Here is a 72,089-nt window from a genome sequence, read left to right as displayed (position 1 = left end):
TCCTTGGATAGGATTGAATTGCATTGGATTGGTTTGCATGCTGTCCATTGGATTGGATTGAATTGGAATGGATGGGAATGGATTGGATTGGATTTCATTGGATTGGATGGCGTTCCTTGGATTGGATTGGATTGGATTGGATTGGTTTGGATGCCGTTCCTTGTTTTGGATTGGATGCCGTTCTTTAGATTGGATTGGATTGGATTGGATGGGAATGGTTTGCATTGGATTGGGTTGGATTGGATGCCGTTCCTTGGATTGTATTGGATTGGATTGGATGCCGTTCCTTTGATTGGATTGGATTGGATTGGCTCGGATTGGATTGGATTGGATTTGATACGATTGGATTGGATTGGATTTGATTGGATGCCGTTCCTTGGATTGGATTGCATTGGATTGGATTGGATTGGATTGGATTGCATTGGATTGGATGGCATGCCGTTCATTGGATGGATTGTATTTGATTGGATTGGATTGGATTGGATTGAATGCCGTTCCATCGACTGGATTGTATTGTATTGTTTTGTATTGTATTGGATTGGATTGTATTGGATTGGATGGAATTGGAATGGATTTCATGCCGTTCCTTTGATTGGATTGGCTTGGATTGGATTGGATTGGATTGGATTGGATTGGAGTGGATTGGATGCCGTACCTTGGATTGGATTGGATAGGATTGGATTGGATTAGATTGGATGCCGTTCCTCAGATTGGATTGGATTGGCTTGGCTTGGCTTGGCTTGGCTTGGCTTGGCTTGGATTGGATTGGATTGGATTGGATGCCGTTCATTGGATTGGATTGGATTGGATTGGATTGAATGCCGTTCCTTCGATAGGATTGTACTGGATTGGATTGGATCGGATTGGATTGGATTGGATGGTATTGCATTGGATTGGATGCCGTTTCTTGGATTGGATTGGATTGTATTGAATTTGATTGGATTGGATTGGACTTGATGCCGTTCCTTGGATTGGATTGGATTGGATTGGATCGGTTTGGATTCCATTGGATTGGATTGGATGGCGTTCCTTGGATTGGATTGGATAGGATTGGATTGCATTGGATTGGTTTGCATGCTGTCCATTGGATTGGATTGGATTGGAATGGATGGGATTGGATTGGATTGGATTTGATGCCGTTCCTTGGATTGGATAGGATTGGATTGGATTGAAGGCCGTTCCTTAGATTGGATTGGATTGGACAGGATTGGATCGGATTGGAATGTATTGGATTGCATTGCATTGGATTAGATTGGTTTGGATGCCGTTTCTTGGATTGCATTGGATTGGATTCGATTGAATCGGATTGGATTGGATTGGATTGGATTGGATGCCGTTCCTTAGATTGGATTGGATTGGATTAGAATGGATTGCATTAGATTGGATTGGATTGGATGCCGTTCCTTGAATTGGGTTGTATTGTATTGGATTGGATTGTATTGAATTTGATTGGATTTGATGCCGTTCCTTGGATTGGATTGGATTTGATTGGATTGGATTGGATCGGTTTGGATTCCATTCGTTTGGATTGGATGGCGTTCCTTGGATTGGATTGGATAGGATTGGATTGCATTGGATTGCATTGCATGCAGTTCATTGGATTGGATTGGATTGGATTGGATTGGACTGGATTGGATTGGATTGGATTGGATTCGATTGGATTTGATGCCGTTCCTTGGATTGGCTTGGATTGGATTCAATGCCGTTCCTTAGATTGGATTGGATTGGATTGGATTGGATTGAATTTGATGCTGTTCCTTGGATTGGAGTGGATTGGATTCGATTGAATGCCGTTCCATAGATTGGATTGGATTGAATTGGATTGGATTGGATTGGATTGGATTGGATCGGATCGGATTGGATTGGATTGGATTGCATTGCGTTGGATTGGATTGGATTGGATGCCGTTTCTTGAATTGGATTGGATTGGATTGGATTGAATTGAATCGGATTGGATTGGATTGCATTGAATGCCGTTCCTTAGAATGGATTGGATTGGATTGGATTGGATCGGATTGGATTGGATTGGATTGCATCGCATTGGATTGGATTGAATTGGATGCCGTTTCTTGGATTGGATTGGATTGGATTGAATCGGATTGGATTGGATTGGATTGGAGGCCGTTCCTTAGATTAGATTGGATTGGATTGGATTGGAATGGATTGCATTTGATTCGATTGGAATGAATGCCGTTCCTTGAATTGGATTGTATTGGATTGGATTGGATTGGGGTTCCTTGGATTGGATTGGAAAGGATTGGATTGCATTGGATTGGATTGTATGCAGTCCATTGGATTGGATTGGATTGGAATGGATTGGAATTGGATCGGATTGGATTGGATTGCATTGCGTTGGATTGCATTGGATTGGATGCCGTTTCTTGGATTGGATTGGATTGGATTGAATCGGATTGGATTGGGTTGGATTGAATGCCGTTCCTTAGATTTGATTGGAATAGATTGGATCGGATTGGATTGGATTGGATTGCATTGCATTGGATTGGATTGAATTGGATGCCGTTTCTTGGATTGGATTGGATTGTATTGAATTTGATTGGATTGGATCGGATTTGATGCCGTTCCTTGGATTGGATTGGATTGGATTGGATCGGTTTGGATTCCATTGGATTGGATTGGGTGGCGTTCCTTGGATTGGATTGGATAGGATTGGATTGCATTGGATTGGATTGCATGCAGTCCATTGGATTGGATTGGATTGGAATGGATTGGATTGGATTGGATTGGATTAGATGCCGTTCCTTGGATTGGAGTGGATTGGATTGGATTGAATGCCGTTCCTTAGTTTGGATTGGATTGGACTGGATTGGATCGGATTGGATTGGATTGGATTGGATTGCATTGCATTGGATTGGATTGGATTGGATGCCGTTTCTTGGATTGGATTGGGTTGGATTGAATCGGATTGTATTGGATTGGATTGGATGGATGCCGTTCCTTAGATTGGATTGGATTGGATTGGAATGGATTGCATTAGATTGGATTGGATTGGATGCCGTTCCTTGAATTGGGTTGTATTGGATTGGATTGGATTGGATTGAATTTGATTGAATTGGATTGGATCGGTTTGGATTCCATTGGATTGGATTGGATGGCGTTCCTTGGATTGGATTGGATAGGATTGGATTGCATTAGATTGGATTGCATGCAGTTCATTGGATTGGATTGGATTGGATTGTATTGGATTGGATTGAATTGAATTTGATGCTGTTCCTTGGATTGGATTGGATTCGATTGAATGCCGTTCCTTAGATTGGATTGGATTGGATTGGATTGGATTGGATCGGATTGGATTGGATTGGATTGGATTGCATTGCGTTGGATTGGATTGGATTGGATGCCGTTTCTTGGATTGGATTGGATTGGATTGAATCGGATTGAATTGGATTGGATTGAATGCCGTTCCTTAGAATGGATTGGATTGGATTGGATCGGATCGGATTGGATTGGATTGGATTGGATTGGATTGCATTGCATTGGATTGGATTGAATTGGATGCCGTTTCTTGAATTGGATTGGATTGGATTGAATCGGATTGGATTGGATTGGATTGGATGCCGTTCCTTAGATTTGATTAGATTGGATTGGATTGGATTGGAATGGATTGCATTTGATTGGATTGGAATGAACGCCGTTCCTTGAATTGGGTTGTATTGGATTGAATTGGATTGTATTGAATTTGATTGGATTTGATGCCGTTCCTTGGATTGGATTGGATTGGATTTGATTGGATTCGATTGTATTGGATTCGATTGGATTCGATTGGATTTGATGCCGTTCCTTGGATTGGATTGGAGTGGATTCAATGCCGTTCCTTAGATTGGATTGGATTGGATTGGATCGGATTAGATTCGATAGCATTGCATTGCATTGGATTGGATTGCATTGGATGCCGTTTCTTGTATTGGATTGGATTGGATTGCATTGGATGCCGTTCCTTAGATTGGATTGGACTGGATTGGATTGGATTGGATTGGATCGGATGCCGTTTCCTGGATTGGATTGGATTGGGTTGGATTGAATCGGATTGGATTGGATTGGATTGGATGGATGCCGTTCCTTAGATTGGATTGGATTGGATTGGAATGGATTGCATTAGATTGGATTGGATTGGATGCCGTTCCTTGAATTGGGTTGTATTGGATTGGATTGGATTGGATTGGATTGAATTTGATTGAATTTGAAGCAGTTCCTTGGATTGGATCGGTTTGGATTCCATTGGATTGGATTGGATGGCGTTCCTTGGATTGGATAGGATTGGATTGCATTAGATTGGATTGCATGCAGTTCATTGGATTGGATTGGATTGGATTGTATTGGATTGGATTGAATTGAATTTGATGCTGTTCCTTGGATTGGATTGGATTCGATTGAATGCCGTTCCTTAGATTGGATTGGATTGGATTGAATTGGATTGGATCGGATTGGATTGGATTGGATTGGATTGCATTGCGTTGGATTGGATTGGATTAGATGCCGTTTCTTGGATTGGATTGGATTGGATTGAATCGGATTGAATTGGATTGGATTGAATGCCGTTCCTTAGAATGGATTGGATTGGATCGGATCGGATTGGATTGGATTGGATTGGATTGGATTGCATTGCATTGGATTTGATTGAATTGGATGCCGTTTCTTGAATTGGATTGGATTGGATTGAATCGGATTGGATTGGATTGGATTGGATGCCGTTCCTTAGATTAGATTAGATTGGATTGGATTGGATTGGAATGGATTGCATTTAATTGGATTGGAATGAACGCCGTTCCTTGAATTGGGTTGTATTGGATTGGATTGGATTGTATTGAATTTGATTGGATTTGATGCCGTTCCTTGGATTGGATTGCATTGGATTTGATTGGATTCGATTGGATTGGATTCGATTGGATTCGATTGGATTTGATGCCGTTCCTTGGATTGGATTGGAGTGGATTCAATGCCGTTCCTTAGATTGGATTGGATTGGATTGGATCGGATTAGATTCGATTGCATAGCATTGCATTGGATTGGATTGGATTGGATGCCGTTTCTTGGATTGGATTGGATTGGATCGGTTTGGATTCCATTGGATTGGATTGGGTGGCGTTCCTTGGATTGGATTGGATAGGATTGGATTGCATTGGATTGGATTGCATGCAGTCCATTGGATTGGATTGGATTGGAATGGATTGGATTGGATTGGATTGGATTAGATGCCGTTCCTTGGATTGGAGTGGATTGGATTGGATTGAATGCCGTTCCTTAGTTTGGATTGGATTGGACTGGATTGGATCGGATTGGATTGGATTGGATTGGATTGCATTGCAGTGGATTGGATTGGATTGGATGCCGTTTCTTGGATTGGATTGGGTTGGATTGAATCGGATTGTATTGGATTGGATTGGATGGATGCCGTTCCTTAGATTGGATTGGATTGGATTGGAATGGATTGCATTAGATTGGATTGGATTGGATGCCGTTCCTTGAATTGGGTTGTATTGGATTGGATTGGATTGGATTGAATTTGATTGAATTGGATTGGATCGGTTTGGATTCCATTGGATTGGATTGGATGGCGTTCCTTGGATTGGATTGGATAGGATTGGATTGCATTAGATTGGATTGCATGCAGTTCATTGGATTGGATTGGATTGGATTGTATTGGATTGGATTGAATTGAATTTGATGCTGTTCCTTGGATTGGATTGGATTCGATTGAATGCCGTTCCTTAGATTGGATTGGATTGGATTGGATTGGATTGGATCGGATTGGATTGGATTGGATTGGATTGCATTGCGTTGGATTGGATTGGATTGGATGCCGTTTCTTGGATTGGATTGGATTGGATTGAATCGGATTGAATTGGATTGGATTGAATGCCGTTCCTTAGAATGGATTGGATTGGATTGGATCGGATCGGATTGGATTGGATTGGATTGGATTGGATTGCATTGCATTGGATTGGATTGAATTGGATGCCGTTTCTTGAATTGGATTGGATTGGATTGAATCGGATTGGATTGGATTGGATTGGATGCCGTTCCTTAGATTTGATTAGATTGGATTGGATTGGATTGGAATGGATTGCATTTGATTGGATTGGAATGAACGCCGTTCCTTGAATTGGGTTGTATTGGATTGAATTGGATTGTATTGAATTTGATTGGATTTGATGCCGTTCCTTGGATTGGATTGGATTGGATTTGATTGGATTCGATTGTATTGGATTCGATTGGATTCGATTGGATTTGATGCCGTTCCTTGGATTGGATTGGAGTGGATTCAATGCCGTTCCTTAGATTGGATTGGATTGGATTGGATCGGATTAGATTCGATAGCATTGCATTGCATTGGATTGGATTGCATTGGATGCCGTTTCTTGTATTGGATTGGATTGGATTGCATTGGATGCCGTTCCTTAGATTGGATTGGACTGGATTGGATTGGATTGGATTGGATCGGATGCCGTTTCCTGGATTGGATTGGATTGGGTTGGATTGAATCGGATTGGATTGGATTGGATTGGATGGATGCCGTTCCTTAGATTGGATTGGATTGGATTGGAATGGATTGCATTAGATTGGATTGGATTGGATGCCGTTCCTTGAATTGGGTTGTATTGGATTGGATTGGATTGGATTGGATTGAATTTGATTGAATTTGAAGCAGTTCCTTGGATTGGATCGGTTTGGATTCCATTGGATTGGATTGGATGGCGTTCCTTGGATTGGATAGGATTGGATTGCATTAGATTGGATTGCATGCAGTTCATTGGATTGGATTGGATTGGATTGTATTGGATTGGATTGAATTGAATTTGATGCTGTTCCTTGGATTGGATTGGATTCGATTGAATGCCGTTCCTTAGATTGGATTGGATTGGATTGAATTGGATTGGATCGGATTGGATTGGATTGGATTGGATTGCATTGCGTTGGATTGGATTGGATTAGATGCCGTTTCTTGGATTGGATTGGATTGGATTGAATCGGATTGAATTGGATTGGATTGAATGCCGTTCCTTAGAATGGATTGGATTGGATCGGATCGGATTGGATTGGATTGGATTGGATTGGATTGCATTGCATTGGATTTGATTGAATTGGATGCCGTTTCTTGAATTGGATTGGATTGGATTGAATCGGATTGGATTGGATTGGATTGGATGCCGTTCCTTAGATTAGATTAGATTGGATTGGATTGGATTGGAATGGATTGCATTTAATTGGATTGGAATGAACGCCGTTCCTTGAATTGGGTTGTATTGGATTGGATTGGATTGTATTGAATTTGATTGGATTTGATGCCGTTCCTTGGATTGGATTGCATTGGATTTGATTGGATTCGATTGGATTGGATTCGATTGGATTCGATTGGATTTGATGCCGTTCCTTGGATTGGATTGGAGTGGATTCAATGCCGTTCCTTAGATTGGATTGGATTGGATTGGATCGGATTAGATTCGATTGCATAGCATTGCATTGGATTGGATTGGATTGGATGCCGTTTCTTGGATTGGATTGGATTGGATTGCATTGGATGCCGTTCCTTAGATTGGATTGGATTGGATTGGATTGGATTGGATTTGATGCCGTTCCTTGGATTGGAATTGATTGGATCGGTTTGGATTCCATTGGATTGGATTGGATTGGATTTGATACGATTGGATTGGATTGGATTTGATTGGATGCCGTTCCTTGGATTGGATTGCATTGGATTGGATTGGATTGGATTGGATTGCATTGGATTGGATGGCATGCCGTTCATTGGATGCATTGGATTTGATTGGATTGGATTGAATGCCGTTCCATCGACTGGATTGTATTGTATTGTTTTGTATTGAATTGGATTGGATTGGATTGGATTGGATTGCATTGGAATGGATTTCATGCCGTTCCTTGGATTGGATTGGCTTGGATTGGATTGGATTGGATTGGAGTGGATTGGATGCCGTTCCTTGGATTGGATTGGATAGGATTGGATTGGATTAGATTGGATGCCGTTCCTCAGATTGGATTGGATTGGCTTGGCTTGGCTTGGCTTGGCTTGGCTTGGCTTGGCTTGGCTTGGATTGGATTGGATTGGATTGGATTGGATTGGATGCCGTTCCTTGGATTGGATTGGATTGGATTGGATTGAATGCCGTTCCTTCGATAGGATTGTACTGGATTGGATTGGATCGGATTGGATTGGATTGGATGGTATTGCATTGTATTGGATGCCGTTTCTTGGATTGGATTGGATTGTATTGAATTTGATTGGATTGGATTTGACTTGATGCCGTTCCTTGGATTGGATTGGATTGGATCGGTTTGGATTCCATTGGATTGGTTTGGATGGCGTTCCTTGGATTGGGTTGGATAGGATTGAATTGCATTGGATTGGTTTGCATGCTGTCCATTGGATTGGATTGGATTGGAATGGATGGGAATGGATTGGATTGGATTTCATTGGATTGGATGGCGTTCCTTGGATTGGATTGGATTGGATTGGATTGGATTGGATTGGATTGGATGCCGTTCCTTGTTTTGGATTGGATGCCGTTCTTTAGATTGGATTGGATTGGATTGGATGGGAATGGTTTGCATTGGATTGGGTTGGATTGGATGCCGTTCCTTGGATTGTATTGGATTGGATTGGATGCCGTTCCTTTGATTGGATTGGATTGGATTGGCTCGGATTGGATTGGATTGGATTTGATACGATTGGATTGGATTGGATTTGATTGGATGCCGTTCCTTGGATTGGATTGCATTGGATTGGATTGGATTGGATTGGATTGCATTGGATTGGATGGCATGCCGTTCATTGGATGGATTGGATTTGATTGGATTGGATTGGATTGGATTGAATGCCGTTCCATCGACTGGATTGTATTGTATTGTTTTGTATTGTATTGGATTGGATTGTATTGGATTGGATTGCATTGGAATGGATTTCATGCCGTTCCTTTGATTGGATTGGCTTGGATTGGATTGGATTGGATAGGATTGGATTGGATTAGGTTGGATGCCGTTCCTCAGATTGGATTGGATTGGCTTGGCTTGGCTTGGCTTGGCTTGGCTTGGATTGGATTGGATTGGATTGGATGCCGTTCATTGGATTGGATTGGATTGGATTGGATTGAATGCCGTTCCTTCGATAGGATTGTACTGGATTGGATTGGATCGGATTGGATTGGATTGGAGTGGATTGGATGCCGTTCCTTGGATTGGATTGGATAGGATTGGATTGGATTAGATTGGATGCCGTTCCTCAGATTGGATTGGATTGGCTTGGCTTGGCTTGGCTTGGCTTGGCTTGGCTTGGCTTGGCTTGGATTGGATTGGATTGGATTGGATTGGATTGGATGCCGTTCCTTGGATTGGATTGGATTGGATTGGATTGAATGCCGTTCCTTCGATAGGATTGTACTGGATTGGATTGGATCGGATTGGATTGGATTGGATGGTATTGCATTGTATTGGATGCCGTTTCTTGGATTGGATTGGATTGTATTGAATTTGATTGGATTGGATTTGACTTGATGCCGTTCCTTGGATTGGATTGGATTGGATCGGTTTGGATTCCATTGGATTGGTTTGGATGGCGTTCCTTGGATTGGGTTGGATAGGATTGAATTGCATTGGATTGGTTTGCATGCTGTCCATTGGATTGGATTGGATTGGAATGGATGGGAATGGATTGGATTGGATTTCATTGGATTGGATGGCGTTCCTTGGATTGGATTGGATTGGATTGGATTGGATTGGATTGGATTGGATGCCGTTCCTTGTTTTGGATTGGATGCCGTTCTTTAGATTGGATTGGATTGGATTGGATGGGAATGGTTTGCATTGGATTGGGTTGGATTGGATGCCGTTCCTTGGATTGTATTGGATTGGATTGGATGCCGTTCCTTTGATTGGATTGGATTGGATTGGCTCGGATTGGATTGGATTGGATTTGATACGATTGGATTGGATTGGATTTGATTGGATGCCGTTCCTTGGATTGGATTGCATTGGATTGGATTGGATTGGATTGGATTGCATTGGATTGGATGGCATGCCGTTCATTGGATGGATTGGATTTGATTGGATTGGATTGGATTGGATTGAATGCCGTTCCATCGACTGGATTGTATTGTATTGTTTTGTATTGTATTGGATTGGATTGTATTGGATTGGATTGCATTGGAATGGATTTCATGCCGTTCCTTTGATTGGATTGGCTTGGATTGGATTGGATTGGATAGGATTGGATTGGATTAGGTTGGATGCCGTTCCTCAGATTGGATTGGATTGGCTTGGCTTGGCTTGGCTTGGCTTGGCTTGGATTGGATTGGATTGGATTGGATGCCGTTCATTGGATTGGATTGGATTGGATTGGATTGAATGCCGTTCCTTCGATAGGATTGTACTGGATTGGATTGGATCGGATTGGATTGGATTGGATGGTATTGCATTGGATTGGATGCCGTTTCTTGGATTGGATTGGATTGTATTGAATTTGATTGGATTGGATTGGACTTGATGCCGTTCCTTGGATTGGATTGGATTGGATTGGATCGGTTTGGATTCCATTGGATTGGATTGGATGGCGTTCCTTGGATTGGATTGGATAGGATTGGATTGCATTGGATTGGTTTGCATGCTGTCCATTGGATTGGATTGGATTGGAATGGATGGGATTGGATTGGATTGGATTTGATGCCGTTCCTTGGATTGGATAGGATTGGATTGGATTGAAGGCCGTTCCTTAGATTGGATTGGATTGGACAGGATTGGATCGGATTGGAATGTATTGGATTGCATTGCATTGGATTAGATTGGTTTGGATGCCGTTTCTTGGATTGGATTGGATTGGATTCGATTGAATCGGATTGGATTGGATTGGATTGGATTGAATGCCGTTCCATCGACTGGATTGTATTGTATTGTTTTGTATTGAATTGGATTGGATTGGATTGGATTGGATTGCATTGGAATGGATTTCATGCCGTTCCTTGGATTGGATTGGCTTGGATTGGATTGGATTGGATTGGATTGGAGTGGATTGGATGCCGTTCCTTGGATTGGATTGGATAGGATTGGATTGGATTAGATTGGATGCCGTTCCTCAGATTGGATTGGATTGGCTTGGCTTGGCTTGGCTTGGCTTGGCTTGGCTTGGATTGGATTGGATTGGATTGGATGCCGTTCCTTGGATTGGATTGGATTGGATTGGATTGAATGCCGTTCCTTCGATAGGATTGTACTGGATTGGATTGGATCGGATTGGATTGGATTGGATGGTATTGCATTGTATTGGATGCCGTTTCTTGGATTGGATTGGATTGTATTGAATTTGATTGGATTGGATTTGACTTGATGCCGTTCCTTGGATTGGATTGGATTGGATCGGTTTGGATTCCATTGGATTGGTTTGGATGGCGTTCCTTGGATTGGGTTGGATAGGATTGAATTGCATTGGATTGGTTTGCATGCTGTCCATTGGATTGGATTGAATTGGAATGGATGGGAATGGATTGGATTGGATTTCATTGGATTGGATGGCGTTCCTTGGATTGGATTGGATTGGATTGGATTGGATTGGATGCCGTTCCTTGTTTTGGATTGGATGCCGTTCTTTAGATTGGATTGGATTGGATTGGATGGGAATGGTTTGCATTGGATTGGGTTGGATTGGATGCCGTTCCTTGGATTGTATTGGATTGGATTGGATGCCGTTCCTTTGATTGGATTGGATTGGATTGGCTCGGATTGGATTGGATTGGATTTGATACGATTGGATTGGATTGGATTTGATTGGATGCCGTTCCTTGGATTGGATTGCATTGGATTGGTTGGATTGGATTGGATTGCATTGGATTGGATGGCATGCCGTTCATTGGATGGATTGTATTTGATTGGATTGGATTGGATTGGATTGAATGCCGTTCCATCGACTGGATTGTATTGTATTGTTTTGTATTGTATTGGATTGGATTGGATTGTATTGGATTGGATGGAATTGGAATGGATTTCATGCCGTTCCTTTGATTGGATTGGCTTGGATTGGATTGGATTGGATTGGATTGGATTGGAGTGGATTGGATGCCGTACCTTGGATTGGATTGGATAGGATTGGATTGGATTAGATTGGATGCCGTTCCTCAGATTGGATTGGATTGGCTTGGCTTGGCTTGGCTTGGCTTGGCTTGGCTTGGATTGGATTGGATTGGATTGGATGCCGTTCATTGGATTGGATTGGATTGGATTGGATTGAATGCCGTTCCTTCGATAGGATTGTACTGGATTGGATTGGATCGGATTGGATTGGATTGGATGGTATTGCATTGGATTGGATGCCGTTTCTTGGATTGGATTGGATTGTATTGAATTTGATTGGATTGGATTGGACTTGATGCCGTTCCTTGGATTGGATTGGATTGGATTGGATCGGTTTGGATTCCATTGGATTGGATTGGATGGCGTTCCTTGGATTGGATTGGATAGGATTGGATTGCATTGGATTGGTTTGCATGCTGTCCATTGGATTGGATTGGATTGGAATGGATGGGATTGGATTGGATTGGATTTGATGCCGTTCCTTGGATTGGATAGGATTGGATTGGATTGAAGGCCGTTCCTTAGATTGGATTGGATTGGACAGGATTGGATCGGATTGGAATGTATTGGATTGCATTGCATTGGATTAGATTGGTTTGGATGCCGTTTCTTGGATTGCATTGGATTGGATTCGATTGAATCGGATTGGATTGGATTGGATTGGATTGGATGCCGTTCCTTAGATTGGATTGGATTGGATTAGAATGGATTGCATTAGATTGGATTGGATTGGATGCCGTTCCTTGAATTGGGTTGTATTGTATTGGATTGGATTGTATTGAATTTGATTGGATTTGATGCCGTTCCTTGGATTGGATTGGATTTGATTGGATTGGATTGGATCGGTTTGGATTCCATTCGTTTGGATTGGATGGCGTTCCTTGGATTGGATTGGATAGGATTGGATTGCATTGGATTGCATTGCATGCAGTTCATTGGATTGGATTGGATTGGATTGGACTGGATTGGATTGGATTGGATTGGATTCGATTGGATTTGATGCCGTTCCTTGGATTGGCTTGGATTGGATTCAATGCCGTTTCTTAGATTGGATTGGATTGGATTGGATTGGATTGAATTTGATGCTGTTCCTTGGATTGGAGTGGATTGGATTCGATTGAATGCCGTTCCATAGATTGGATTGGATTGAATTGGATTGGATTGGATTGGATTGGATTGGATCGGATCGGATTGGATTGGATTGGATTGCATTGCGTTGGATTGGATTGGATTGGATGCCGTTTCTTGAATTGGATTGGATTGGATTGGATTGAATTGAATCGGATTGGATTGGATTGCATTGAATGCCGTTCCTTAGAATGGATTGGATTGGATTGGATTGGATCGGATTGGATTGGATTGGATTGCATCGCATTGGATTGGATTGAATTGGATGCCGTTTCTTGGATTGGATTGGATTGGATTGAATCGGATTGGATTGGATTGGATTGGAGGCCGTTCCTTAGATTAGATTGGATTGGATTGGATTGGAATGGATTGCATTTGATTCGATTGGAATGAATGCCGTTCCTTGAATTGGATTGTATTGGATTGGATTGGATTGGGGTTCCTTGGATTGGATTGGAAAGGATTGGATTGCATTGGATTGGATTGTATGCAGTCCATTGGATTGGATTGGATTGGAATGGATTGGAATTGGATCGGATTGGATTGGATTGCATTGCGTTGGATTGCATTGGATTGGATGCCGTTTCTTGGATTGGATTGGATTGGATTGAATCGGATTGGATTGGGTTGGATTGAATGCCGTTCCTTAGATTTGATTGGAATAGATTGGATCGGATTGGATTGGATTGGATTGCATTGCATTGGATTGGATTGAATTGGATGCCGTTTCTTGGATTGGATTGGATTGTATTGAATTTGATTGGATTGGATCGGATTTGATGCCGTTCCTTGGATTGGATTGGATTGGATTGGATCGGTTTGGATTCCATTGGATTGGATTGGGTGGCGTTCCTTGGATTGGATTGGATAGGATTGGATTGCATTGGATTGGATTGCATGCAGTCCATTGGATTGGATTGGATTGGAATGGATTGGATTGGATTGGATTGGATTAGATGCCGTTCCTTGGATTGGAGTGGATTGGATTGGATTGAATGCCGTTCCTTAGTTTGGATTGGATTGGACTGGATTGGATCGGATTGGATTGGATTGGATTGGATTGCATTGCATTGGATTGGATTGGATTGGATGCCGTTTCTTGGATTGGATTGGGTTGGATTGAATCGGATTGTATTGGATTGGATTGGATGGATGCCGTTCCTTAGATTGGATTGGATTGGATTGGAATGGATTGCATTAGATTGGATTGGATTGGATGCCGTTCCTTGAATTGGGTTGTATTGGATTGGATTGGATTGGATTGAATTTGATTGAATTGGATTGGATCGGTTTGGATTCCATTGGATTGGATTGGATGGCGTTCCTTGGATTGGATTGGATAGGATTGGATTGCATTAGATTGGATTGCATGCAGTTCATTGGATTGGATTGGATTGGATTGTATTGGATTGGATTGAATTGAATTTGATGCTGTTCCTTGGATTGGATTGGATTCGATTGAATGCCGTTCCTTAGATTGGATTGGATTGGATTGGATTGGATTGGATCGGATTGGATTGGATTGGATTGGATTGCATTGCGTTGGATTGGATTGGATTGGATGCCGTTTCTTGGATTGGATTGGATTGGATTGAATCGGATTGAATTGGATTGGATTGAATGCCGTTCCTTAGAATGGATTGGATTGGATTGGATCGGATCGGATTGGATTGGATTGGATTGGATTGGATTGCATTGCATTGGATTGGATTGAATTGGATGCCGTTTCTTGAATTGGATTGGATTGGATTGAATCGGATTGGATTGGATTGGATTGGATGCCGTTCCTTAGATTTGATTAGATTGGATTGGATTGGATTGGAATGGATTGCATTTGATTGGATTGGAATGAACGCCGTTCCTTGAATTGGGTTGTATTGGATTGAATTGGATTGTATTGAATTTGATTGGATTTGATGCCGTTCCTTGGATTGGATTGGATTGGATTTGATTGGATTCGATTGTATTGGATTCGATTGGATTCGATTGGATTTGATGCCGTTCCTTGGATTGGATTGGAGTGGATTCAATGCCGTTCCTTAGATTGGATTGGATTGGATTGGATCGGATTAGATTCGATAGCATTGCATTGCATTGGATTGGATTGCATTGGATGCCGTTTCTTGTATTGGATTGGATTGGATTGCATTGGATGCCGTTCCTTAGATTGGATTGGACTGGATTGGATTGGATTGGATTGGATCGGATGCCGTTTCCTGGATTGGATTGGATTGGGTTGGATTGAATCGGATTGGATTGGATTGGATTGGATGGATGCCGTTCCTTAGATTGGATTGGATTGGATTGGAATGGATTGCATTAGATTGGATTGGATTGGATGCCGTTCCTTGAATTGGGTTGTATTGGATTGGATTGGATTGGATTGGATTGAATTTGATTGAATTTGAAGCAGTTCCTTGGATTGGATCGGTTTGGATTCCATTGGATTGGATTGGATGGCGTTCCTTGGATTGGATAGGATTGGATTGCATTAGATTGGATTGCATGCAGTTCATTGGATTGGATTGGATTGGATTGTATTGGATTGGATTGAATTGAATTTGATGCTGTTCCTTGGATTGGATTGGATTCGATTGAATGCCGTTCCTTAGATTGGATTGGATTGGATTGAATTGGATTGGATCGGATTGGATTGGATTGGATTGGATTGCATTGCGTTGGATTGGATTGGATTAGATGCCGTTTCTTGGATTGGATTGGATTGGATTGAATCGGATTGAATTGGATTGGATTGAATGCCGTTCCTTAGAATGGATTGGATTGGATCGGATCGGATTGGATTGGATTGGATTGGATTGGATTGCATTGCATTGGATTTGATTGAATTGGATGCCGTTTCTTGAATTGGATTGGATTGGATTGAATCGGATTGGATTGGATTGGATTGGATGCCGTTCCTTAGATTAGATTAGATTGGATTGGAATGGATTGCATTTAATTGGATTGGAATGAACGCCGTTCCTTGAATTGGGTTGTATTGGATTGGATTGGATTGTATTGAATTTGATTGGATTTGATGCCGTTCCTTGGATTGGATTGCATTGGATTTGATTGGATTCGATTGGATTGGATTCGATTGGATTCGATTGGATTTGATGCCGTTCCTTGGATTGGATTGGAGTGGATTCAATGCCGTTCCTTAGATTGGATTGGATTGGATTGGATCGGATTAGATTCGATTGCATAGCATTGCATTGGATTGGATTGGATTGGATGCCGTTTCTTGGATTGGATTGGATTGGACTGCATTGGATGCCGTTCCTTAGATTGGATTGGATTGGATTGGATTGGATTGGATTTGATGCCGTTCCTTGGATTGGAATTGATTGGATCGGTTTGGATTCCATTGGATTGGATTGGATTGGATTTGATACGATTGGATTGGATTGGATTTGATTGGATGCCGTTCCTTGGATTGGATTGCATTGGATTGGATTGGATTGGATTGGATTGCATTGGATTGGATGGCATGCCGTTCATTGGATGCATTGGATTTGATTGGATTGGATTGAATGCCGTTCCATCGACTGGATTGTATTGTATTGTTTTGTATTGAATTGGATTGGATTGGATTGGATTGGATTGCATTGGAATGGATTTCATGCCGTTCCTTGGATTGGATTGGCTTGGATTGGATTGGATTGGATTGGAGTGGATTGGATGCCGTTCCTTGGATTGGATTGGATAGGATTGGATTGGATTAGATTGGATGCCGTTCCTCAGATTGGATTGGATTGGCTTGGCTTGGCTTGGCTTGGCTTGGCTTGGCTTGGCTTGGATTGGATTGGATTGGATTGGATGCCGTTCCTTGGATTGGATTGGATTGGATTGGATTGAATGCCGTTCCTTCGATAGGATTGTACTGGATTGGATTGGATCGGATTGGATTGGATTGGATGGTATTGCATTGTATTGGATGCCGTTTCTTGGATTGGATTGGATTGTATTGAATTTGATTGGATTGGATTTGACTTGATGCCGTTCCTTGGATTGGATTGGATTGGATCGGTTTGGATTCCATTGGATTGGTTTGGATGGCGTTCCTTGGATTGGGTTGGATAGGATTGAATTGCATTGGATTGGTTTGCATGCTGTCCATTGGATTGGATTGGATTGGAATGGATGGGAATGGATTGGATTGGATTTCATTGGATTGGATGGCGTTCCTTGGATTGGATTGGATTGGATTGGATTGGATTGGATTGGATGCCGTTCCTTGTTTTGGATTGGATGCCGTTCTTTAGATTGGATTGGATTGGATTGGATGGGAATGGTTTGCATTGGATTGGGTTGGATTGGATGCCGTTCCTTGGATTGTATTGGATTGGATTGGATGCCGTTCCTTTGATTGGATTGGATTGGATTGGCTCGGATTGGATTGGATTGGATTTGATACGATTGGATTGGATTGGATTTGATTGGATGCCGTTCCTTGGATTGGATTGCATTGGATTGGATTGGATTGGATTGGATTGCATTGGATTGGATGGCATGCCGTTCATTGGATGGATTGGATTTGATTGGATTGGATTGGATTGGATTGAATGCCGTTCCATCGACTGGATTGTATTGTATTGTTTTGTATTGTATTGGATTGGATTGTATTGGATTGGATTGCATTGGAATGGATTTCATGCCGTTCCTTTGATTGGATTGGCTTGGATTGGATTGGATTGGATTGGATTGGATTGGAGTGGATTGGATGCCGTACCTTGGATTGGATTGGATAGGATTGGATTGGATTACGTTGGATGCCGTTCCTCAGATTGGATTGGATTGGCTTGGCTTGGCTTGGCTTGGCTTGGCTTGGATTGGATTGGATTGGATTGGATGCCGTTCATTGGATTGGATTGGATTGGATTGGATTGAATGCCGTTCCTTCGATAGGATTGTACTGGATTGGATTGGATCGGATTGGATTGGATTGGATGGTATTGCATTGGATTGGATGCCGTTTCTTGGATTGGATTGGATTGTATTGAATTTGATTGGATTGGATTGGACTTGATGCCGTTCCTTGGATTGGATTGGATTGGATTGGATCGGTTTGGATTCCATTGGATTGGATTGGATGGCGTTCCTTGGATTGGATTGGATAGGATTGGATTGCATTGGATTGGTTTGCATGCTGTCCATTGGATTGGATTGGATTGGAATGGATGGGATTGGATTGGATTGGATTTGATGCCGTTCCTTGGATTGGATAGGATTGGATTGGATTGAAGGCCGTTCCTTAGATTGGATTGGATTGGACAGGATTGGATCGGATTGGAATGTATTGGATTGCATTGCATTGGATTAGATTGGTTTGGATGCCGTTTCTTGGATTGGATTGGATTGGATTCGATTGAATCGGATTGGATTGGATTGGATTGGATTGAATGCCGTTCCATCGACTGGATTGTATTGTATTGTTTTGTATTGAATTGGATTGGATTGGATTGGATTGGATTGCATTGGAATGGATTTCATGCCGTTCCTTGGATTGGATTGGCTTGGATTGGATTGGATTGGATTGGATTGGAGTGGATTGGATGCCGTTCCTTGGATTGGATTGGATAGGATTGGATTGGATTAGATTGGATGCCGTTCCTCAGATTGGATTGGATTGGCTTGGCTTGGCTTGGCTTGGCTTGGCTTGGATTGGATTGGATTGGATTGGATTGGATTGGATTGGATGCCGTTCCTTGGATTGGATTGGATTGGATTGGATTGGATGCCGTTCATTGGATTGGATTGTATTGGGTTGGATTGGATTGGATTGGTTTGGATGCCGATCCTTCGACTGGATTGTATTGTATTGTATTGTATTGGATTGGATTGCATTGGGATGGATTGAATGCCGTTCCTTGGATTGGATTGGATTGAATGCCGTTCCTTGGATTGGATTGGATTGCATTGGATTGGATTGGATTGGATCCCGTTCCTTGGATTGGACTGGACTGGATTGGATTGGACTGGTTTGGATTCGATGGGATTGGATGGAGTGGATTGGATTGGATTGGATTGGTTTGGATGCCGATCCTTGGATTGGATTGGATTGGATTGGATGCCGTGTCTTGGATTGGATTGGAATGGATTGGATCGGATTGGATTGGTTTGGATTGGACGGCGTTCCTTGAATTGGATTGGATAGGATTGGATTGCATTGGATTGGATTGCATGCCGTTCATTGGATTGGATTGGATTGGATTGGACTGGATTGGATTGGATTGGATTGGATTGAATGTCGTTCCTTAGATTGGATTGGATTAGATTGGATTGGATCGGATTGGATTGGACTGGATTGCATTGCATTGGAATGGATTGGATGCCGTTCCTTGGATTGGATTGGATCCGATAGGATTGGATTGGATTGGATTGGATTGGATGCCGTTCATTGGATTGGGTTGTTTTGGGTTGGATTGGATTGGATTGGTTTGGATGCCGATCCTTCGACTGGATTGTATTGTATTGTATTGTATTGGATTGGATTGGATTGGATTGCATTGGGATGGATTTCATGCCGTTCCTTGGATTGGATTGGATTGGCTTGGATTGGTTTGGATTGGATTGAATTGGATTGGAGTGGATTGGATGCCGTTCCTTGGATTGGATTGGATAGGATTGGATTAGATTGGATTCCGTTCCTCAGATTGGATTGGATTGGCTTGGTTTGGCTTGGATTGGATTGGATTGGATTGGATTGGATTGGATGCCGTTCCTTGGATTGGATTGGTTTGGATTGAATGCCGTTCCTTGGATTGGATTGGATTGGATTGGAATGGATGCCGTTCCTAGGATTGGAATTGATTGGATTGGATTGGACTGGTTTGGATTCGATGGGATTGGATGGAGTGGATTGGATTGGATTGGATTGGTTTGGATGCCGATCCTTGGATTGGATTGGATTGGATTGGATGCCGTTTCTTGGATTGGATTGGATTGGATTGGATTGGATCGGATTGGATTGGATTGGATTGGACGGCGTTCCTTGGATTGGATTGGATAGGATTGGATTGCATTGGATTTGATTGCATGCCGTTCATTGGATTGGATTGGATTGGATTGGACTGGATTGGATTGGATTGGATTGGATTGAATGTCGTTCCTTAGATTGGATTGAATTAGATTGGATTGGATCGGATTGGATTGGACTGGATTGCACTGCATTGGAATGGATTGGATGCCGTTCCTTGGATTGGATTGGCTCCGATTGGATTGGATTGGATTGGATTGGATTGGATGCCGTTCATTGGATTGTATTGTATTGGGTTGGATTGGATTGGAATCGTTTGGATGCCGATCCTTCGACTGGATTGTATTGGATTGGATTGGATTGGGATGGATTTCATGCCGTTCCTTGGATTGGATTGGATTGAATGCCGTTCCTTGGATTGGATTGGATTGGATTGCATTGGATTGGATTGGATTGGATCCCGTTCCTTGGATTGGACTGGACTGGATTGGATTGGAATGGTTTGGATTCGATGGGATTGGATGGAGTGGATTGGATTGGATTGGATTGGTTTGGATGCCGATCCTTGGATTGGATTGGATTGGATTGAATTGCATGCCGTTCCTTGGATTGGATTGGATTGGTTTGGATTGGGTTGGATTGGACTGAATTGGATTGGATTGGATTGGATTGGATTGCATTGCATTGGATTGTACTGGCTTGGATTGGATGCCGTTACTTCGATTGGATTGGATTGGAGGCCGTTCCTTACATTCGACTGGATTGGATTGGATTGCATGCCGTTCCTTGGATTGGATTGGATTGGTTTGGATTGGGTTGGATTGGATTTGATGCCGTTCCTTGGATAGGATTGGACTGGATTGGATTTGATTGGATTGGATTGGATTGGATTGGATTGGATTGGATGCCGTTACTGAGCTTGGAGTGGATTTGTTGGGTTGGATTGGATTGGATTGCATTGGATTGGATGGGATTGGATCCCCTTCCTTGGATTGGACTGGATTGGATTGGATTGGATTGGATTGGATTGGATTGGAGTGGATTGGATTGGATTGGATTGGATGCCGTTTGTTGGATAGGATTGAATTGGATTGGATTAGATTGGATTCCGTTCCTCAGATTGGATTGGATTGGCTTGGTTTGGCTTGGATTGGATTGGATTGGATTGGATTGGATAGGATGCCGTTCCTTGGATTGGATTGGTTTGGATTGAATGCCGTTCCTTGGATTGGATTGGATTGGATGCCGTTCCTAGGATTGGAATTGATTGGATTGGATTGGACTGGTTTGGATTCGATGGGATTGGATGGAGTGGATTGGATTGGATTGGATTGGTTTGGATGCCGATCCTTGGATTGGATTGGATTGGATTGGATGCCGTTTCTTGGATTGGATTGGATTGGATTGGATTGGATCGGATTGGATTGGATTGGATTGGACGGCGTTCCTTGGATTGGATTGGATAGGATTGGATTGCATTGGATTTGATTGCATGCCGTTCATTGGATTGGATTGGATTGGATTGGACTGGATTGGATTGGATTGGATTGGATTGAATGTCGTTCCTTAGATTGGATTGAATTAGATTGGATTGGATCGGATTGGATTGGACTGGATTGCACTGCATTGGAATGGATTGGATGCCGTTCCTTGGATTGGATTGGCTCCGATTGGATTGGATTGGATTGGATTGGATTGGATGCCGTTCATTGGATTGGATTGTATTGGGTTGGATTGGATTGGATTGGTTTGGATGCCGATCCTTCGACTGGATTGTATTGTATTGTATTGTATTGGATTGGATTGGATTGGGATGGATTTCATGCCGTTCCTTGGATTGGATTGGATTGAATGCCGTTCCTTGGATTGGATTGGATTGGATTGCATTGGATTGGATTGGATTGGATCCCGTTCCTTGGATTGGACTGGACTGGATTGGATTGGAATGGTTTGGATTCGATGGGATTGGATGGAGTGGATTGGATTGGATTGGATTGGTTTGGATGCCGATCCTTGGATTGGATTGGATTGGATTGAATTGCATGCCGTTCCTTGGATTGGATTGGATTGGTTTGGATTGGGTTGGATTGGACTGAATTGGATTGGATTGGATTGGATTGGATTGCATTGCATTGGATTGTACTGGCTTGGATTGGATGCCGTTACTTCGATTGGATTGGATTGGAGGCCGTTCCTTACATTCGACTGGATTGGATTGGATTGCATGCCGTTCCTTGGATTGGATTGGATTGGTTTGGATTGGGTTGGATTGGATTTGATGCCGTTCCTTGGATAGGATTGGACTGGATTGGATTTGATTGGATTGGATTGGATTGGATTGGATTGGATTGGATGCCGTTACCTAGCTTGGAGTGGATTTGTTGGGTTGGATTGGATTGGATTGCATTGGATTGGATGGGATTGGATCCCCTTCCTTGGATTGGACTGGATTGGATTGGATTGGATTGGATTGGAGTGGATTGGATTGGATTGGATTGGATGCCGTTTGTTGGATAGGATTGAATTGGATTGGATTAGATTGGATTCCGTTCCTCAGATTGGATTGGATTGGCTTGGTTTGGCTTGGATTGGATTGGATTGGATTGGATTGGATAGGATGCCGTTCCTTGGATTGGATTGGTTTGGATTGAATGCCGTTCCTTGGATTGGATTGGATTGGATTGGATTGGATGCCGTTCCTAGGATTGGAATTGATTGGATTGGATTGGACTGGTTTGGATTCGATGGGATTGGATGGAGTGGATTGGATTGGATTGGATTGGTTTGGATGCCGATCCTTGGATTGGATTGGATTGGATTGGATGCCGTTTCTTGGATTGGATTGGATTGGATTGGATTGGATCGGATTGGATTGGATTGGATTGGACGGCGTTCCTTGGATTGGATTGGATAGGATTGGATTGCATTGGATTTGATTGCATGCCGTTCATTGGATTGGATTGGATTGGATTGGACTGGATTGGATTGGATTGGATTGGATTGAATGTCGTTCCTTAGATTGGATTGAATTAGATTGGATTGGATCGGATTGGATTGGACTGGATTGCACTGCATTGGAATGGATTGGATGCCGTTCCTTGGATTGGATTGGCTCCGATTGGATTGGATTGGATTGGATTGGATTGGATGCCGTTCATTGGATTGGATTGTATTGGGTTGGATTGGATTGGATTGGTTTGGATGCCGATCCTTCGACTGGATTGTATTGTATTGTATTGTATTGGATTGGATTGGATTGGGATGGATTTCATGCCGTTCCTTGGATTGGATTGGATTGAATGCCGTTCCTTGGATTGGATTGGATTGGATTGCATTGGATTGGATTGGATTGGATCCCGTTCCTTGGATTGGACTGGACTGGATTGGATTGGAATGGTTTGGATTCGATGGGATTGGATGGAGTGGATTGGATTGGATTGGATTGGTTTGGATGCCGATCCTTGGATTGGATTGGATTGGATTGAATTGCATGCCGTTCCTTGGATTGGATTGGATTGGTTTGGATTGGGTTGGATTGGACTGAATTGGATTGGATTGGATTGGATTGGATTGCATTGCATTGGATTGTACTGGCTTGGATTGGATGCCGTTACTTCGATTGGATTGGATTGGAGGCCGTTCCTTACATTCGACTGGATTGGATTGGATTGCATGCCGTTCCTTGGATTGGATTGGATTGGTTTGGATTGGGTTGGATTGGATTTGATGCCGTTCCTTGGATTGGATTGGACTGGATTGGATTTGATTGGATTGGATTGGATTGGATGCCGCTACTGAGCTTGGAGTGGATTTGTTGGGTTGGATTGGATTGGATTGCATTGGATTGGATGGGATTGGATCCCCTTCCTTGGATTGGACTGGATTGGATTGGATTGGATTGGATTGGAGTGGATTGGATTGGATTGGATTGGATGCCGTTTGTTGGATAGGATTGAATTGGATTGGATTGGATTGGATGCCGTTCCTTAGATTCTATTGGATTGGCTTGGATTGGATTGGGTTGGATGCCGTTCCTTGGATTGGATTGGATTGAATTGGATTGGATTGGATTGGATGCCGTTCCTTGGATTAGATTAGATTGGATTGGATTGGAAGCCGTTCCTTGGATTGGATTGCATTGAATTGGATTGGATTGGATTGGATGCCGTTCCTTGGATTGGATTGGATTGGATTGGATGCCGATCCTCGGATTGGATTGGATTGGATTGGATTGGATGCCGTTCCTTGGATTGGATTGGATTGGATTGAATCGGATTGGATTCAATTGGATTGGATTGGATGGCGTTCCTTGGATTGGATTGGATAGGATTAGATTGGATTGGATTGGATTGGGCCGGATGCCGTTTGTTGGATTGGATTGGATTGGATTGGTTTCATGCCGTTCCTTGGATTAGATTGGATTGGATTGGATTGGGCTGGATACCGTTCGTTGGATTGGATTGGATTGGATTGGTTTCATGCCGTTCCTTGGATTAGATTGGCTTGGATTGGATTGGATTGGATTGGATTTGATTGGAAGCCGTTCCTTGAATTGGAATGGATTGGATTGGATTGGATCGGTTTGGATTGTATTGGATTGGATTGGATTGGATTGCGTTCCTTGGATTGGATTGGATAGGATTGGATTGCATTGGATTGGATTTCATGCCGTTCATTGGATTGGATTGGATTGGATTGGATTGGATTGAATGTCGTTCCTTCGATTGGATTGGATTAGATTGGTTTGGATCGGATTGGATTGGACTGGATTGCATTGCATTGGATTGGATTGGATGCCGTTCCTAGGATTGGATTGGCTCCGATTGGGTTGGATTGGATTGGATTGGATGCCGTTCATTGGATTGGATTGTATTGGGTTGGATTGGATTGGTCCGGATTGGATTGGATTGGATTGGATTCGATTGGATGCCGTTCCTTTGATTGCATTTAGTTTCATTGGACTGGATTGGATTGGATTGGATTGAATGCCGTTCCTTGGATTGGATTGGATTGGATTGGATGCCGTTCCTAGGATTGGAATTGATTGGATTTGATTGGACTGGTTTGGATTCGATGGGATTGGATGGAGTGGATTGGATTGGATTGGATTGGTTTGGATGCCGATCCTTGGATTGGATTGGATTGGATTGGATGCCGTTTCTTGGATTGGATTGGATTGGATTGGATTGGGTCGGATTGGATTGGATTGGATTGGACGGCGTTCCTTGGATTGGATTGGATAGGATTGGATTGCATTGGATTGGATTGCATGCCGTTCATTGGATTGGATTGGATTGGATTGGATTGGATTGGATTGAATGTCGTTCCTGAGATTGGAATGAATTAGATTAGATTGGATCGGATTGGATTTGACTGGATTGCACTGCATTGGAATGGATTGGATGCCGTTCCTTGGATTGGATTGGCTCCGATTGGATTGGATTGGATTGGATTGGATTGGATTGGATTGGATTGGACTGGTTTGGATTCGATGGGATTGGATGGAGTGGATTGGATTGGATTGGATTGGTTTGGATGCCGATCCTTGGATTGGATTGGATTGGATTGGATGCCGTTTCTTGGATTGGATTGGATTGGATTGGATTGGATCGGATTGGATTGGATTGGATTGGACGGCGTTCCTTGGATTGGATTGGATAGGATTGGATTGCATTGGATTTGATTGCATGCCGTTCATTGGATTGGATTGGATTGGATTGGACTGGATTGGATTGGATTGGATTGGATTGAATGTCGTTCCTTAGATTGGATTGAATTAGATTGGATTGGATCGGATTGGATTGGACTGGATTGCCCTGCATTGGAATGGATTGGATGCCGTTCCTTGGATTGGATTGGCTCCGATTGGATTGGATTGGATTGGATTGGATTGGATGCCGTTCATTGGATTGGATTGTATTGGGTTGGATTGGATTGGAATCGTTTGGATGCCGATCCTTCGACTGGATTGTATTGTATTGTATTGTATTGGATTGGATTGGATTGGGATGGATTTCATGCCGTTCCTTGGATTGGATTGGATTGAATGCCGTTCCTTGGATTGGATTGGATTGGATTGCATTGGATTGGATTGGATTGGATCCCGTTCCTTGGATTGGACTGGACTGGATTGGATTGGAATGGTTTGGATTCGATGGGATTGGATGGAGTGGATTGGATTGGATTGGATTGGTTTGGATGCCGATCCTTGGATTGGATTGGATTGGATTGAATTGCATGCCGTTCCTTGGATTGGATTGGATTGGTTTGGATTGGGTTGGATTGGACTGAATTGGATTGGATTGGATTGGATTGGATTGCATTGCATTGGATTGTACTGGCTTGGATTGGATGCCGTTACTTCGATTGGATTGGATTGGAGGCCGTTCCTTACATTCGACTGGATTGGATTGGATTGCATGCCGTTCCTTGGATTGGATTGGATTGGTTTGGATTGGGTTGGATTGGATTTGATGCCGTTCCTTGGATTGGATTGGACTGGATTGGATTTGATTGGATTGGATTGGATTGGATTGGATTGGATTGGATTGGATTGGATGCCGTTACTGAGCTTGGAGTGGATTTGTTGGGTTGGATTGGATTGGATTGCATTGGATTGGATGGGATTGGATCCCCTTCCTTGGATTGGACTGGATTGGATTGGATTGGATTGGATTGGAGTGGATTGGATTGGATTGGATTGGATGCCGTTTGTTGGATAGGATTGAATTGGATTGGATTAGATTGGATTCCGTTCCTCAGATTGGATTGGATTGGCTTGGTTTGGCTTGGATTGGATTGGATTGGATTGGATTGGATTGGATGCCGTTCCTTGGATTGGATTGGTTTGGATTGAATGCCGTTCCTTGGATTGGATTGGATTGGATTGGATGCCGTTCCTAGGATTGGAATTGATTGGATTGGATTGGACTGGTTTGGATTCGATGGGATTGGATGGAGTGGATTGGATTGGATTGGATTGGTTTGGATGCCGATCCTTGGATTGGATTGGATTGGATTGGATGCCGTTTCTTGGATTGGATTGGATTGGATTGGATTGGATCGGATTGGATTGGATTGGATTGGACGGCGTTCCTTGGATTGGATTGGATAGGATTGGATTGCATTGGATTTGATTGCATGCCGTTCATTGGATTGGATTGGATTGGATTGGACTGGATTGGATTGGATTGGATTGGATTGAATGTCGTTCCTTAGATTGGATTGAATTAGATTGGATTGGATCGGATTGGATTGGACTGGATTGCACTGCATTGGAATGGATTGGATGCCGTTCCTTGGATTGGATTGGCTCCGATTGGATTGGATTGGATTGGATTGGATTGGATGCCGTTCATTGGATTGGATTGTATTGGGTTGGATTGGATTGGATTGGTTTGGATGCCGATCCTTCGACTGGATTGTATTGTATTGTATTGTATTGGATTGGATTGGATTGGGATGGATTTCATGCCGTTCCTTGGATTGGATTGGATTGAATGCCGTTCCTTGGATTGGATTGGATTGGATTGCATTGGATTGGATTGGATTGGATCCCGTTCCTTGGATTGGACTGGACTGGATTGGATTGGAATGGTTTGGATTCGATGGGATTGGATGGAGTGGATTGGATTGGATTGGATTGGTTTGGATGCCGATCCTTGGATTGGATTGGATTGGATTGAATTGCATGCCGTTCCTTGGATTGGATTGGATTGGTTTGGATTGGGTTGGATTGGACTGAATTGGATTGGATTGGATTGGATTGGATTGCATTGCATTGGATTGTACTGGCTTGGATTGGATGCCGTTACTTCGATTGGATTGGATTGGAGGCCGTTCCTTACATTCGACTGGATTGGATTGGATTGCATGCCGTTCCTTGGATTGGATTGGATTGGTTTGGATTGGGTTGGATTGGATTTGATGCCGTTCCTTGGATTGGATTGGACTGGATGGGATTTGATTGGATTGGATTGGATTGGATGCCGCTACTGAGCTTGGAGTGGATTTGTTGGGTTGGATTGGATTGGATTGCATTGGATTGGATGGGATTGGATCCCCTTCCTTGGATTGGACTGGATTGGATTGGATTGGATTGGATTGGAGTGGATTGGATTGGATTGGATTGGATGCCGTTTGTTGGATAGGATTGAATTGGATTGGATTGGATTGGATGCCGTTCCTTAGATTCTATTGGATTGGCTTGGATTGGATTGGGTTGGATGCCGTTCCTTGGATTGGATTGGATTGAATTGGATTGGATTGGATTGGATGCCGTTCCTTGGATTAGATTAGATTGGATTGGATTGGAAGCCGTTCCTTGGATTGGATTGCATTGAATTGGATTGGATTGGATTGGATGCCGTTCCTTGGATTGGATTGGATTGGATTGGATGCCGATCCTCGGATTGGATTGGATTGGATTGGATTGGATGCCGTTCCTTGGATTGGATTGGATTGGATTGAATCGAATTGGATTCAATTGGATTGGATTGGATGGCGTTCCTTGGATTGGATTGGATAGGATTCGATTGGATTGGATTGGATTGGGCCGGATGCCGTTTGTTGGATTGGATTGGATTGGATTGGTTTCATGCCGTTCCTTGGATTAGATTGGATTGGATTGGATTGGGCTGGATACCGTTCGTTGGATTGGATTGGATTGGATTGGTTTCATGCCGTTCCTTGGATTAGATTGGCTTGGATTGGATTGGATTGGATTGGATTTGATTGGAAGCCGTTCCTTGAATTGGAATGGATTGAATTGGATTGGATCGTTTTGGATTGTATTGGATTGGATTGGATTGGATTGCGTTCCTTGGATTGGATTGGATAGGATTGGATTGCATTGGATTGGATTTCATGCCGTTCATTGGATTGGATTGGATTGGATTGGATTGAATGTCGTTCCTTCGATTGGATTGGATTAGATTGGTTTGGATCGGATTGGATTGGACTGGATTGCATTGCATTGGATTGGATTGGATGCCGTTCCTAGGATTGGATTGGCTCCGATTGGGTTGGATTGGATTGGATTGGATGCCGTTCATTGGATTGGATTGTATTGGGTTGGATTGGATTGGTCCGGATTGGATTGGATTGGATTGGATTCGATTGGATGCCGTTCCTTTGATTGCATTTAGTTTCATTGGACTGGATTGGATTGGATTGGATTGAATGCCGTTCCTTGGATTGGATTGGATTGGATTGGATTGGATGCCGTTCCTAGGATTGGAATTGATTGGATTGGATTGGACTGGTTTGGATTCGATGGGATTGGATGGAGTGGATTGGATTGGATTGGATTGGTTTGGATGCCGATCCTTGGATTGGATTGGATTGGATTGGATGCCGTTTCTTGGATTGGATTGGATTGGATTGGATTGGGTCGGATTGGATTGGATTGGATTGGACGGCGTTCCTTGGATTGGATTGGATAGGATTGGATTGCATTGGATTGGATTGCATGCCGTTCATTGGATTGGATTGGATTGGATTGGATTGGATTGAATGTCGTTCCTGAGATTGGAATGAATTAGATTAGATTGGATCGGATTGGATTTGACTGGATTGCACTGCATTGGAATGGATTGGATGCCGTTCCTTGGATTGGATTGGCTCCGATTGGATTGGATTGGATTGGATTGGATGCCGTTCATTGGATTGGATTGGAAACGATTAGATTGGATTGGATTGGATTGGGCTGGGTGCCGTTCGTTGGCTTGGATTGGATTGGATTGGATTGGATTTGATTGAATTGCATTCCGTTCCCGAGATTGTATTGGATTGCATTGGAATGGATTGGATTGTATTGGATTGGATTGGATTGTATTGGTTTGGATTGGGCTGGATTGGATTGGATGGCGTTCCATGGATTGTATTGGATAGGATTGGATTGCATTGGATTGGATTGCATGCCGTTCATTGGATTGGAATGGATTGGATTGGACTGGATTGGATTGGATTGGATTGAATGTCGTTCCTTAGATTGGATTGGATTAGATTGGATTGGATTGGATCGGATTGGATTGGACTGGATTGCATTGCATTGGATTGGATTGGATGCCGTTCCTTGGATTGGATTGGCTCCGATTCGATTGGATTGGATTGGATGCCGTTCATTGTATTGGATTGTATTGGGTTGGATAGGATTGGATTGGTTTGGATTGGATTGGATTGGATTGGATTGAATGCCGTTCCTTTGATTGCATTGAGTTTCATTGGACTGGATTGGATTGGATTGGATTGAATGCCGTTCCTTGGATTGGATTGGATTGGATTGGATGACGTTCCTCGGATTGGAATTGATTGGATTGGATAGAATTGGAATGGATCGGATTGCATTGGATTGGATTGGATTGGATCCCGTTCCTTGGATTAGACTGGATTGGATTGGATTGGATTGGTTTGGATTGGATGGGATTGGATGGAGTGGATTGGATTGGATTGGTTTGGATGCCGATCCTTGGATTGGATTGGATTGGATTGGAATTGATGCAGTTTCTTGGATTGGATTGGATTGGATTGGATTGGATCGGATTGGATTGGATTGGATTGGATTGGATGGCGTTCCTTGGATTGGATTGGATCGGATTGGATTGCATTGGATTGGATTGCATGACGTTCAGTGGATTGGATTGGATTGGATTGGTCTGAATTGGATTGGATTGGATTGTATTGAATGTCGTTCCTTAGATTGGATTGGATTAGATTGGATTGGATCGGATTGGATTGGACTGGATTGCATTGCATTGGATTGGATTGGATGCCGTTCCTTGGATTGGATTGGCTCCGATTGGATTGGATTGGATTCGATGCCGTTCATTGTATTGGATTGTATTGGGTTGGATAGGATTGGATTGGTTTGGATTGGATTGGATTGGATTGGATTGCATGCCGTTCCTTTGATTGCATTGAGTTTCATTGGACTGGATTGGATTGGATTGAATGCTTTTCCTTGGATTGGATTGGATTGGATTGGATGACGTTCCTCGGATTGGAATTGATTGGGTTGGATAGAATTGGATTGGATCGGATTGCATTGGAATGGATTGGATTGGATCCCGTTCCTTGGATTAGACTGGATTGGATTGGATTGGTTTGGATTGGTTTGGATTGGCTGGGATTGGATGCCGGTCATTGGATTGGATTGGATTGGATGCCGTTACTTGGATTGAATTGGATTGGATTGGGTTGCATTGGATTGGATGGCATGCCGTTCATTGGATGGATTGGATTCGATTGGATTGGATTGGATTGGATTGAATGCCGTTCCTTCGACTGGTTTGTATTGTATTGTATTGTATTGGATTGGATTGGATTGCATTGGAATGCATTTCATTCCGTTCCTTGGATTGGATTGTATTGGTTTGCATTGGTTTGGATTGGATTGGATTGGATTGGAGTGGTTTGGATGCCGTTCCTTGGATTGGATTGAATAGGATTGGATTGGAATCGATTGGATGCCGATCCTCAGATTGGACTGGATTGGCTTGGCTTGGCTTGGCTTGGCTTGGATTGGATTGGATTGGATTGGATGCCGTTCCTTGTATTGGAATGGATTGGATCGGATTGGATGGCATTGCATTGGATTGGATTGCATTGGATTGGATGCCGTTTTTTGGATTGGATTGGATTGGATTGAATAGGATTGGGTTCGATTGGATTGGATTGGATGGCGTTCCTTGGATTGGGTTGGATAGGATTAGATTGGATTGGATTGGATTGGGCTGGATGCTGTTTGTTGGATTGGATTGGATTGGATTGGTTTCATGCCGTTCCTTGTATTAGATTGAATTGGATTGGGCTGCAGTGGAGAGTGACAGTTGGTGTCTCAGTGAGGGAGTGTTGCTCGGGCTGCAGTGGAGAGTGACAGTTGGTGTCTCACTGTGGGAGTGCTGCTCGGGCTGCAGTAGAGTGTGACAGTTGGTGTCTCAGTGAGGGAGTGTTGCTCGGGCTGCAGTAGAGTGTGACAGTTGGTGTCTCACTGTGGGAGTGCTGCTCGGGCTGCAGTAGAGTGTGACAGTTGGTGTCTCACTGTGGGAGTGCTGCTCGGGCTGCAGTAGAGTGTGACAGTTGGTGTCTCAGTGAGGGAGTGTTGCTCGGGCTGCAGTGGAGAGTGACAGTTGGTGTCTCACTGTGGGAGTGCTGCTCGGGCTGCAGTAGAGTGTGACAGTTGGTGTCTCAGTGAGGGAGTGTTGCTCGGGCTGCAGTGGAGAGTGACAGTTGGGGAAGTGTGGGGAAGTTTTTTGTTTTCTTTTTTTCTTGCTGGTAATGGCTTCAGGGATGGCAGTTCAGGCAGTATGCTGCATCTCCTGTGGGATGTATGTGGTGAGGAAATCCAGTAGTGTTTCAGGAGATTTTAGTTGTAAGAAGTGCATTAGATTGCAGCTTCTGGAGGAGCGTGTAAAGGAGCTGGAGGGGGAGGTAGAGGAACTCCGCATAATTCGGGAGGCGGAGGTGGAAGTTGATAGGAGTTATAGAGAAATAGTAACTCCTAGAAATGAGGCTTGGGTCAATGCCAGGAGGAGGGGTAAGAAGCAATCGGGAAGACAATCCCCTGGGGCGGTTCCCCTCCATAATAGGTTTTCGGTGCTGGAGGCTACAGTTGAGGAGGAATCAACTGAGCATAGAGAGCAGATCTCTGGGGGTGAGCCGAGTGAGAAAGCTCAGGTGGTTAGGGGCTGTAAAAGACTGGGCCTTGTGATTGGGGACTCCACAATTAAGGAGACAGATAGGAGGGTCGGAACTAAAGGTAGGGACTCAGGGTTGGTGTGTTGCCTACCAGGGGCTGGGGTCCGGGATGTGTCTGACAGGGTATTCAGGACTCTTAGGGGGGAGGGAGATAAACCACAAGTTATTGTACATGTGGGGACACACGACATAGGGAGGATAGGGGAAGGGGATATTAGGCAGGGATTTATGGAGTTGGGGTGGAAACTAAAGGCCAAGACTGACAGAGTGGTTATCTCTGGACTCTTGCCTGTACCACGGGATAGTTTAGAGAGGAATAGGGAGAGGGAAGGTTTGAATTCATGGCTGAGGGGATGGTGCAGGAGGGAGGGGTTCAGGTACTTAAGCAATTGGGGCTCGTACTGGGGAAGGTGTGACCTCTATGAGAAGGATGGTCTACACCTTAATCAGAAGGGGACCAATATCCTGGGGGGTAAATTTGCTAAGGCCATGCAGGGAGGTTTAAACTGATTCGGGGGGGGGGAGGGATCCTGAGTAGTGGGGCTGAAAGTGAGGGATGCATGGATGGGGACTGCAATGCACGGCATTGCAGAGGTGGGGTGGAGCAGGGTTTGAAATGTGTATACTTCAATGCCAGGAGTATTCGCAATAAAGTGGGTGAACTTGCAGCGTGGATCAGTACCTGGGACTTCGATGTTGTGGCTATTTCAGAGACATGGATAGAGCAGGGGCAGGAATGGATGCTGCAGGTCCCGGGGTTCAAATGTTTTAGTCGAAGTAGGGAAGGAGGTAGAAGAGGGGGAGGGGTAGCATTATTGGTCAGAGATTGTATCACAGTGTCAGAGAGGAGGTTTGATGAGGACTTATCTGTTGAGGTAGTATGGGCGGAGATTAGAAATAGGAGAGGAGAGGTCACCCTGTTGGGAGTCTTTTATAGACCTCCTAAAAGTTCTAGAGAGGTTGAGGAAAGGATTGCGGAGTCAATCCTGCTTAGGAGTGAAAGTAATAGGGCAATTGTTATGGGGGATTTTAACTTGACTAATATTGACTGGAATTGTTATAGCTCTAGCTCGTTAGAGGGGTCAGTTTTTGTTCAAAGCGTGCAGGAAGGTTTTTTGACTCAGTATGTAGACAGGCCAACTAGAGGTGAGGCTATATTGGATCTGGTGCTGGGAAATGAGCCAGACCAGGTGCTAGACTTGGAAGTTGGTGTGCATTTTGGTGATAGTGACCACAATTCGGTTACGTTCACCTTAGTGATGGAAAGGGATAGGCATGAACCTCGGGCCAATGGTTTTAGCTGGGGGAAGGGTAATTATGAGGCTATTAGGAGAGAATTAGGAAACATAGGTTGGAGTAGGAGATTACAGGGACTGGGAACGTCCGACATGTGGAGTTTTTTCAAGGAGCAGCTACTGCGAGTCTGTGATAGGTATGTCCCTGTCAGGCAAGGAGGAATTGGTAGGGCTAGGGAACCGTGGTGCACCAAAAAAGTTTCTTTGTTGGTTAAAAAGAAAAAGGAGGCTTATGTTCGGATGAGACGTGAGCACTCGGGTAGTGCACTAGATTGGCTTTAGATTGGCTAAGAGGGAGTTGAAGAGCGAGCTTAGAAGGGCTAAAAGGGGACATGAGAAGACTTTGGCGGATAGGGTTAAAGAGAATCCTAAGGCGTTCTATAGGTATGTCAAGAACAGAAGGTTGGTTAGGGCAAGTTTAGGGCCAATTATAGATGGCAGAGGGAAGTTATGTGTGGAACCGGAGGAGATTGGTGAAGCATTGAACCAATATTTCTCTTCGGTGTTCACGCAAGGGGACATGAATATAGCTGAGGAGGACACTGGGTTGCAAGGGAGTAGAATAGACAGTATTACAGTTGATAAGGAGGATGTGCAGGATATTCTGGAGGGTCTGAAAATAGATAAATCCCCTGGTCCGGATGGGATTTATCCAAGGATTCTCTGGGAGGCAAGAGAAGTGATTGCAGAGCCTCTGGCTCTGATCTTCAGGTCGTCGTTGGCCTCTGGTATAGTACCAGAAGATTGGAGGTTAGCGAATGTTGTCCCATTGTTTAAGAAGGGGAACAGAGACTTCCCCGGGAATTATAGACCGGTGAGTCTCACTTCTGTTGTCGGCAAGATGTTGGAAAAAATTATAAGGGATAGGATTTATAGTTATGTGGAGAGTAATGAATTGATAGGTGATAGTCAGCATGGTTTTGTGGCAGGTAGGTCGTGCCTTACTAACCTTATTGAGTTTTTTGAGAAAGTGACCAAGGAGGTGGATGGGGGCAAGGCAGTGGACGTGGTATATATGGATTTTAGTAAGGCGTTTGATAAGGTTCACCATGGTAGGCTTCTGCAGAAAATGCAGATGTATGGGATTGGGGGTGATCTAGGAAATTGGATCAGGAATTGGCTAGCGGATAGGAAACAGAGGGTGGTGGTTGATAGTAAATATTCATCATGGAGTGCGGTTACAAGTGGTGTACCTCAGGGATCTGTTTTGGGGCCACTGCTGTTTGTAATATTTATTAATGATCTGGATGAGGGTATAATTGGGTGGATTAGCAAATTTGCTGATGACACCAAAGTCGGTGGTGTGGTAGACAGTGAGGAAGGGTGTCGTAGTTTGCAGGAAGACTTAGACAGGTTGCAAAGTTGGGCCGAGAGGTGGCGGATGGAGTTTAATGCGGAGAAGTGTGAGGTAATTCACTTTGGTAGGAATAACAGATGTGTTGAGTATAGGGCTAACGGGAGGACTTTGAATAGTGTGGAGGAGCAGAGGGATCTAGGTGTATGTGTGCATAGATCCCTGAAAGTTGGGAATCAAGTAGATAAGGTTGTTAAGAAGGCATATGGTGTCTTGGCGTTTATTGGTAGGGGGATTGAATTTAGGAGTCGTAGCGTTATGTTGCAACTGTACACAACTCTGGTGCGGCCGCACTTGGAGTACTGTGTGCAGTTCTGGTCCCCACATTACAGGAAGGATGTGGAGGCTTTGGAGAGGGTGCAGAGGAGGTTTACCAGGATGTTGCCTGGTATGGAGGGGAGATCCTATGAGGAGAGGCTGAGGGATTTGGGATTGTTTTCGCTGGAAAGGCGGCGGCTAAGAGGGGATCTTATTGAAACATATAAGATGATTAGAGGTTTAGATAGGGTGGATAGTGATAGCCTTTTTCCTCTGATGGAGAAATCCAGCACGAGGGGGCATGGCTTTAAATTGAGGGGGGGTAGTTATAGAACCGATGTCAGGGGTAGGTTCTTTACCCAGAGGGTGGTGAGGGATTGGAATGCCCTGCCAGCATCAGTAGTAAATGCGCCTAGTTTGGGGGCGTTTAAGAGATCCGTAGATAGGTTCATGGACGAACAGAAATTGGTTTAGGTTGGAGGGTCACAGTTTTTTTTTTAACTGGTCGGTGCAACATCGTGGGCCGAAGGGCCTGTTCTGCGCTGTAATGTTCTATGTTCTATGTTCTATGGATTGGGCTGGATACCGTTCGTTGGATTGGATTGGATTGGAGTGGATTGGTTTCATGCCGTTCCTTGGATTGGATTGGCTTGGATTGGATTGGATTGGATTGGATTTGATTGGAAGACGTTCCTTGGATTGGAATGGATTGGATGGGATTGGATTGGTTTGGATTGCATTGGATTGGATTGGATTGGATGGCGTTCCTTGGATTGGATTGGATAGGATTGGATTGCATTGGATTGGATTGCATGCCGTTCATTGGATTGGATTGGATTGGATTGGATTGGATTGGATTGAATGTCGTTCCTTCAATTGGATTGAATTAGATTGGTTTGGAACGGATTGGATTGGACTGGATTGCATTGCATTGGATTGGATTGGATGCCGTTCCTTGGATTGGATTGGCTCCGATTGGATTGGATTGGATGCCGTTCATTGGATTGGATTGTATTGGGTTGGATTGGATTGGGTTGGTTTGTATTGGATTGGATTGGATTGGATTGGATTGGGCTGGATGCCGTTCGTTGGATTGGATTGGATTGGATTGGATTGGTTTAATGTCGTTCCTTGGATTGGATTGGATTGGATGCCGTTACTTGGATTGAATTGGATTGGATTGGATTGGATTGCATTGGATTGGATGGCATGCCGTTCATTGGATGGATTGGATTTGATTGGATTGGATTGGATTGGATTGAATGCCGTTCCTTGTACTGGATTGTATTGTATTGTATTGGATTGGATTGGAATGGATTTCATGCCGTTCCTTGGATTGGATTGGATTGGCTTGGATTGTATTAGATTGGATACCGTTCCTTGGATTGAATTGGATCGGATTGGATTGGATTAGATTGGATGCCGTTCCTTGGATTGAATTGGATAGGATTGGATTGCATTAGATTGGATGCCGTTCCACAGATTGGATTGGATTGGCTTGGCTTGCCTTGGATTGGATTGGATTGGATTGGATTGGATTGGATGCCGTTCCTTGGAATGGATTGGATTGGATTGGATTGAATGCTGTTCCTTCGATAGGATTGTATTGGAATGATTGGATCGGATTGGATTGGATTGGATGGCATTACATTGGATTTGATTCGTTTGGATGCCGTTTCTTGGATTGGATTGGATTGGATTGGATTGAATCGGATTGGATTCGATTGGATTCGATTGGATGGCGTTCCTTGGATTGTATTGGAAACGATTAGATTGGATTGGATTGGATTGGGCTGGGTGCCGTTCGTTGGCTTGGATTGGATTGGATTGGATTGGATTTGATTGAATTGCATTCCGTTCCCGAGATTGGATTGGATTGCATTGGAATGGATTGGATTGTATTGGATTGGATTGGATTGTATTGGTTTGGATTGGGTTGGATTGGATTGGATGGCGTTCCATGGATTGTATTGGATAGGATTGGATTGCATTGGATTGGATTGCATGCCGTTCATTGGATTGGAATGGATTGGATTGGACTGGATTGGATTGGATTGGATTGAATGTCGTTCCTTAGATTGGATTGGATTAGATTGCATTGGATTGGATCGGATTGGATTGGACTGGATTGCATTGCATTGGATTGGATTGGATGCCGTTCCTTGGATTGGATTGGCTCCGATTCGATTGGATTGGATTGGATGCCGTTCATTGTATTGGATTGTATTGGGTTGGATAGGATTGGATTGGTTTGGATTGGATTGGATTGGATTGGATTGAATGCCGTTCCTTTGATTGCATTGAGTTTCATTGGACTGGATTGGATTGGATTGAATGCCGTTCCTTGGATTGGATTGGATTGGATTGGATGACGTTCCTCGGATTGGAATTGATTGGATTGGATAGAATTGGAATGGATCGGATTGCATTGGATTGGATTGGATTGGATCCCGTTCCTTGGATTAGACTGGATTGGATTGGATTGGATTGGTTTGGATTGGATGGGATTGGATGGAGTGGATTGGATTGGATTGGTTTGGATGCCGATCCTTGGATTGGATTGGATTGAATTGGATTGGATGCAGCTTCTTGGATTGGATTGGATTGGATTGGATTGGATTGGATTGCATCGGATTGGATTGGATTGGATGGCGTTCCTTGGATTGGATTGGATCGGATTGGATTTCATTGGATTGGATTGCATGACGTTCATTGGATTGGATTGGATTGGATTGGTCTGGATTGGATTGGATTGGATTGTATTGAATGTCGTTCCTTAGATTGGATTGGATCAGATTGGATTGGATCGGATTGGATTGGACTGGATTGCATTGCATTGGATTGGATTGGATGCCGTTCCTTGGATTGGATTGGCTCCGATTGGATTGGATTGGATTCGATGCCGTTCATTGTATTGGATTGTATTGGGTTGGATAGGATTGGATTGGTTTGGATTGGATTGGATTGGATTGGATTGCATGCCGTTCCTTTGATTGCATTGGGTTTCATTGGACTGGATTGGCTTGGATTGGATTGAATTCCGTTCCTTCGTTTGGATTGGATTGGATTGGATGCCGTTCCTAGGATTGGAATTGATTGGATTGGATAGAATTGGATTGGATCGGATTGCATTGGATTGGATTTGATTGGATCCCGTTCCTTGGATAGGACTGGACTGGACTGGACTGGATTGGATTGGATTGGTTTGGATTGGATGGGATTGGATTGGAGTGGAGTGGATTGGATTGGATTGGATTGGTTTGGATGCCGATCATTGGATTGGATTGGATTGGATTGGATGCCGTTTCTTGGATTGGATTTGATTGGATTGGATTGGATTGGATCGGACTGGTTTGGAATGGATTGGATGGCGTTCCTTGGATTGGATTGGTTAGGATTAGATTGGATTGGATTGGATTGGATTGGATGCCGTTCCAAGGATTGGAATTGATTGGATTGGATAGAATTGGATTGGATCGGATTGCATTGGATTGGATTGGATCCCGTTCCTTGGATTGGACTGGACTGGATTGGATTGGACTGGTTTGGATTGGATGGGATTGGATGGAGTGGATTGGATTGGATTGGATTGGTTTGGATGCCGATCCTTCGACTGGATTGTATTGTATTGTATTGTATTGGATTGGATTGCATTGGGACGGATTGGATTGAATTGGATTGGAGTGGATTGGAGTGGATTGGATGCCGTTCCTTGGATTGGATTGGATTGGCTTGGATTGGTTTGGATTGGATTGAATTGGATTGGAGTGGATTGGATGCCGTTCCTTGGATTGGATTGGAGAGGATTGGATTAGATTGGATTCCGTTCCTCAGATTGGATTGGATTGGCTTGGATTGGCTTGGATTGGATTGGATTGGATTGGATTGGATGCCGTTCCTTGGATTGGATTGGTTTGGATTGAATGACGTTCCTTCGATAGGATTGTATTGTATTGGATTGGATCGTATTGGATTGGATTGGATGGCATTGCATTGGATTGGATTGGATAGAATGCCGTTTCTTGGATTGGATTGGATTGGATTGGATTGGATTGGATTGGATTGGATTGGATTGGATTGGATTAGATTCGATGCCGTTCCTAGGATTGGAATTGATTGGATTGGATTGGATTGGATCGGATTGCATTGGATTGGATTGGATTGGATGGCGTTCCTTAGATTGGATTGGATAGGATTAGATTGGATTGGATTGGATTGGGCTTGATTCCGTTCGTTGGATTGGATTGGATTGGATTGGATTGGTTTACTGCCGTTCCTTGAATTGGATTGGATTGGACTGGATGCCGTGACTTGGATTGGATTGGATTGGATTGGATGCCGTGCCTTAGATTGCATTGGATTGGATTGGATTGGAATGGATTGCATTGGATTGGATTGGATTGGCTGCCGTTCCTTGAATTGGGTTGCATTGGATTGGATTGGATTGGATTGAATTTGATTGGATCGGAGTTGATTTGATGCCGTTCCTTGGATTGGATTGGATTGGATCGGTTTGGATTCCATTGGATTGCATTGGATGGCGATCCTTGGATTGGATTGGATAGGATTGGATTGCATTGGATTGGATTGCATGCCGTTCATTGGATTGGATTGGATTGGATTTGATGCCGTTCCTTGGATTGGATTGGATTGGATTGAATGCCGTTCCTTAGATTGGATTGGATTGGATTGGATTGGATCGGATTGGATTGGATTGGATTGCATTGCATTGGATTGGATTGGATGCCGTTCCTTGAATTGGAATGGCTCCGATTGGATTGGATTGGATTGGATTGGATGCCGTTCATTGGATTGGATTGTATTGGGTTGGCTTGGATTGGATTGGTTTGGATTGGATTGGATTGAATTGGATTGGATGCCATTCCTTTGATTGCATTGTGTTTCATTGGACTGAATTGGATTGGATTGGATTGAATGCCGTTCCTTGGATTGGATTGGATTGGATTGGATGCCGTTCCTTGGATTGGACTGGACTGGATTGGATTGGTTTGGATTGGATGGGATAGGATGAAGTGGATTGGATTGGATTGGATTGGTTTGGATGCCGTTTCTTGGATTGGATTGGATTGGAAGGCGTTCCTTGGATTGAATTGGATAGGATTAGATTGGATTGGATTGGATTGGGCTGGATCCCGTTCGTTGGATTGGATTGGATTGGATTGGATTGGTTTAATGCCGTTCCTCGGATTGGATTGGATTGGATTGGATGCCGTTACTTGGATTGAATTGGATTGTATTGGATTGGATTGGATTGGATTGCATTGGATTGGATATCATGCCGTTCATTGGTTGGATTGGATTTGATTGGATTGGGTTGGATTGGATTGAATGCCGTTCCTTCTACTGGATTGTATTGTATTGTATTGGATTGGAATAGATTTCATGCCGTACTTTGGATTGGATTGGATTGGCTTGGATTGGTTTGGATAGGATTGTATTGGATTGGAGTGGATTGGATGCCGTTCCTTGGATTGGATAGGATGGGATTGGATTAGATTGGATTCCGATCCTCTGATTGGATTGGATTGGCTTGGCTTGGCTTGGCTTGGCTTGGCTTGGCTTGGATTGGATTGGATTGGATTGGATTGGATGCCGTTCCTTGGATTGGATTGGATTGGATTGGATTGAATGCCGTTCGTTCGACTGGATTGTATTGTATTGGATTGTATTGGATTGGATTGCATTGGAATGGATTTCATGCCGTTCCTTGGATTGGATTGGATTGGCTTGGATTGGTTTGCATTGGATTGTATTGGATTGGAGTGGATTCAATGCCGTTCCTTGGATTGGATTGGATGGGATTGGATTAGATTGGATTCCGATCCTCAGATTGGATTGGATTGGCTTGGCTTGGCTTGGCGTGGCTTGGCTTGGCTTGGCTTGTCTTGGCTTGGATTGGATTGGATTGGATTGGATGCCGTTCCTTAGATTGGATTGGATTAGATTGGTTTGGATCGGATGGGATTGGACTGGATTGCATTGCATTGGATTGGATTGGATGCCGTTCCTTGGATTGGATTGGCTCCGATTGGATTGGATTGGATTGGATTGGATGCCGTTCATTGGATTGGATTGTATTGGGTTGGATTGGATTGGATTGGTTTGGATTGGATTGGATTGAATTGGATTGGATGTCATTCCTTTGATTGCATTGAGTTTCATTGGACTGAATTGGATTGGATTGGATTGAATGCCGTTCCTTGGATTGGATTGGATTGGATAGGATTGGATGCCGTTCCTTGGATTGGACTGGACTGGATTGGATTGGTTTGTATTGGATGGGATTGGATGAAGTGGATTGGATTGGATTGGATTGGTTTGGATGCCGTTTCTTGGATTGGAATTGATTGGATTGGATAGAATTGGAATGGATCGGATTGCATTGGATTGGATTGGATTGGATCCCGTTCCTTGGATTAGACTGGATTGGATTGGATTGGATTGGTTTGGATTGGATGGGATTGGATGGACTGGATTGGATTGGATTGGTTTGGATGCCGATCCTTGGATTGGATTGGATTGGATTGGATTGGATGCAGTTTCTTGGATTGGATTGGATTGGATTGGATTGGATCGGATTGGATTGGATTGGATTGGATGGCGTTCCTTGGATTGGATTGGATCGGATTGGATTGCATTGGATTGGATTGCATGACGTTCATTGGATTGGATTGGATTGGGTTGGTCTGGATTGGATTGGATTGGATTGTATTGAATGTCGTTCCTTAGATTGGATTGGATCAGATTGGATTGGATCGGATTGGATTGGACTGGATTGCATTGCATTGGATTGGATTGGATGCCGTTCCTTGGATTGGATTGGCTCCGATTTGATTGGATTGGATTCGATGCCGTTCATTGTATTGGATTGTATTGGGTTGGATAGGATTGGATTGGTTTGGATTGGATTGGATTGGATTGGATTGCATGCCGTTCCTTTGATTGCATTGAGTTTCATTGGACTGGATTGGATTGGATTGAATGCCGTTCCTTGGATTGGATTGGATTGGATTGGATTGGATGACGTTCCTCGGATTGGAATTGATTGGATTGGATAGAATTGGATTGGATCGGATTGCATTGGATTGGATTGGATTGGATCCCGTTCCTTGGATTAGACTGGATTGGATTGGATTGGATTGGTTTGGATTGGATGCCATTCCATTGATTGCATTGAGTTTCATTGGACTGAATTGGATTGGATTGGATTGAATGCCGTTCCTTGGATTGGATTGGATTGGATAGGATTGGATGCCGTTCCTTGGATTGGACTGGACTGGATTGGATTGGTTTGGATTGGATGGGATTGGATGAAGTGGATTGGATTGGATTGGATTGGTTTGGATGGCATTACATTGGATTTGATTCGTTTGGATGCCGTTTCTTGGATTGGATTGGATTGGATTGAATCGGATTGGATTCGATTGGATGGCGTTCCTTGGATTGGATTGGAAACGATTAGATTGCATTGGATTGGATTGGGCTGGGTGCCGTTCGTTGGCTTGGATTGGATTGGATTGGATTGGATTTGATTGAATTGCATTCCGTTCCCGAGATTGGATTGGATTGCATTGGAATGGATTGGATTGTATTGGATTGGATTGGATTGTATTGGTTTGGATTGGGTTGGATTGGATTGGATGGCGTTCCATGGATTGTATTGGATAGGATTGGATTGCATTGGATTGGATTGCATGCCGTTCATTGGATTGGAATGGATTGGATTGGACTGGATTGGATTGGATTGGATTGAATGTCGTTCCTTAGATTGGATTGGATTAGATTGGATTGGATTGGATCGGATTGGATTGGACAGGATTGCATTCCATTGGATTGGATTGGATGCCGTTCCTTGGATTGGATTGGCTCCGACTCGATTGGATTGGATTGGATACCGTTCATTGTATTGGATTGTATTGGGTTGGATAGGATCGGATTGGTTTGGATTGGATTGGATTGGATTGAATGCCGTTCCTTTGATTGCATTGAGTTTCATTGGACTGGATTGGATTGGATTGAATGCCGTTCCTTGGATTGGATTGGATTGGATTGGATGACGTTCCTCGGATTGGAATTGATTGGATTGGATAGAATTGGAATGGATCGGATTGCATTGGATTGGATTGGATTGGACCCGTTCCTTGGATTAGACTGGATTGGATTGGATTGGATTGGTTTGGATTGGATGGGATTGGATGGAGTGGATTGGATTGGATTGGTTTGGATGCCGATCCTTGGATTGGATTGGATTGGATTGGATTGGATGCAGTTTCTTGGATTGGATTGGATTGGATTGGATTGGATCGGATTGGATTGGATTGGATTGGATGGCGTTCCTTGGATTGGATTGGATCGGATTGGATTGCATTGGATTGGATTGCATGACGTTCATTGGATTGGATTGGATTGGGTTGGTCTGGATTGGATTGGATTGGATTGTATTGAATGTCGTTCCTTAGATTGGATTGGATCAGATTGGATTGGATCGGATTGGATTGGACTGGATTGCATTGCATTGGATTGGATTGGATGCCGTTCCTTGGATTGGATTGGCTCCGATTTGATTGGATTGGATTCGATGCCGTTCATTGTATTGGATTGTATTGGGTTGGATAGGATTGGATTGGTTTGGATTGGATTGGATTGGATTGGATTGCATGCCGTTCCTTTGATTGCATTGAGTTTCATTGGACTGGATTGGATTGGATTGAATGCCGTTCCTTGGATTGGATTGGATTGGATTGGATGACGTTCCTCGGATTGGAATTGATTGGATTGGATAGAATTGGATTGGATCGGATTGCATTGGATTGGATTGGATTGGATCCCGTTCCTTGGATTAGACTGGATTGGATTGGATTGGATTGGATTGGTTTGGATTGGATGGGATTGGATGGAGTGGATTGGATTGGATTGGTTTGGATGCCGATCCTTGGATTGGATTGGATTGGATTGGATGCAGTTTCTTGGATTGGATTGGATTGGATCGGATTGGTTTGGATTGGATTGGATGGCGTTCCTTGGATTGGATTGGATCGGATTGGATTGCATTGCATTGGATTGCATGACGTTCATTGGATTGCATTGGATTGGATTGGTCTCGATTGGATTGGATTGGATTGGATTGAATGTCGTTCCTTAGATTGGATTGGATTAGATTGGATTGGAACGGATTGGATTGGACTGGATTGCATTGCATTGGATTGGATGCCGTTCCTTGGATTGGATTGGCTCCGATTGGATTGGATTGGATTGGATTGGATGCCGCTCATTGGATTGGATTGTATTGGGTTGGATTGGATTGGTTTGGATTGGATTGGATTGGATTGCATTGGGTGCCGTTCCTTTGATTGCATTGGGTTTCATTGGACTGGATCGGAATGGATTGGACTGGATTGCATTGCATTGGATTGGATTGGATGCCGTTCCTTGGATTGGATTGGCTCCGATTGGAATGGATTGGATTGGATTGGATGCCGCTCATTGGATTGGATTGTATTGGGTTGGATTGGATTGGTTTGGTTTGGATTGGATTGGATGCCGTTCCTTTGATTGCATTGGGTTTCATTGGACTGGATTGGATTGGATTGGATTGAATTCCGTTCCTTCGATTGGATTGGATTAGATTGGATTGGATCGGATTGGATTGGACTGGGTTGCATTGCATTGGTTTGGATTGAATGCCGTTCCTTGGATTGGATTGGCTACGATTGGATTGGATGCCGTTCATTGGATTGGATTGTATTGGGTTGGATTGGATTGGTTTGGATTGGATTGGATTGGATTGGATTGGATGCCGTTCCTTTGATTGCATTGGGTTTCATTGGACTGGATTGGCTTGGATGGGATTGAATTCCGTTCCTTCGTTTGGATTGGATTGGATTGGATGCCGTTCCTAGGATTGGAATTGATTGGATTGGATAGAATTGGATTGGATCGGATTGCATTGGATTGGATTGGATCCCGTTCCTTGGATAGGACTGGACTGGACTGGTCTGGATTGGATTGGATTGGTTTGGATTGGATGGGATTGGATTGGAGTGGAGTGGATTGGATTGGATTGGATTGGTTTGGATGCCGATCATTGGATTGGATTGGATTGGATTGGATGCCGTTTCTTGGATTGGATTTGATTGGATTGGATTGGATTGGATCGGACTGGTTTGGAATGGATTGGATGGCGTTCCTTGGATTGGATTGGTTAGGATTAGATTGGATTGGATTGGATTGGATTGGATTGGATGCCGTTCCAAGGATTGGAATTGTTTGGATTGGATAGAATTGGATTGGATCGGATTGCATTGGATTGGATTGGATTGGATCCCGTTCCTTGGATTGGACTGGACTGGATTGGATTGGACTGGTTTGGATTGGATGGGATTGGATGGAGTGGATTGGATTGGATTGGATTGGTTTGGATGCCGATCCTTCGACTGGATTGTATTGTATTGTAATTTAATGGATTGGATTGCATTGGGATGGATTTCATGCCGTTCCTTGGATTGGATTGGATTGGCATGGATTGGTTTGGATTGGATGGAATTGGATTGGAGTGGATTGGATGCCGTTCCTTGGATTGGATTGGATAGGATTGGATTAGATTGGATTCCGTTCCTCAGATTGGATTGGATTGGCTTGGATTGGCTTGGATTGGATTGGATTGGATTGCATTGGATGCCGTTCCTTGGATTGGATTGGTTTGGATTGAATGACGTTCCTTCGATAGGATTGTATTGTATTGGATTGGTTCGTATTGGATTGGATTGGATGGCATTGCATTGGATTGGATTGGATAGAATGCCGTTTCTTGGATTGGATTGGATTGGATTGGATTGGATTGGATTAGATTCGATGCCGTTCCTAGGATTGGAATTGATAAGATTGGATTGGATTGGATCGGATTGCATTGGATTGGATTGGATTGGATGGCGTTCCTTAGATTGGATTGGATAGGATTAGATTGGATTGGATTGGATTGGGCTTGATTCCGTTCGTTGGATTGGATTGGATTGGATTGGATTGGTTTACTGCCGTTCCTTGAATTGGATTGGATTGGATTGGATGCCGTGACTTGGATTGGATTGGATTGGATTGGATTGGATGCCGTGCCTTAGATTGCATTGGATTGGATTGGATTGGAATGGATTGCATTGGATTGGATTGGATTGGCTGCCGTTCCTTGAATTGGGTTGCATTGGATTGGATTGGATTGGATTGAATTTGATTGGATCGGAGTTGATTTGATGCCGTTCCTTGGATTGGATCGGATTGGATCGGTTTGGATTCCATTGGATTGCATTGGATGGCGATCCTTGGATTGGATTGGATAGGATTGGATTGCATTGGATTGGATTGCATGCCGTTCATTGGATTGGATTGGATTGGATTTGATGCCGTTCCTTGGATTGGATTGGATTGGATTGGATTGGATCCCGTTCCTTGGATTGGACTGGACTGGATTGGATTGGACTGGTTTGGATTGGATGGGATTGGATGGAGTGGATTGGATTGGATTGGATTGGTTTGGATGCCGATCCTTCGACTGGATTGTATTGTATTGTATTGGATTGGATTGCATTGGGATGGATTTCATGCCGTTCCTTGGATTGGATTGGATTGGATTGGCATGGATTGGTTTGGATTGGATGGAATTGGATTGGAGTGGATTGGATGCCGTTCCTTGGATTGGATTGGATAGGATTGGATTAGATTGGATTCCGTTCCTCAGATTGGATTGGATTGGCTTGGATTGGCTTGGATTGGATTGGATTGGATTGGATTGGATGCCGTTCCTTGGATTGGATTGGTTTGGATTGAATGACGTTCCTTCGATAGGATTGTATTGTATTGGATTGGATCGTATTGGATTGGATTGGATGGCATTGCATTGGATTGGATTGGATAGAATGCCGTTTCTTGGATTGGATTGGATTGGATTGGATTGGATTGGATTAGATTCGATGCCGTTCCTAGGATTGGAATTGATTGGATTGGATTGGATTGGATCGGATTGCATTGGATTGGATTGGATTGGATGGCGTTCCTTAGATTGGATTGGATAGGATTAGATTGGATTGGATTGGATTGGGCTTGATTCCGTTCGTTGGATTGGATTGGATTGGATTGGATTGGTTTACTGCCGTTCCTTGAATTGGATTGGATTGGATTGGATGCCGTGACTTGGATTGGATTGGATTGGATTGGATGCCGTGCCTTAGACTGCATTGGATTGGATTGGATTGGAATGGATTGCATTGGATTGGATTGGATTGGTTGCCGTTCCTTGAATTGGGTTGCATTGGATTGGATTGAATTTGATTGGATCGGTGTTGATTTGATGCCGTTCCTTGGATTGGATTGGATTGGATCCGTTTGGATTCCATTGGATTGCATTGGATGGCGATCCTTGGATTGGATTGGATAGGATTGGATTGCATTGGATTGGATTGCATGCCGTTCATTGGATTGGATTGGATTGGATTTGATGCCGTTCCTTGGATTGGATTGGATTGGATTCGATTGAATGCCGTTCCTTAGATTGGATTGGATTGGATTGGATTGGATCGGATTGGATGGGATTGGATTGCATTGCATTGGATTGGATTGGATGCCGTTCCTTGGATTGGAATGGCTCCGATTGGATTGGATTGGATTGGATTGGATGCCGTTCATTGGATTGGATTGTATTGGGTTGGCTTGGCTTGGATTGGATTGGATTGGTTTGGATTGGATTGGATTGAATTGGATTGGATGCCATTCCTTTGATTGCATTGAGTTTCATTGGACTGAATTGGATTGGATTGGATTGAATGCCGTTCCTTGGATTGGATTGGATTGGATTGGATTGGATGTCGTTCCTTGGATTGGACTGGACTGGATTGGATTGGTTTGGATTGGATGGGATTGGATGAAGTGGGTTGGATTGGATTGGATTTGTTTGGATGCCGTTTCTTGGATTGGATTGGATTGGAAGGCGTTCCTTGGATTGAATTGGATAGGATTAGATTGGATTGGATTGGATTGGGCTGGATCCCGTTCGTTGGATTGGATTGGATTGGATTGGTTTAATGCCGTTCCTCGGATTGGATTGGATTGGATTGGATGCCGTTACTTCGATTGAATTGGATTGGATTGGATTGGATTGTATTGCATTGGATTGGATATCATGCCGTTCATTGGTTGGATTGGATTTGATTGGATTGGGTTGGATTGGATTGAATGCCGTTCCTTCTACTGGATTGTATTGTATTGTATTGGATTGGAATAGATTTCATGCCGTACTTTGGATTGGATTGGATTGGCTTGGATTGGTTTGGATAGGATTGTATTGGATTGGAGTGGATTCGATGCCGTTCCTTGGATTGGATAGGATGGAATTGGATTAGATTTGATTCCGATCCTCAAATCAGATTGGATTGGATTGGCTTGGCTTGGCTTGGCTTGGCTTGGCTTGGCTTGGCTTGGATTGGATTGGATTGGATTGGATTGGATTGGATGCCGTTCCTTGGATTGGATTGGATTGGATTGGATTGAATGCCGTTCGTTCGACTGGATTGTATTGTATTGGATTGTATTGGATTGGATTGCATTGGAATGGATTTCATGCCGTTCCTTGGATTGGATTGGATTGGCTTGGATTGGTTTGCATTGGATTGTATTGGATTGGAGTGGATTGAATGCCGTTCCTTGGATTGGATTGGATGGGATTGGATTAGATTGGATTCCGATCCTCAGATTGGTTTGGATTGGCTTGGCTTGGCTTGGCTTGGCTTGGCATGGCTTGGCTTGTCTTGGCTTGGATTGGATTGGATTGGATTGGATTGGATGCCGTTCCTTAGATTGGATTGGATTAGATTGGTTTGGATCGGATGGGATTGGACTGGATTGCATTGCATTGGATTGGATTGGATGCCGTTCCTTGGATTGGATTGGCTCCGATTGGATTGGATTGGATTGGATGCCGTTCATTGGATTGGATTGGATTGGGTTGGATTGGATTGGATTGGTTTGGATTGGATTGGATTGAATTGGATTGGATGCCATTCCTTTGATTGCATTGAGTTTCATTGGACTGAATTGGATTGGATTGGATTGAATGCCGTTCCTTGGATTGGATTGGATTGGATAGGATTGGATGCCGTTCCTTGGATTGGACTGGACTGGATTGGATTGGTTTGGATTGGATGGGATTGGATGAAGTGGATTGGATTGGATTGGATTGGTTTGGATGCCGTTTCTTGGATTGGATTGGATTGGATTGGATGGCGTTCCTTGGATTGAATTGGATAGGATTAGATTGGATTGGATTGGATTGGGCTGGATCCCGTTCGTTGGATTGGATTGGATTGGATTGGATTGGTTTAATGCCGTTCCTCGGATTGGATTGGATTGAATGCCGTTACTTGGATTGAATTGGATTGGATTGGATTGCATTGGATTGGATATCATGCCGTTCATTGGTTGGATTGGATTTGATTGGATTGGGTTGGATTGGATTGAATGCCGTTCCTTCTACTGGATTGTATTGTATTGTATTGGATTGGATTGGAATGGATTTCATGCCGTACTTTGGATTGGATTGGATTGGCTTGGATTGGTTTGGATAGGATTGTATTGGATTGGAGTGGATTGGATGCCGTTCCTTGGATTGGATTGAATAGGATTGAATTGGATTAGATTGGATGCCGTTCCTTGGATTGGATTGGATAGAATTGGATTGGATTAGATTGGATTGGATGCCGTTCCTTGGAATGGATTGGATTGGATTGAATGCCGTTCCTCAGATAGGATTGTATTGGAGTGGATTGGATCGGATTGGATTGGATTGAATGGCATTACATTGGATTGGATTGGATGCCGTTGCTTGGATTGGATTGGATTGGATTGGATTGAATCGGAGTGTATTCGATTGGATTGGATGGCGTTCCTTGGATTGGATTGTAGAGGATTAGATTGGATTGGATTGGATTGGGCTAGGTGCCGTTCGTTGACTTGGATTGGATCGGATTTGATTGAATTGGATGCCCTTCCCTAGATTGGATTGGATTGGATTGGAATGGATTCGATTGTATTGGATTAGATTGGATTGGATTGGATTGGTTTTGATTGTGTTGGATTGGATTGGATGGCGTTCCTTGGATTGAATTGGATAGGATTGGATTGGATTGGATTGGATGCAGTTCAGTGGTTTGGATTGAATTTGATTCGATTGGATTGGATTGGTTTGGATTGTATTGGATTGGATTGGATGCCGTTCCTTCGATTGGATTGGGTTACATTGGATTGGATTGGATTGGGCTGGATTCCGGTCGTTGGATTGGATTGGATTGGATTCGGTTAATGCCGTTCCTTCGATTGGATTGGATTGGATTGGATTGGATGCCGTTACTTGGATTGGATTGGGTTGGATTGGATGCCTTTCCTTAGATTGGGTTGGATTGGATTGGATGGCGTTCCTTGGATTGAATTGGATAGGATTGGATTGGATTGGATTGGATGCAGTTCATTGGTTTGGATTGAATTGGATTCGATTGGATTGGATTGGTTTGGATTGTATTGGATTGGATTGGATGCCGTTCCTTAGATTGGATTGGGATACATTGGATTGGATTGGATTGGGCTGGATGCCGTTCGTTGGATTGGATTGGATTGGATTCGGTTAATGCCGTTCCTTCGATTGGATTGGATTGGATTGGATTGGAATGGATGGGATTGGTTTTGATTGGGTTGGATTGGATTGGATGGCGTTCCTTGGATTGATTTGGATAGGATTGGATTGAATTGGATTTGATGCAGTTCATTGGTTTGGATTGAATTGGATTCGATTGGATTGGATTGGTTTGGATTGTATTGGTTTGGATTGGATGCCGTTCCTTAGATTGGATTGGGTTACATTGGATTGGATTGGATTGGATTGGGCTGGATGCCGTTCGTTGGATTGGATTGGATTGGATTCGGTTAATGCCGTTCCTTAGATTGGATTGGATTGGATTGGATTGGATTGGAATGGATTGCATTGGATTGGATTGGATTGGATTGGATTGGATTGGATTGAATGCCGTTCCTTAGATTGGATTGGATTGGCTCGGATTGGATTGGATTGGATGCCGTTCATTGGATTGGATTGAATTGGATTGGATTGGATTGGTTTGGATTGGAATGGATTGGATTGGGCGGGATTCCGTTCGTTGGATTGGATTGGATTGCATTGTATTCGTTTAATGCCGTTCCTTAGATTGGATTGGATTTGATTGGATTGGATTGGATTGGAATTGATTACATTGGATTGGATTGGATTGGATGCCGTTCCTTGGATTGAATTCGATTGGATGCCGTTCCTTTGTTTAGATTGGATTGGATTGGCTTGGAATTGATTGGATTGGATTGGATTGGATGCCGTTCCTTGGATTGGAATGGATTGGATTGGATTGGATCGGTTTGGATTGCATTGGATTGGATTGGATGGCGTACCTTGGATTGGATTGGACAGGATTGGATTGCATTGGATTGGATTGCATGCCGTTCATTGGATTGGATTGGATTGGATTGAATTGGATTGGATTGGATTGGATTGGATTGGATTGGTTCGGATTGGATTGGACTGGATTGCATTACATTGGATTGGATTGGATGCCGTTCCTCGAATTGGATTGGCTCCGATTGGATTGGATTGGATGCCGTTCATTGAATTGGATTGTATTGGGTTGGATTGGATTGGATTCGTTCGGATTGGATAGGATTGGATTGGACTGGATGCCGTTCCTTTGATTGCATTGAGTTTCATTGGACTGGATTGGATTGGATTGGATTGAATGCCGTTCCTTGGATTGGATTGGACAGGATTGGATTGCATTGGATTGGATTGCATGCCGTTCATTGGATTGGATTGGATTGTATTGGATTGGATTGGATTGGAGTCGTTCGGAATGGATAGGATTGGATTGGATTGGATGCCGTTCCTTTGATTGCATTGAGTTTCATTGGACTGGATTGGATTGGATTGGATTGAATGCCGTTCCTTGGATTGGATTGGATTGGATGCCGTTCCTAGGATTGGAATTGATTGGATTGGATAGAATTGGATTGGATCGGATTGCATTGCATTGGATTGGATTGGATCCCGTTCCTTGGATTGGACTGTACGGGACTGGACTGGATTGTATTGGATTACATGCCGTTCATTGGATTGGATTGGATTGGATTGGACTGGATTGGATTGGATTGGATTGAATGTCGTTCCTTAGTGTGGATTGGATTGTATTGGATTGGACTGGATTGGATTGGATTGAATGTCGCTCCTTTGATTGGATTGGATTAGTTTGGATTGCATTGGATGCCGTTCCTTGGATTGGATTGGCTCCGATTGGATTGGATTGGATTGGATGCCGTTCATTGGATTGGATTGTATTGGGTTGGATTGGATTGGATTGCATTGGAATGGATTTCATGCCGTTCCTTGGATTGGTTTGGATTGGATTGGCTTGGATTGGTTTGGATTGGATTGTATTGGATTGGAGTGGATTGAATGCCGTTCCTTGGATTGGATTGGATAGGATTGGATTAGATTGGATTCCGATCCTCAGATTGGATTGGATTGGCTTGGCTTGGCTTGGCTTGGCTTGGCTTGGCTTGGCTTGGCTTGGATTGTATTTTATTGGATTGGATTGGATTGGATGCCGTTCCTTGGATTGGATTGGATTGGATTGGATTGGATGCCGTTCCTAGGATTGGAATTGATTGGATTGGATAGAATTGGATTGGATCGGATTGCATTTGATTGGATTGGATTGGATCCCGTTCCTTGGATTGGACTGGACTGGATTGGATTGGTTTGGATTGGATGGGATTGGATGAAGTGGATTGGATTGGATTGGATTGGTTTGGATGCCGTTTCTTGAATTGGATTGGATTGGATGGCGTTCCTTGGATTGAATTGGATAGGATTAGATTGGATTGGATTGGATTGTGCTGGATCCCGTTCGTTGGATTGGATTGGATTGGATTGGTTTAATGCCGTTCCTCGGATTGGATTGGATTGGATTGGATGCCGTTACTTGGATTGAATTGGATTGCATTGGCTTGGATTGGATTGGATTGGATTGGATTGGATTGGATTGGATTGGATTGGATTGGATTGCATTGGATTGGATGGATTGGATTTGATTGGATTGGGTTGGATTGGATTGAATGGCGTTCCTTCTACTGGATTGTATTGTATTGTATTGGATTGGAATGGAATGGATTTCATGCCGTACTTTGGATTGGATTGGATTGGCTTGGATTGGTTTGGATAGGATTGTGTTGGATTGGAGTGGATTGGATGCCGTTCCTTGGATTGGATTGGATAGGATTGGATTGGATTAGATTGGATGCCGTTCCTCAGATAGGATTGGATTGTCTTGGCTTGGATTGGATTGGATGCCGTTCCTTGGAATGGATTGGATTGGATTGGATTGAATGCCGTTCCTCAGATAGGATTGTATTGGAGTGGATTGGATCGGATTGGATTGGATGGCATTATATTGGATTGGATTGGATTGGATGCCGTTGCTTGGATTGGATTGGATTGAATCGGAGTGTATTCGATTGGATTGGATTGGATGGCGTTTCTTGGATTGGATTGGATAAGATTAGATTGGATTGGATTGGATTGGGCTGGGTGCCGTTCGTTGACTTGGATTCGATTGGATTTGATTGAATTGGATGCCGTGCCCTAGATTGGATTGGATTGGATTGGATTGGAATGGATTGGATTGTATTGGATTGGATTGAATTGGATTGGATTGGTTTTGATTGGGTTCGATTGGATTGGATGGCGTTCCTTGGGTTGAATTGGATAGGATTGGATTGGATTGGATTGGATGCAGTTCATTGGTTTGGATTGAATTGGATTCGATTGGATAGGATTGGTTTGGATTGTATTGGCTTAGATTGGATGCCGTTGCTTAGATTGGATTGAATAGGATTGGATGCCGTTCCGAGGATTGGAATTGATTGGATTGGATAGAATTGGATTGGATCGGATTGCATTGGATTGGATTGGATTGGATCCCGTTCCTTGGATTGGACTGCACTGGACTGGACTGAATTGGATTGGATTGGTTGGGATTGGTTTAATGCCGTTCCTTGGATTGGATTGGATTGAATGCCGCTACTTGGATTGAATTGGATTGGATTGGATTGGATTGCATTGGGTTGGATGGCATGCCGTTCATTGGATGGATTGGATTTGATTGGATTGGATTGGATTGGATTGAATGCCGTTCCTTCGACTGGATTGTATTGTATTGGATTGGATTGGATTGCATTGGAATGGATTTCATGCCGTTCCTTGGATTGGATTGCATTAGCTTGGATTGGTTTGGATTGGATTGTATTGGATTGGAGTGGATTGAATGCCGTTCCTTGGATTGGATTGGATAGAATTGGATTAGATTGGATTCCGATCCTCAGATTGGATTGGATTGGCTTGGCGTGGCTTGGCTAGGCTTGGCTTGGATTGGATTGGATTGGATTGGATTGGATGCCGTTCCTTGGATTGGATTGGATTCGATTGGATTGAATGACGTTGCTTCGATAGTATTGTATTGTATTGGATTGGATCGGATTGGATTGAATTGGATGGCATTGCATTGGATTGGATTGGATTGGATGCCGTTTCTTGGATTGGATTGGATGGGATTGAATCGGATTGGATTCGATTGGATTGGATTGGATGGCGTTCCCTGGATTGGATTGGAGAGGATTAGATTGGATTGGATTGGAATGGGCAGGATATCGTTGGATTGGTTTGGATTGGATTGGATAGGATTGGATTGCATTGGATTGGATTGCATGCCGTTCAATGGATTGGATTGGATTGGATTGGATCGGATTGGATTGGATTGGATTGAATGTCGTTCCTTACATTGGATTGGATTAGCTTGGTTTGGATCGGATTGGATTGGACTGGATTGCATTGCATTGGATTGGATTGGATGCCGTTCCTTGGATTGGATTGGCTCCGATTGGATTGGATTGGATTGGATTGGATGCCGTTCATTGGATTGGATTGTATTGTGTTGAATTGGATTGGATTGGATTGGTTTGGATTGGATTGGATTGGATTGGATGCCGTTCCTTTGATTGCATTGAGTTTCATTGGACTGAATTGGATTGGATTGGATTGAAAGCCGTTCCTTGGATTGGATTGGATTGGATTGGATGCCGTTCCTAGGATTGGAATTGATTGGATTGGATAGAATTGGATTGGATCGGATTGCATTGGATTGGATTGGATTGGATCCCGTTCCTTGGATTGGACTGGACTGGATTGGATTTGTTTGGATTGGATGGGATTGGATGAAGTGGATTGTATTGCATTGGATTGGTTTGGATGCCGTTTCTAGGATTGGATTGGATTGGATTGGATGGCGTTCCTTGGATTGAATTGGATAGGATTAGATTGGATTGGATTGGATTGGGCTGGATCCCGTTCGTTGGATTGGATTGCATTGGATTGGATTGGTTTAATGCCGTTCCTCGGATTGGATTGTATTGGATGCCGTTACTTGGATTGAATTAGATTGGATTGGATTGGATTTCAATTGGATTGGATTGGATTGCATTGAATTGGATGGCATACAGTTCATTGGATGGATTGGATTTTATTGGATTGGGTTGGATTGGATTGAATGCCGTTCCTTCTACTGGATTGTATTGTATTGTATTGGATTGGATTGGAATGGATTTCATGCCGTACTTTGGATTGGATTGGATTGGCTTGGATTGGTTTGGATAGGATTGTATTGGATTGGAGTGTATTGGATGCCGTTCCTTGGATTGGATTGGATAGGATTGATTTGATTAGATTGGATGCCGTTCCTTGGATTGGATTGGATAGGATTGGATTGGATTAGATTGGATGCCGTTCCACAGACAGGATTGGATTGGCTTGGCTTGGCTTGGATTGGATTGGATTGGATTGGATTGGATGCCGTTCCTTGGAATGGATTGGATTGGATTGGACTGAATGCCGTTCCTCAGATAGGATTGTTTTGGAGTGGATTGGATCGGATTGGATTGGATTGGATGGCATTACATTGGATTGGATTGGATTGGATGCCGTTGCTTGGATTGGATTGGATTGGATTGGATTGAGTCGGACTGTATTCGATTGGATTGGATTGAATGGCGTTCCTTGGATTGCATTGGATAGGATTAGATTGGATTGGATTGGAATGGGCTGGGTGCCGTTCGTTGACTTGGATTCGATTGGATTTGATTGAATTGCATGCCGTTCCATAGATTGGATTGGATTGGATTGGAATGGATTGGATTGTATTGGATTGGATTGGATTGTATTGGATTGGTTTTGATTGGGTTGGATTGGATGGCGTTCCTTGGATTGAATTGGATAGGATTGGATTGGATTGGATTGGATGCAGTTCATTGGTTTGGATTGAATTGGATTCGATTGGAAAGAATTGGTTTGGATTGTATTGGATTGGATTGGATGCCGTTCCTTTGATTGGATTGGGTTACATTGGATTGGATTGGACTGGATGGCGTTCGTTGGATTGGATTGGATTGGATTCGGTTAATGCCGTTCCTTCGATTGGATTGGATTGGATTGGATTGGATTGAATTGGAATGGATTGGATTGGTTTTGATTGGGTTGGATTGGATTGGATGGCGTTCCGTGGATTGAATTGGATAGGATTGGATTGGATTGGATTGGATGCAGTTCATTGGTTTGGACTGAATTGGATTCGATTGGATTGGTTTGGATTGGATTGGATTGGATTGGATGCCGTTCCTTAGATTGGATTGGGTTACATTGGATTGGATTGCATTGGATTGGATTGGATTGGATTCGGTTAATGCCGTTCCTTAGATTGGATTGGATTGGATTTGATTGGATTGGATTGGAATGGATTGCATTGGATTGGATTGGATTGGATTGGATTGGATTGGATTGGATTGGATTGGATTGAATGCCGTTCCTTAGATTGGATTGGATTGGCTCGTTTGGATTGGATTGGATGCCGTTCATTGGATTGGATTGAATTGGATTGGATTGGATTGGTTTGGATTGGAATGGATTGGATTGGGCTGGATGCCGTTCGAGGGATTGGATTGAATTGGATTGGATTCGTTTAATGCCGTTCCTTATATTGGATTGGATTGGATTGGAATTGATTACATTGGATTGGATTGGATTGGATGCCGTTCCTTGGATTGGATTGGATTGGATGCCGTTCATTTGTTTAGATTGGATTGGATTGGCTTGGATTGCATTGGATTGAATTGGATTTGATTGGATTGGATTGGTTTGGATTGGATTGGAGTTGATGCCGTTCCTTGGATTGGATTGGATTGGATTGGACCTGATTGTATGCCGATCCTTGAATTGGATTGGGTTGGATTGTATTGAATTGTATTGGATGCCGTTCCTTAGCATGGAGTGGATTGGCTTGGATAGGATTGGATTGCATTGGATTGCATTGGATTGGATGGGATTGGAGCCCGTTCCTTGAATTGGACTGGATTGGATTGGATTGGATTGGAATGGATTGGATTGGTTTGGATTGGACTGGATTGGATTGGATTGGATTGGATGCCGTCCGTTCGATAGGGTTGGATTGGATTGGATTGGATTGGGTTGCATTGGATGCCCTTCCTTGGATTGGATTGGATTGGATGCCGTCCGTTCGATAGGGTTGGATTGGATTGGATTGGATTGGGTTGCATTGGATGCCCTTCCTTGGATTGGATTGGATTGGATGCCGTTCCTTGGATTAGATTGGATTGGATTGGATTGAATGCCGTTCCTTGGATTTGATTGGATTTGATTGGATTGGATGCCGTGCCCTAGATTGGATTGGATTGGATTGGATTGGAATGGATTGGATTGTATTGGATTGGATTGAATTGGATTGGATTGGTTTTGATTGGGTTCGATTGGATTGGATGGCGTTCCTTGGGTTGAATTGGATAGGATTGGATTGGATTGGATTCGATGCAGTTCATTGGTTTGGATTGAATTGGATTCGATTGGATAGGATTGGTTTGGATTGTATTGGCTTAGATTGGATGCCGTTGCTTAGATTGGATTGAATAGGATTGGATGCCGTTCCGAGGATTGGAATTGATTGGATTGGATAGAATTGGATTGGATCGGATTGCATTGGATTGGATTGGATTGGATCCCGTTCCTTGGATTGGACTGCACTGGACTGGACTGAATTGGATTGGATTGGTTGGGATTGGTTTAATGCCGTTCCTTGGATTGGATTGGATTGAATGCCGCTACTTGGATTGAATTGGATTGGATTGGATTGGATTGCATTGGGTTGGATGGCATGCCGTTCATTGGATGGATTGGATTTGATTGGATTGGATTGGATTGGATTGAATGCCGTTCCTTCGACTGGATTGTATTGTATTGGATTGGATTGGATTGGATTGCATTGGAATGGATTTCATGCCGTTCCTTGGATTGGATTGCATTAGCTTGGATTGGTTTGGATTGGATTGTATTGGATTGGAGTGGATTGAATGCCGTTCCTTGGATTGGATTGGATGGAATTGGATTAGATTGGATTCCGATCCTCAGATTGGATTGGATTGGCTTGGCGTGGCTTGGCTAGGCTTGGCTTGGATTGGATTGGATTGGATTGGATTGGATGCCGTTCCTTGGATTGGATTGGATTCGATTGGATTGAATGACGTTGCTTCGATAGTATTGTATTGTATTGGATTGGATCGGATTGGATTGAATTGGATGGCATTGCATTGGATTGGATTGGATTGGATGCCGTTTCTTGGATTGGATTGGATGGGATTGAATCGGATTGGATTCGATTGGATTGGATTGGATGGCGTTCCCTGGATTGGATTGGAGAGGATTAGATTGGATTGGATTGGAATGGGCAGGATATCGTTGGATTGGTTTGGATTGGATTGGATAGGATTGGATTGCATTGGATTGGATTGCATGCCGTTCAATGGATTGGATTGGATTGGATTGGATCGGATTGGATTGGATTGGATTGAATGTCGTTCCTTACATTGGATTGGATTAGCTTGGTTTGGATCGGATTGGATTGGACTGGATTGCATTGCATTGGATTGGATTGGATGCCGTTCCTTGGATTGGATTGGCTCCGATTGGATTGGATTGGATTGGATTGGATGCCGTTCATTGGATTGGATTGTATTGTGTTGAATTGGATTGGATTGGATTGGTTTGGATTGGATTGGATTGGATTGGATGCCGTTCCTTTGATTGCATTGAGTTTCATTGGACTGAATTGGATTGGATTGGATTGAAAGCCGTTCCTTGGATTGGATTGGATTGGATTGGATGCCGTTCCTAGGATTGGAATTGATTGGATTGGATGGAATTGGATTGGATCGGATTGCATTGGATTGGATTGGATTGGATCCCGTTCCTTGGATTGGACTGGACTGGATTGGATTTGTTTGGATTGGATGGGATTGGATGAAGTGGATTGGATTGCATTGGATTGGTTTGGATGCCGTTTCTAGGATTGGATTGGATTGGATTGGATGGCGTTCCTTGGATTGAATTGGATAGGATTAGATTGGATTGGATTGGATTGGGCTGGATCCCGTTCGTTGGATTGGATTGCATTGGATTGGATTGGTTTAATGCCGTTCCTCGGATTGGATTGTATTGGATGCCGTTACTTGGATTGAATTGGATTGGATTGGATTGGATTTCAATTGGATTGGATTGGATTGCATTGAATTGGATGGCATACAGTTCATTGGATGGATTGGATTTTATTGGATTGGGTTGGATTGGATTGAATGCCGTTCCTTCTACTGGATTGTATTGTATTGTATTGGATTGGATTGGAATGGATTTCATGCCGTACTTTGGATTGGATTGGATTGGCTTGGATTGGTTTGGATAGGATTGTATTGGATTGGAGTGTATTGGATGCCGTTCCTTGGATTGGATTGGATAGGATTGATTTGATTAGATTGGATGCCGTTCCTTGGATTGGATTGGATAGGATTGGATTGGATTAGATTGGATGCCGTTCCACAGACAGGATTGGATTGGCTTGGCTTGGCTTGGATTGGATTGGATTGGATTGGATTGGATGCCGTTCCTTGGAATGGATTGGATTGGATTGGATTGAATGCCGTTCCTCAGATAGGATTGTTTTGGAGTGGATTGGATCGGATTGGATTGGATTGGATGGCATTACATTGGATTGGATTGGATTGGATGCCGTTGCTTGGATTGGATTGGATTGGATTGGATTGAGTCGGACTGTATTCGATTGGATTGGATTGAATGGCGTTCCTTGGATTGCATTGGATAGGATTAGATTGGATTGGATTGGATTGGGCTGGGTGCCGTTCGTTGACTTGGATTCGATTGGATTTGATTGAATTGCATGCCGTTCCATAGATTGGATTGGATTGGATTGGAATGGATTGGATTGTATTGGATTGGATTGGATTGTATTGGATTGGTTTTGATTGGGTTGGATTGGATGGCGTTCCTTGGATTGAATTGGATAGGATTGGATTGGATTGGATTGGATGCAGTTCATTGGTTTGGATTGAATTGGATTCGATTGGAAAGGATTGGTTTGGATTGTATTGGATTGGATTGGATGCCGTTCCTTTGATTGGATTGGGTTACATTGGATTGGATTGGACTGGATGGCGTTCGTTGGATTGGATTGGATTGGATTCGGTTAATGCCGTTCCTTCGATTGGATTGGATTGGATTGGATTGGATTGAATTGGAATGGATTGGATTGGTTTTGATTGGGTTGGATTGGATTGGATGGCGTTCCGTGGATTGAATTGGATAGGATTGGATTGGATTGGATTGGATGCAGTTCATTGGTTTGGACTGAATTGGATTCGATTGGATTGGTTTGGATTGGATTGGATTGGATTGGATTCCGTTCCTTAGATTGGATTGGGTTACATTGGATTGGATTGCATTGGATTGGATTGGATTGGATTCGGTTAATGCCGTTCCTTAGATTGGATTGGATTGGATTTGATTGGATTGGATTGGAATGGATTGCATTGGATTGGATTGGATTGGATTGGATTGGATTGGATTGGATTGGATTGGATTGAATGCCGTTCCTTAGATTGGATTGGATTGGCTCGTTTGGATTGGATTGGATGCCGTTCATTGGATTGGATTGAATTGGATTGGATTGGATTGGTTTGGATTGGAATGGATTGGATTGGGCTGGATGCCGTTCGAGGGATTGGATTGAATTGGATTGGATTCGTTTAATGCCGTTCCTTATATTGGATTGGATTGGATTGGAATTGATTACATTGGATTGGATTGGATTGGATGCCGTTCCTTGGATTGGATTGGATTGGATGCCGTTCCTTTGTTTAGATTGGATTGGATTGGCTTGGATTGCATTGGATTGAATTGGATTTGATTGGATTGGATTGGTTTGGATTGGATTGGAGTTGATGCCGTTCCTTGGATTGGATTGGATTGGATTGGACCTGATTGTATGCCGATCCTTGAATTGGATTGGGTTGGATTGTATTGAATTGTATTGGATGCCGTTCCTTAGCATGGAGTGGATTGGCTTGGATAGGATTGGATTGCATTGGATTGCATTGGATTGGATGGGATTGGAGCCCGTTCCTTGAATTGGACTGGATTGGATTGGATTGGATTGGAATGGATTGGATTGGTTTGGATTGGACTGGATTGGATTGGATTGGATTGGATGCCGTCCGTTCGATAGGGTTGGATTGGATTGGATTGGATTGGGTTGCATTGGATGCCCTTCCTTGGATTGGATTGGATTGGATGCCGTTCCTTGGATTAGATTGGATTGGATTGGATTGAATGCCGTTCCTTGGATTTGATTGGATTGGATTGGATTGGATGCCGTACCTTGGATTGGATTGGAGTGCATTGGATTGGATGCCATTCGTTGGTTTGGAGTGGATTGGATTGGATGACGTTACTTGAATTGGATTGGATGCCGTTCCTTAGATTGGAATGGATTGGATTGGATTGGCTTGGATTGGATTGGATTGGAATGGATTGGATTGGATTGGACTGGGTTGGATTGGATTGGATTGGATTGCATTGGATTGGATGCCATTCGTTGGTTTGGAGTGGATTGGATTGGATGACGTTACTTGAATTGGATTGGATGCCGTTCCTTAGATTGGAATGGATTGGATTGGATTGGCTTGGATTGGATTGGATTGGAATGGATTGCATTGGATTGGATTGGATTGGTTGCCGTTCCTTGGATTGGATTGGATTGGTATGGATTATATTGGATTGGATGCCGTTCCTTGGATTGGAGTGGATTGGATTGGTTTGGATTGGATTGGATTGGATTCGATGCCGTTCCTTGGATCGGATCGGATTGGATTGGATTGGATTTGATTGTGTTGTATTGGATTCGCTTGGATTGGATTGGATTGGATTGGATTGGATTGCATTGGATTGGATTGGATTCGATCCCGTTCGTTGGATTGGATTGGATTGGTTTGCGTTGTATTGGATGCCGTTCCTTGGATTGGATTGGATGCAGTTCCTTAGATTGGATTGGATTGGATTGGATTGGATTGGATTGGAATGGAATGAATTGCATTGGATTGGATTGGATTGATGCCGTTCCTTGGATTGGATTGGATTGGATTGGATTGGTTTGGATTGGATTGGATTTGACGCCGTTCCTTGTATTGTATTGGATTGGAATGGATTGGATTAGAATGGGTGCCGATCCTTCGATTGAATTGGATTTGATTGGATTGGATTGGATTGGAGTTGATGACGTTCCTTGGATTAGATTGGATTGGATTCGATGGTATGCCGATCCTTGAATTGGATTTGGTTGGATTGGATTGAATTGTATTGGATGCCGTTCCTTAGCATGGAGTGGATTGGCTTGGATAGGATTGGATTGGATTGGATTGCATTGGATTGGATGGGATTGGATCCCGTTCCTTGAATTGGACTGTATTGGATTGGATTGGAATGGATTGGATTGCTTTGGATTGGACTGGATTGGATTGGATTGGATTGGATGCCGTCCGTTCGATAGGGTTGGATTGGATTGGATTGGATTGGATGCCCTTCCTTGGATTGGATTGGATTGGATTGGATGCCGTTCCTTGCATTAGATTGGATTGGATTGGATGCCGTTCCTTGGATTTGATTGGATTGGATTGGATTGGATGCCGTACCTTGGATTGGATTGGAGTGCATTGGGTTGGCTTCGATTGGATTGGATTCGATTGGATTGGAATCTATTGGACTGGTTTGGATTGAATTGGATTGGATTGCATTGGATTGGATGCCATTCGTTGGTTTGGATTGGATTAGAGTGGATTGGATTGGATGACGTTACTTGGATTGGATTGGATTGGATGCCGTTCCTTAGATTGGAATGGATTGGATTGGATTGGTTGCCGTTCCTTGGATTGGATTGGATTGGATTGGTTTGGATTAGATTGGATTGGATGCCGTTCGTTGGTATGGATTGGATTGGATTGGATGCCGTTACTTGGATTGGATTGGATTGGATTGGATGCCGTTCCTTGGATTGGAGTGGATTGGATTGGTTTGGATTGGATTGGATTGGATTCGATGCCGTTCCTTGGATCGGATCGGATTGGATTGGATTGGACTGGATTGGATTGGATTGTATTGGATTGTATTGGATTGGATTGCATTGGATTGGATTGGATTGGATTGGATTGCATTGGATTGGATTGGATTGGATTCGATCCCGTTCGTTGGATTGGATTGGATTGGGTTGCGTTGTATTGGATGCCGTTTCTTGGATTGGATTGGATTGGATGCAGTTCCTTAGATTGGATTGGATTGGATGCCGTTCCTTTGTTTAGATTGGATTGGATTGGCTTGGATCGCATTGGATTGAATTGGATTTGATTGGATTGGATTGGATTGGATGCAGTTCATTGGTTTGGACTGAATTGGATTCGATTGGATTGGTTTGGATTGGATTGGATTGGATTGGATGCCGTTCCTTAGATTGGATTGGGTTACATTGGATTGGATTGGATTGGATTGGATTCGGTTAATGCCGTTCCTTAGATTGGATTGGATTGGATTTGATTGGATTGGATTGGAATGGATTGCATTGGACTGGATTGGATTGGATTGGACTGGATTGGATTGAATGCCGTTCCTTAGATTGGTTTGGATTGGCTCGTTTGGATTGGATTGGATGCCGTTCATTGGATTGGATTGAATTGGATTGGATTGTATTGGTTTGGATTGGAATGGATTGGATTGGGCTGGATGCCGTTCGAGGGATTGGATTGAATTGGATTGGATTCGTTTAATGCCGTTCCTTAGATTGGATTGGATTGGATTGGAATTGATTACATTGGATTGGATTGGATTGGATGCCGTTCCTTGGATTGGATTGGATTGGATGCCGTTCCTTTGTTTAGATTGGATTGGATTGGCTTGGATTGCATTGGATTGAATTGGATTTGATTGGATTGGATTGGTTTGGATTGGATTGGAGTTGATGCCGTTCCTTGGATTGGATTGGATTGGATTGGACCTGATTGTATGCCGATCCTTGAATTGGATTGGGTTGGATTGTATTGAATTGGATTGGATGCCGTTCCTTAGCATGGAGTGGATTGGCTTGGATAGGATTGGATTGCATTGGATTGCATTGGATTGGATGGGATTGGAGCCCGTTCCTTGAATTGGACTGGATTGGATTGGATTGGATTGGAATGGATTGGATTGGTTTGGATTGGACTGGATTGGATTGGATTGGATTGGATGCCGTCCGTTCGATAGGGTTGGATTGGATTGGATTGGATTGGATTGCATTGGATGCCCTTCCTTGGATTGGATTGGATTGGATGCCGTTCCTTGGATTAGATTGGATTGGATTGGATTGAATGCCGTTCCTTGGATTTGATTGGATTGGATTGGATTGGATGCCGTACCTTGGATTGGAATGGAGTGCATTGGGTTGGCTTCGATTGGATTGGATTCGATTGGATTGGAATGTATTGGACTGGGTTGGGTTTGATTGGATTGGATTGGATTGGATTGGATGCCATTCGTTGGTTTGGAGTGAATTGAATTGGATGACGTTACTTGAATTGGATTGGATGCCGTTCCTTAGATTGGAATGGATTGGATTGGATTGGATTGGATTGGCTTGGATTGGATTGGATTGGAATGGATTGCATTGGATTGGATTGGATTGGTTGCCGTTCCTTGGATTGGATTGGATTGGATTGGTATGGATTATATTGGATTGGATGCCGTTCCTTGGATTGGAGTGGATTGGATTGGTTTGGATTGGATTGGATTGGATTCGATGCCGTTCCTTGGATCGGATCGGATTGGATTGGATTGGATTTGATTGTGTTGTATTGGATTCGCTTGGATTGGATTGGATTGGATTGGATTGGATTGGATTGGATTGCATTGGATTGGATTGGATTCGATCCCGTTCGTTCGATTGGATTGGATTGGTTTGCGTTGTATTGGATGCCGTTTCTTGGATTGGATTGGATGCAGTTCCTTAGATTGGATTGGATTGGATTGGATTGGATTGGAATGGAATGGATTGCATTGGATTGGATTGGATTGGATGCCGTTCCTTGGATTGGATTGGATTGGATTGGATTGGTTTGGATTGGATTGGATTTGATGCCGTTCCTTGTATTGTATTGGATTGGAATGGATTGGATTAGAATGGGTGCCGATCCTTCGATTGAATTGGATTTGATTGGATTGGATTGGATTGGAGTTGATGACGTTCCTTGGATTAGATTGGATTGGATTCGATGGTATGCCGATCCTTGAATTGGATTGGGTTGGATTGGATTGAATTGTATTGGATGCCGTTGCTTAGCATGGAGTGGATTGGCTTGGATAGGATTGGATTGGATTGGATTGCATTGGACTGGATGGGATTGGATCCCGTTCCTTGAATTGGACTGTATTGGATTGGATTGGATTGCTTTGGATTGGACTGGATTGGATTGGATTGGATTGGATGCCGTCCGTTCGATAGGGTTGGATTGGATTGGATTGGATTGGATTGGATGCCCTTCCTTGGATTGGATTGGATTGGATTGGATGCCGTTCCTTGCATTAGATTGGATTGGATTGGATGCCGTTCCTTGGATTTGATTGGATTGGATTGGATTGGATGCCGTACCTTGGATTGGATTGGAGTGCAGTGGGTTGGCTTCGATTGGATTGGATTCGATTGGATTGGAATGTATTGGACTGGTTTGGATTGGATTGGATTGGATTGCATTGGATTGGATTGGATTGGATGCCATTCGTTGGTTTGGATTGGTTTAGAGTGGATTGGATTGGGTGACGTTACTTGGATTGGATTGGATTGGATGCCGTTCCTTAGATTGGAATGGATTGGATTGGATTGGATTGGATTGGCTTGGATTGGATTGGATTGGAATGGATTGCATTGGATTGGATTGGATTGGTTGCCGTTCCTTGGATTGGATTGGATTGGTTTGGATTATATTGGATTGGATGCCGTTCCTTGGATTGGAGTGGATTGGATTGGTTTGGATTGGATTGGATTGGATTCGATGCCGTTCCTTGGATCGGATCGGATTTGATTGGATTGGATTGGATTTGATTGTATTGGATTGGATTGGATTGGATTGCATTGGATTGGATTGGATTCGATCCCGTTCGTTGGATTGGATTGGATTGGTTTGCGTTGTATTGGATGCTGTTTCTTGGATTGGATTGGATGCAGTTCCTTAGATTGGATTGGATTGGATTGTATTGGAATGGAATGGATTGCATTGGATTGGATTGGATTGGATGCCGTTCCTTGGATTGGATTGGATTGGATTGGATTGGTTTGGATTGGATTGGATTTGATGCCGTTCCTTGTATTGGATTGGATTGGATTGGATTGGATTGGATTGCAATGCGTGCCGATCCTTGGATTGGATTGGATTTGATTGGATTGGATTGGATTGGATTTGATGACGTTCCTTGGATTAGATTGGATTGGATTTGATGGGATGCCGATCCTTGAATTGGATTGGACTGGATTGGATTGGATTGGATGCCGTTCGTTCGATAGGACTGGATTGGAATGGATTGGATTGGATGTCCTTCCTTGGATTGGATTGGATTGGATGCCGTTCCTTGGATTAGATTGTATTGTATTGGATTGGATTGGATGCCGTTACTTGGATTTGTTTGGATTGGATTGGCTTGGATTGCATTGGATTGAATTGGATTTGATTGGATTGGATTGGTTTGGATTGGATTGGAGTTGATGCCGTTCCTTGGATTGGATTGGATTGGATTGGACCTGATTGTATGCCGATCCTTGAATTGGATTGGGTTGGATTGTATTGAATTGGATTGGATGCCGTTACTTAGCATGGAGTGGATTGGCTTGGATAGGATTGGATTGCATTGGATTGCATTGGATTGGATGGGATTGGGGCCGGTTCCTTGAATTGGACTGGATTGGATTGGATTGGATTGGAATGGATTGGATTGGTTTGGATTGGACTGGATTGGATTGGATTGGATTGGATGCCGTCCGTTCGATAGGGTTGGATTGGATTGGATTGCATTGGATTGCATTGGATGCCCTTCCTTGGATTGGATTGGATTGGATGCCGTTCCTTGGATTAGATTGGATTGGATTGGATTGAATGCCGTTCCTTGGATTTGATTGGATTGGATTGGATTGGATTGGATGCCGTACCTTGGATTGGATTGGAGTGCATTGGGTTGGCTTCGATTGGATTGGATTCGATTGGATTGGAATGTATTGGACTGGGTTGGATTGGATTGGATTGGATTGCATTGGATTGGATGCCATTCGTTGGTTTGGAGTGAATTGAATTGGATGACGTTACTTGAATTGGATTGGATGCCGTTCCTTAGATTGGATTGGATTGGATTGGATTGGATTGGCTTGGCTTGGATTGGATTGGATTGGAATGGATTGCATTGGATTGGATTGGATTGGTTGCCGTTCCTTGGATTGGATTGGATTGGATTGGTATGGATTATATTGGATTGGATGCCGTTCCTTGGATTGGAGTGGATTGGATTGGTTTGGATTGGATTGGATTGGATTCGATGCCGTTCCTTGGATCGGATCGGATTGGATTGGATTGGATTTGATTGTGTTGTATTGGATTCGCTTGGATTGGATTGGATTGGATTGGATTGGATTGGATTGGATTGGATTGGATTGGATTGGATTGCATTGGATTGGATTGGATTCGATCCCGTTCGTTCGATTGGATTGGATTGGTTTGCGTTGTATTGGATGCCGTTTCTTGGATTGGATTGGATGCAGTTCCTTAGATTGGATTGGATTGGATTGGATTGGATTGGAATGGAATGGATTGCATTGGATTGGATTGGATTGGATGCCGTTCCTTGGATTGGATTGGATTGGATTGGATTGGATTGGATTGGATTGGATTTGAAGCCGTTCCTTGTATTGTATTGGATTGGAATGGATTGGATTAGAATGGGTGCCGATCCTTCGAATGAATTGGATTTGATTGGATTGGATTGGATTGGAGTTGATGACGTTCCTTGGATTAGATTGGATTGGATTCGATGGTATGCCGATCCTTGAATTGGATTGGGTTGGATTGGATTGAATTGTATTGGATGCCGTTGCTTAGCATGGAGTGGATTGGCTTGGATAGGATTGGATTGGATTGGATTGCATTGGATTGGATGGGATTGGATCCCGTTCCTTGAATTGGACTGTATTGGATTGGATTGGGTTGCTTTGGATTGGACTGGATTGGATTGGATTGGATTGGATGCCGTCCGTTCGATAGGGTTGGATTGGATTGGATTGGATTGGATTGGATGCCCTTCCTTGGATTGGATTGGATTGGATTGGATGCCGTTCCTTGCATTAGATTGGATTGGATTGGATGCCGTTCCTTGGATTTGATTGGATTGGATTGGATTGGATGCCGTACCTTGGATTGGATTGGAGTGCATTGGGTTGGCTTCGATTGGATTGGATTCGATTGGATTGGAATGTATTGGACTGGTTTGGATTGGATTGGATTGGATTGCATTGGATTGGATGCCATTCGTTGGTTTGGATTGGATTAGAGTGGATTGGATTGGATGACGTTACTTGGATTGGATTGGATTGGATGCCGTTCCTTAGATTGGAATGGATTGGATTGGATTGTTTGCCGTTCCTTGGATTGGATTGGATTGGATTGGTTTGGATTAGATTGGATTGGATGCCGTTCGTTGGTATGGATTGGATTGGATGCCGTTACTTGGATTGGATTGGATTGGATTGGATGCCGTTCCTTGGATTGGAGTGGATTGGATTGGTTTGGATTGGATTGGATTGGATTCGATGCCGTTCCTTGGATCGGATCGGATTGGATTGGATTGGACTGGATTGGATTGGATTGTATTGGATTGTATTGGATTGGATTGCATTGGATTGGATTGGATTCGATCCCGTTCGTTGGATTGGATTGGATTGGTTTGCGTTGTATTGGATGCCGTTTCTTGGATTGGATTGGATTGGATGCAGTTCCTTAGATTGGATTGGATTGGATTGGATTGGAATGGAATGGATTTCATTGGATTGGATTGGATTTGATGCCGTTCCTTGTATCGGATTGGATTGGATTGGAATGGGTGCCGACCCTTGGATTGGATTGGATTTGATTGGTTTGGATTGGATTGGAGTTGATGACGTTCCTTGGATTAGATTTGATTGGATTTGATGGTATGCCGATCCTTGAATTGGATTGGGTTGGATTGGATTGAATTGGATTGGATGCCGTTCTTTAGCATGGAGTGGATTGGCTTGGATAGGATTGGATTGGATGGGATTGCATTGGATTAGATGGGATTGGATCCCGTTCCTTGGATTGGACTGGATTGGATTGGATTGGAATGGATTGGATTTGTTTGGATTGGACTGGATTGGATTGGATTGGATGCCGTTCGTTCGATAGGATTGGATTGGATTGGATTGGATTGGATTGGATGTCCTTCCTTGGATTGGATTGGATTGGATTGGATGCCGTTCTTTAGCATGGAGTGGATTGGCTTGGATAGGATTGGATTGGATTGGATTGCATTGTATTGGATGGGATTGGATCCCGTTCCTTGGATTGGACAGGATTGGATTGGATTGGAATGGATTGGATTTGTTTGGATTGGACTGGATTGGATTGGATTGGATGCCGTTCGTTCGATAGGATTGGATTGGATTGGATTGGATTGGATGCCGTTCCCTGGATGAGATTGTATTGTATTGGATTGGATGCCGTTTCTTGGATTTGTTTGGGTTGGATTGGATTGGATGCCGTTCCTTGGATTGGATTGGATTGGATTCGACTGGATGCCGTTCCTTGGATTGGATTGCATTGGATTGGATTGGTGCCGTTTCTTGGATTGGATTGTATTGGATGCAGTTCCTTAGATTGGATTGGATTGGATTGGATTGGATTGGATTGGAATGGATTGCATTGGATTGGATTGGATTGGATGCCGTTCCTTGGATTGGATTGGATTAGTTTGGATTGGATTTGATTTGATGCAGTTCCTTGGATTGGATTGGATTGAATTGGTTTGGTTTGGATTGGATTGGATTTGATGCAGTTCCTTGTATTGGATTGGATTGGATTGGATTGGATTGGAATGGGTGCCGATCCTTGGATTGGATTGGATTTGATTGGATTGGATTGGATTGGAGTTGATGACGTTCCTTGGATTAGATTGGATTGGATTTGATGGTATGCCGATCCTTGAAATGGATTGGGTTGGATTGGATTGAATTGGATTGGATGCCGTTCCTTAGCATGGAGTGGATTGGCTTCGATAGGATTGGATTGGATTGGATTGCATTGGATTGGATGGGATTGGATCCCGTTCCTTGGATTGGACTGGATTGGATTGGATTGGAATGGATTAGATTTGTTTGGATTGGACTGGATTGGATGCCGTTACTTGGATTGGATTGGATTGGATTGGATTGGATTGGATTCGATCACGTTCGTTGGATTGGATTGGATGGGATTGGGTTGTATTGGATGCCGTTTCTTGGATTGGATTGGGTGCCGTTCCTTAGATTGGATTGGATTGGATTGGATTGGAATGGAATGGATTGCATTGGATTGGATTGGATGCCGTTCCTTGGATTGGATTGGATTGGATTGGATTGGTTTGGACTGGATTGGATTTGATGCCGTTCCTTGTATTGGATTGGAT

The sequence above is a fragment of the Mustelus asterias genome, chromosome 23, assembly GCF_964213995.1.
Source record: "Mustelus asterias chromosome 23, sMusAst1.hap1.1, whole genome shotgun sequence".
NCBI classification, from domain to species: domain Eukaryota; kingdom Metazoa; phylum Chordata; class Chondrichthyes; order Carcharhiniformes; family Triakidae; genus Mustelus; species Mustelus asterias.
This window is presented reverse-complemented; position numbering follows the sequence as displayed.